We start from the raw sequence: 61,426 nt of genomic DNA, 5'->3' as shown, positions 1-61,426 counted from the left end.
AAACTAAGCAAAAAACAGAGAAGGGCTGGAGGGATGGCTTAGCAGTTAAGGTGTTTGCCTGCAAAGGACAAAAGGACAAAAAGCCAAAGGACCCTGGTTCAATTCCCCAGGACCCACGTTAGCCAGATGCACAAGGGGGTACACGTGTCTGGAGTTTGTTTGCAGTGGCTGCAGGCCCTGGCGTGCCTACTCTCTCTCTTTCTCTTTGCCAAATAAATAAAAATAAAATATTAAAAAAAAAAAAACCTAACAGAGAGGTGCAGCCCTTAGGATGTTGAGGCAGGACTGCCTCCAATTCGAGACTAGCCTAGGTTACATAAGGAGCAGCAGGCCAGCCAAAACTACATAGCAAGACTGTCTCAAAACAAAACAAAACAAAATTAAAAAAAAAAAATCTCAAAAACCTAAGTTCCTCTAATGATAGAATTCCAGACACTGTGGCAAGTGGAAGGGGAAGGATATGGGGCTGCCTGCTGCTCCTCCAATCAGCCCGTGCTGATGAGCTCTCAGACTGGCTGCACCCCACCCGTGTCTGTTTGCTAAGCCCTGAGCAGGCCTCTGCTGTTTCCTCCTGGGACAGTCTTGTTTGGCTCTGATAGGTGATTCCACTCCACCCTGTTTCCCAAGCCTTCTGGGTCGTAGGGCTCCCCACCCAGTGCTGAAGGCCAAGGGAAAAGTTCTGTGCTAGAAGAGCCATGGATGATGGTTTCAAAATTTCAGAAAATAAAATGGGAGAGGAGGGGAAGTGTTTTGCAAAGTCCCCAAAATGTCCTGAGCAGGAAAGTCGGAGCCCATAATCATACCTCCATGCAGTGCATATGCCCTTCCATAACCACCTCGCCCAAAGACTGCCCTGTCTAGGTGGTGCCAACAGACATATTCAAAGAAATGTCAGGAAGCAGTACAAGATGCATCCAAAATAATTTTGTTTATTTTTATTTATTTGAGAGAGACAGAAGGAGGCTGAGAGAGAGAGAGAGAGAGAGAATGGGCTCACCAGGGCCTCCAGCCACTGCAAACGAACTCCAGATACATGTGCCACCTTGTGCATCTGGCTTACGTGGGTCCTGGGGAATTGAGCCTTGAACTGGGGTCCTTAGGCTTCACAGGCAAGCACTTAACCGTTAAGCCATCTTTCTAACCCTCTATGAATTTATTTCCATACCAGGGTCTCATGTATCACAGACTGGTCTTGGAATTGCTATGTAGTTGAGGATGACCTTGAACACCTGATCCTCCTACCTCAGCCTTGAAAATACTGGGATTATAGACATGTGCTATCACGCATGGCTTCTAGGCATCTCACTTTGTGTTTTCATATAGAATCTTTTTTTTCTTTTTTCTTTTAAGGTACAGTCTCGCTCTAGCCCAGGCCAGCTTGGAATTCACTATGTAGTCTCAGAGTGGAGTTGAACTCACAGTGATCCTCCAACCTCTGCCTCCTAAATGCTGGGATTAAAGGCATGTGTCACCACTCTTGGATCTCCTTTCTTCTTCTTGTTTTTTTTGTTGTTGTTGTTTATTTGTTTATTTTGGGGGGAGAATAGGGGGTTTTGAGGTAGAGTCTCACTCTAGCTCAGGCTGACTTGGAATTTACAATGTAGTCTCAGGGTGGCCTCAAACTCATGGTGATCCTCCTACCTCTGCCTCCCAAGAGCTGGGATTAAAGGCGTGTGCCACTACACCTGGCTTTTTAAATTAAATTTTATTTATTTATTTTGAGAAAGAAAGAAAGGCAGATAGAGAGAGAGAGAGAGAGAGAGAGCGAATGGGCACACCAGGGCTTCTAACCACTGTAAATGAACTCCAGACACATGCACCTCTTGTGTATCTGGTTTACATGGGTCCTGGGGAATTGAACCTTGGTCCTTAAGCTTCACAGGCAAACGCCTTAACCGCTAATCCATCTCTCCAACTCCATTGGCTTTTTTCTTAATTTTTTTTTTTAAATATTTTGAACTGAAGAGATGGCTTAGCAGTTTAGGCACTCGCCTGTGAAGACTAAGGACCCAGATTTGATTCTCCAGGTCCCACGTATGCCAGATGCACAAGGAAGCACATCTGTCTGGACTTCATTTGCAGTGGCTAGAGGCCCTGGTGCACCCATTCTCTCTTTGTCTCAAATAAAAATAAATTTTAAAGATGTATTATTTTAATTTAATTTATTTTTTTGAGAGACAGAGAGAAAGAGGCAGATATATATAGAGAGAATGGGTGTGCCAGGGCCTCCAGCCACTACAAATGAACTCTAGACGCTTGGGCCACCTTTATGTGGTTTTATGTGTGTACTGGGGAATCAAATCTGGGTCCTTTGGCTTTGCAGGCAAGTACCTCAACTGCTAAGCCTGTCTCTAGCCTTTTTGTTTTGTTTTTGTTTTTGTTTTTCAAGATTGGGTTTCACTCTGGCCCAGGATGACCTGAAATTCACTATGGAGTCTCAGGGTGGCCTCTAACTCACAGCAATCCTCCTACCTCTGCCTCCTGAGTGCTGGGATTATAGGCATGCGCCACCACGCCCGGCTCTCTAGCCCTTTTTTGGGGGGGTTCATTTTTATTTTATTTATTTTTTTCTCAATTTTTATTAATATTTTCCACGATTATAAAAAGTATCCCATGGTAATACCCTCCCCCCCCCACTTTCCCCTTTGAAATTCCATTCTCCTTCATATCCCCTCCCCATCTCAATCAGTGTCCCTTTTATTTTGATGTCATGGTCTTTTCCTCCTCTTATGATGGTCTTGTGTAGGTAGTGTCAGGCACTATGAGGTCATGGATATCCAGGCCATTTTATGTCTGGAGGAGCATGTTGTAAGGAGTCCTACCCTTCCTTTGGCTCTCACATTCTTTCCGCCACCTCTTCCGCATTAGACCCTGAGCCTTGGAAGGTGTGATCGAGATGTTACTCAGTACTCCAGTCACTTCTTTCCAGCACTATGTTACCTTCTGAGTCATCCTAAAGTCACTGCCATCTGAAAAGAGAAGATTCTCTACCCAAAGTGAGAGTAGCATTAATATAAGGATATAAATATTAAGAGAAGTGCTTACTGGGCAGTTTGATAAGCATAGTATATACATTTTTCCAGACATCAGCAGATGTTACACCCCCAGGGCTCATGACTACCCGTTTTAAGTTTTCAGTATCAGTGATGTGTTTCCCCCCATGGAACGGGCCTCCGGTCCAATTGGAGGGCAGTTGTTTTCCACCATGACAGATGTGCCACTACCTCTAGCCCTTTTTTAAAACTTATTTTTATTTATTTATGTATTTGACAGAGAGAGAGAAAGAGAGATTGGGTGTGCCAGGGCCTCCAGCCACTACAAACGAACTCCAGATGTGTGCACCCCCTTGTGCATCTGGCTAACATGGGTTCTGGGGAATTGAGCCTTGAACTGGGGTCCTTAGGCTTCACAGGCAACCACTTAACCACTAAGCCATCTCTCCAATCCTGTCTTATTTTCTTGCCATTGCTATTTGGGAGCTTCCAGATTGCTTTGTTTATTTGTTTTGAAGGTCTCACGATAGCCCAGGCTGACCTGGAACTCATTCTGTACTTCCAACTGGCTTTGAGTTTCCAGTGACCCTCCTACCTCAGCCTCCCTAGTGCTGGGACTAAAGGCATGTATCATCATGCCTGGCTCACTCTCTCTATTAAATATTTTGTTTATTTATTTGAAAGAGAGAGTGGATATGGGCATACCAGGGCATCTTGGCTCTGTGAATGAACTCCAGACACATGTGCCATTTTGTCCATCTGTCTTTACGTGAGTACTGGGGAGTCAAATCCAAGCCATCAGTCTCTGCAAGCAAGTGTCTTTAACTACTGAGCCATCTCCTCAGCAATACATATATATGTATATATATGCTGTTTTGTTTTGTTTTGTTTCGAAGTAGGGTCTCGTTGTAGCCCAGACTGACTTGGAATTCACTCTGTAGTTCCAGGCTGGCCTTGGGCCTTGAAATCACAGTGATCCTCCTACTTCTGCCCCTTGAGTGCTGGAATTAAAGGTCTTTTTTTTTTTTGTCAGACCATATTATATATATAGTCAGCCCTATATATATAATTTTTCTTATATATTTTTTTGTTTATTTTTATTTATTTATTTGAGAGTGACAGACAGAGAGAGAAAGTGGCAGAGAGAGAGAGAGAGAGAGAGGAGGGTGGGCCCACCAGGGCTTCTAGTCACTGCAAACGAACTCCAAGCATGTGTGCCCCCTTGTACATCTGGTTAATGTGGGTCCTGGGGAATCAAACCTTGAATCGGGGTCCTTAGGCTTCACAGGCAAGTGCTTAACTGCTAAGCCATCTCTCCAGCCCTTATATATATTTTTTGAGACAGGGTCTTATGTAGCCCAGACTGGCCTCAAACTTTCTAAGTAACTGAGGATGACCTTGAACTCCTGACCCTCCTGCCTCCAGCTCCCAAGCGCGGGGATCATGGACATGCACCAATCGCACCCAGCTTCTAGATGTTTTAAATGGCAAACGTTTGGGTTCTAGAAGAGCTCAAACACACCCCACCTGACATCTGTTCATGGTGAGCAAGATGACAACCATATGGGACCTGCAGGATGTGGCCTCTTACCTGGGCTTTGCCTGACATGTCACCTTGGACCACCTGGACAGCAGAGCTTGGCCAACCATATGGATCTAGCAAAACTAAAGCCCAACTGCTGCATGGGCGGAGCCTTGGGGACAAGATGCTGCCTGGTCAGGGGCAGCAGTAGGGGTGGTTAGCATCCTTGGGCCTGAGCTGACACTGTCCTCCCTGGCTACCTCCATGAGCAGTGTGGGTCTCTTCTGGTGACCCTCACCTAGCCAGTCAATGGAGATGACTAGATGTGTTATTCCCCAGAACCTGGATGTCCTATCTTTCAGGGTCCACTCCTCACCCTGGGCCGCTGCTTAGGAGGGTGGCAGCGAGTTCCAGCGATACACTACCACCAGGTTATAGTCCTGGGGCTGGAGCCGTGAATCTGCCAGTTGCCAGGAAATCCTACGAAGCTAAGACTTGGCTGTGACTTGGGAACTAAGCTTGGCCTGAGCCCCTGGCCACTCTGTCTTCTGGGGATGGAGTTCCAGGTTCAGGTGCCAACACTGAAAAAGGACAAGCACTGTGAGAACAGAGGAGGCAGGGAAGGAAGAAAGACAGGAGAGGAGGGTGGGCACCACAGGGTGAATGGCTCTAAGCCTCTCTCTCTCACTGGAAATTGCACCCAAGTCTTGAGCATGCTAGGGGAGCGCTCTGACACAAAGCTGCGGTTCAGCCCGCACCAGCCCACGTGCTTTCACCTTGAGCACTGCTAGCTGCAGCCCCGTGGGGCCTGCCAAGGACTCTGCAAGAACATACAGAACCCTCAGTCCTTTGCCAGGCCCTGACACAGTGTCACTGTGACAGTCAGTCATAGACCAATAGCTTCTAAATGGCATTTGTGGTGTGTGTGTGTGTGTTTATCCAATTTGATATTAGGCGAAAAGAATCCGGGTCATGTGGCCAGGCTTGGAGTACTTTGATCCAGGACTCTAGAGAGAAGGAACCTCAGGTGTCCAGGCCCCAGCAAGGACTATGACCACTTAGCTTCCCTTCCACCCTTGTTCCTGGCCCTGTGTCCTAGGTCCTAAGATGTTCACTCATTACCAAGAATTGATAGCAAAGGCAGGGCGTGGTGGCGCATGCCTTTAATCCCAGCACCTGGGAAACAGAGGTAGGAGGATCGCCGTGAGTTCAAGGCCAGCCTGAAACTACATAGTGAATTCCAGGTCAGCCTGGGCTAGAGTGAGACCCTACCTTGAAAAACAAACAAACAAGCAAAGAATTAATAGAAAAGACTATAGTTAGGGTCGTGCCACCAGCCCTTAGTGGTCCCTGGAGTCAGACAGACACAGCTCCTGCTTCCTATACAGGTGATTTGGGACAAGTTCTTCAGTGCCTCTAAGGCTAATGGTTTCGGGGAGGAGTTGTGTTTTATGTTTGTTTTGCCTGGGACTACAGTGAGTTCCAAGTCAGCCTGGGCCAGAGTGAGACTCTACTTCAAAATAAAATAAAAATAAACTGAGCATGGTGGCGCATGCCTTTAATCCCAGCACTAGGGAGGCAGAGATAGGAGGATTGCCATGAGTTCGAGGCCACCTTGAGACTACGTAGTGATTTCCAGGTCAGCCTGGGCTAGAGTGAAACCCTAACTTAATATATATATTGAGCTGGAGAAATGGTTTAGGGGTTAAGGTGCTTGCCTGCAAAGCTTAAGAACCCAGGTTCAATTCCCCAGTACCCATTTAGATTAGATGCACAAGGTGGCATGTGCATCTTGAGTTCCTTTGCAGTAGCTAACCCTGGCATGCCCATTCTCTGTCTCTATCTTCCTCTCTCTCTTCCCCAAGTAAATAAATAAATAAAATTTGTTAAAAAAAAAACTGGGATAGGTTGATATTGTATATATGTAAGTACAATGATTGAGATGGGGAGGTAATATGATGGAGAATGGAATTTCAAAGGGGAAAGTGTGGAGGGGAGAGGGAAGGAATTACCATGGGATAATTTTTTATAATCATGGAAAATGCTAATAAAAGTTTTAAAAGAGGCTGAGGTAAACAAGTCTGGGAAAGCTGAAACTTACAAGATGTGATTTGAATCAGATGCAGTCACTCCCACCCCCCACCATAAACCCATGTTTTGAAAAAAAAAATATTTTGCCAGGGGGGAAAAAAAAAACTGGGAAGCTGGGTACACCTGGGAGGCAGAGGTAGGTGGGACTGCCGTGAGTTTGAGGCCACCCTGAGACTACATAGTGAGTTCCAGGTCAGCCTAAACTAGAGTGAGACCTTACCTCAAAAAACCAAAAAGATAAAAAGAAAAACCTGGGGCTGGAGAGATGGCTTAGCAGTTAAGGTGCCTGCTTGTGATGCCTAAGGACCAAGATTCAATTCCCCAGGACCCATGTGAGCCAGATGTACAAAGTGGCGCATGTCCCTAAAGTTCCTCTGCAGTGGCTGGAGGACCTGTGTGCCCCGGCCCCCTCTCTTTTTTTCCTCATTTTTTTTTTTTTTATTGACAACTTCTATACTTAGAGACAATAAACCATGATATTTCTCTCCCCTCTCCCAGTTCCCCTTTCACAACTCTGCTCTTCTTCATATTCCCTCCCTCTCTCCATTACCTCTCTCTCTCTCTCTCTCCATGTATATATGCAGTTGTTTTGTTTTTGTTTTTCGAGGTAGGGGCCCTCTCTAGCCAAGGCTGACCTGAAATCTGAAATTCACTATGTAGTCTCAGGGTGGCCTTGAACTCACGGTGATCCTCCTTCCTCTGCCTCCTGAGTGCTAGGATTAAAGGCATGCACCACCATGTCTGGCTTATAAAATATTTTTAAATATTTATTGATTTATTTGAGAGAGAGAATGAGGCAGAGGAAGAGAGAGAGAAAGAATGGGCACTCCAGGGCCTCCAGCCATTGCAAACGAACTCCAGATGCATGTGCCACCTTACATGGGTCCTGAGGAATTGAACGGAGGTCCTTTGGCTTTTCAGGCAAGCGCCTTAACCACAAAGCCACCTCTCCAGCCCTAAAATATTTTTTTTAAAGCCCGCCAGAGTGTCTGGCTTTTTATTTTTATTTTATTATTTATTTGTTATTTATTTTGGTTTTTCAAGGTAGGGTCTCACTCTAGCCCAGGCTGACCTAGAACCCACTATGTAGTCTCAGGGTGGCCTTGAACTCACAGCCATCCTCCTACCTCTGCCTCCTGAGTGCTAGGATTAAAGGCATGCGCCACCACACCCAGCTTGCATCTGGCTTTTTTTGTTGTTGTTGTTGTTTTGGTTTTGGTTTTTCGAGGTAGGGCCTCACTCTAGCTCAGGCTGACCTGGAATCCACTATGTAGTCTCAGGGTGGCCTTGAACTCATGGTGATCCTCCTACCTCTGCCTCCCGAGTGCTGGGATTTAAGGTGTGCACCACCACGCCCGGCTGCATCTGGCTTTTTAAATAAATAAATATAAATAAAAAAGAAAGGCTTTGTGGGTAAGGACTTCAACCTGGTGTCATTCACAACAAATTAGACACTGAAATTATTTTCATTCTTGTCCTGTCAATATGACCACCTTACATTTACTGTTGACATACGGTTTCGCTGCCCAAATCTGCATTTGTGTCCATGATTGTGTTGGCATAAAGCAGTCCCTCTTAATTGCTGCTGGCTAACAAGAGAGAACAGAGGCGGATTTAATGCGTAAATGATGTGATGAAGCCCAGTGAAGTCCAAGTGATGTAACAGCCCACTGTGCAAACAGAAGTACTGCAGTCATCCAAAGAGGGAAAAGAGGGGGAGAACTGAGTCATCCCAGCACGTGGCAGCATCCAGAGGCATGTCACACTCAGAAGAGAGCTGCTCCGATGGGTCATCTCACCACAAGTGGCAATTCAGTTTCAGCCAGACATTATCATCCCTTCCCATTCAACTGATACTATTATTGCTTTGCATTTTCCTGGGTTTGTAGTTTTCATTCATTCATTCACTCATTCATTTATATTTGTGACACTTGAGATAAAACCCAGGGCCACACACATGCTAGGTAAATGCTCCACCACTGAACTATACTTCCAGCTCTATCTTTACTTATCATGTGTACTTCTTGGATATAGATGTATTGCTAAGTGGAAAAAAATAGTAAGTAAATAATAATAAATATGAAAAAAGGAGAGCATAAAAATATATAGATAAGGGCTGGAGTGATGGCTTAGCAATTAGGGCACTTGCCTGCGAAGCTTGGGGACAGAGGTTCAACTCCCCAGTACCCACGTAAGCCAGAAGGTACAAGGTGGCACATGCATCTGGACTGGCTAGAGACCTTGACATACCCATTCTCTCTCTCTCACTCTCTCTCTCTCTCTCTCTCCTTAATTTTTATTTATTTGTTTGTTGATTTGACAGAGAAAGAGAGAGAGAATGGGCTCATCAGGACCTCTAGCCATTGTAAATGAACACCAGATGTGTGCACTCCCTTTTGCATCTGGCTAACATGGGTCCTGGGGAATCGAACCTGGGTCCTTTGACATTGCAGGCAAACACCTTAACCACTAAGCCATCACTCCAGCCCCAGTCTCTCTCTCTCTCTCTTTAAATCAGTTAATAAAATATTTTTAAATATATAGATAAATGTGTATAAATGTATATATATTTTATTATTATTGGCAAAAAGAAACACTGGGGTCATGGTGGTGCACACCTTTCATCCCAGCACTCGGAAGGCAGAGGTAGGAGGATCACCATGAGTTCGAGGCCACCCTGAGACTACATAGTGAATTCCAGGCCAGCCTGGGCTAGAGCGAGACCCTACCTTGAAAAGCCAAAAACAAAATAAAAACAAGTTTCAGGCCAGCTACAACTGCATAGTAAGTTCCAACCTGGGCTTCAAAGTGAGATCCTGTCTCCAAAACAAGAGAAAAGCAAGGAAGGAGAAAAGAAAGAAAGAAAGAAAGAAAGAAAGAAAGAAAGAAAGAAAGAAAGAAAGAAAGAAAGAAAGAAAGAAAGGAAGGAAGGAAGGGAGAGAGAAAGAGAGAGAGAGAGAAAGAAAGAGAAAGAAAGAAAGAAAGAGAGAGAGAGAGAGAAAGAAAGAGAAAGAAAGAAAGAAAGAAGAAAGAAAGAAAGAAGAAAGAAAGAAAGAAAAAGAAAGAAAGAAAGAAAGAAAGAAAGAAAGAAAGAAAGAAAGAAAGAAAGAAAGAAAGAGAGGCTGCAGGGATAAATCAGATGCAGAGAAAATTAGTATCAGATGTGGAAGGGCAAAGGTAACAAACAGCAAGATTTCTTTGTGTATATTTCCTCTGTTTTGACCTTTGAATCATGCAGTATCTATTCATCTTGCATCAATGGTCACATAGGGGGTGTAAGAGGCCAGGTATGCACAGAACTAACGTAGCTGGCCATGACAGCACATGCCTGTAATCCCAGCTCTCAGGAGGTGCAGAATGAGAAGTTACAAGTTCATCTGCAGCCACATAGTGAGTTTAAATCCGGCCTGGGGTACATGAGACCCTGTCTCAAGACAACAGCAACAACAACAACAAAAAAATAATGTACATTGACCTCCTGGGGGAGGCTTTATAATGCCTGTCTTGTAAAGGCTATGTACAGAGTTCAAGTTTGAGTCCATCTGCCTGGCAAGAGAGAACTCATTGCTTCCTAGGAGAACAATCTCCCTAGAACAGAATCTGCAGATTCTTCTAAAACTTTTAGAGAAACTTCTCTCTAAAAATCCAGGCCAGAGCTGGGCGTGGTGGCACACGCCTTTAGTTCCAGCACTGGGGAGGCAGAGGTAGGAGGATCGCCGTGAGTTTGAGCCCACTCTGAGACTACATAGTGAATTTCAGATCAGCCTGTGCTAGAGTGAGACCCTACCTCAAAAAATAAAAATAATAATAAAAATCCAGGTCAGGAAGGTGGAGCCTGCTCAGACACTGAGGTGGGCACTCAGCAGCACAACCACTGTGCCCATGTGGCTAGGCCACCAGGGTCCCCTTAGAGACCTCTGCTTGCTGATGTACTTGAAATACATTCTAGATCCTCTCTGCCCCGAGTAGTCACCAGAGCCTGGAAGGGCAGCTAGGAAAGTCCCGCTGGTCCTAATCAGCACGTTCCTGTGTCCCGGCAGCCCGCCCACATGTTCCGCACGTGTGGAACAAGTTGGGAGGTAGGGCCTCGGAGAACTGTTCATTGACCTCTGACCTTAGGGTAAGGGGTGAAGGGAATAAGCGACTTGACAAACGGACACAAAGGCACCTATGGGCCACCCAGGAGTTAAGGCCGCATCCAAGGCAGTGCTGAACACCGCCAGGCACGGGAGGAGACTGGCGACTCCCCTGCCTGGAAAGAGAGTAAGCGCAGGCAGTATCAGAAGAGCTGCAGTGAGAGAAGAGATTGGACCAGAAAGCCTGGGAGTGGGACTGGAGAAATAGCTTGGCAGTTAAGGCATTCGCCTGTGAAGCTTACGGATCCAGGTTCGATTCTCGGTACTTTCGTAAGCCAGATGCTCAAAGTGGCGGTGTTTGCAATGGCTAGAGGCCCTGGCATGCCCATTCCCTGTCTGTCTGCCATCCTCTCTCTCTCAGGGTAGGAGGGTCTGCAGGCCAGCTGGAGGAGGTACTTGTGCTGAGCACCTACTTGTCATGGGTAAGCTGGGTACTGTTTATATCGTGCTTTATAGATTCCAAAATTGAGGCCCCGGGAGGTTAGGCAATTTAGGGGCATTCAAGCACACTATACGGCCTCTGTCAAGTTTGAGAGGGTGGGGAGCGTTTCAGTGATTCACTGGCACAAATGTGATGGAAAAATCAATGCGTACTACTGTGACAATACAGGTGAGCAAGACTTGTCCAAGAAAGTAAAGTGTGAACCACAGCCGAGCCACCCACATGGCTTTGCCTGAGTGAATGGGAGTCTGATTCAGCCACAGCTCAGCCCTCCTGTAGAGGCGGAAGGAAGACTAGTGTAAGTGGGTAGGCTGTCTCCTTTCGCACTCACCCACCCAAATGCTGAGTTCTCCTCTTCCTAACGGTCCCTGAGCAGGCTCCTTAGGCCTCGGTTTCCCAGCCTGTGAAATGGGGATGACAATAATAGCTGTGTGTGTGAGAGACAGAGAGAGAGAGACAACAGTCAGCAGTGAATGGGGCAATCCTTGTCATAAGACATAAGCACGGGGCCGGACAGGGTGAGCCAATGACAGCTTTGTGAGTTTTGGCTGTTAACTCAAAGCATCCCTTTGTTGCTGAGTTTCCTGTGAAAGATGCCCACAGGGGTGTGGTTGAGGGAGAAGCAATTGAACCCAGACTGCCCCTGCCAGCTCTCATTCTGTAGAGACCCCTCTTCCCAGGAGAGATGTGCAAAACTTCTCCAGCTGTCCATATTCTTCCAGGCCAGTTCAGAGACCACACACATGTGTACAGGTTTGGGGAGGTCACTTGGCTTCCCCAAGCCATCGCTGTATGTCATGTCAGGAGGGTTACCTATAGTGCATCCTATATAAAGTCCCAAAGTTTCCCCTACAGTAGACAGAGGGACCTTTAACATGAGCAAATTATACAGCTGGTTAAATTACTTTCTTTTGCCGGGCGTGGTGGCGCATGCCTTTCATCCCAGCACTGGGGAGGCAGAGGTAGGAGGATCGCCGTGAGTTTGAGGCCACCCTGAGACTACCTAGTGAATTCCAGGTCAGCCTGGGCTACAGTGAGACCCTACCTCGAAAAACAAAAAAAACCATAAATAAATAAATAAAGTACTTTCTTTTCTTTCTTTCTTTTTAAGTTTTCTTTTGTTTTTGTTTTGTTTTTATTTATTTGAGAGTGATAGACGAGAGAAAGAGGCAGACAGAAAGAAAGAATGGGCGTGCCAGGGCCTCCAGCCACTGCAAATGAACTCCAGACACATGCGCCCCTTTGTGCATCTGTCTAATGTGGGTCCTGGGGAATTGAGCCTCGAACTAGGGTCCTTAGGCTTCACAGGCAAGTGCTTAACCACTAAACCGTCTCTCCAGCTCCCTCTCTCTCTCTCTCTCTCTCTCTCTCTCTTTAAAAGTCTGCCGCCCTGGCTTCAATTCCCCAGCATGTAAAGCTAGACACAAAAGATGGCACATGTACCTGGCATTCGTTTGAAGTAACAAGACACACACACACAAGTACATTTTTTTACTTTTATTCTTTAGGTTTTTCGAGGTAGGGTCTCACTCTTGCTCAGGTTGACCTGGAATTCACTACGGAGTCTCAGTGTGGCCTCAAAGTAATGGCAATCCTCCTATCTCTGCCTCCCAAGTGCTGGGATTAAAGGCATGTGCCACCACGCCTGGCTACAATTTTTTTTTTTAAAGGGCAAATTAGGGGCCAGGTGTGGTGGTGCAGTCCTTTAATCCCAGCACTTGGGGGGGCTGAGGTAGGAGTATGGCTGTGAGTTTGAGGCCAGCCTAATTTCAGGTCAGCCTGAGCTAGAGCAAGACCCTACCTCAAAAGGAAAAAAAAAAGAAAAGAAAAGAAATTCAGAGCTAGGGAGATGGGCTGCTTGCGAAGCTTGCTTGTGGCCTGGTTTCAATTCCCCAGTTCCCAGACAAGTATCTGGGAGTTCATTTGCAGCATTACAATTGTGGCACACTCATTCTCTTTCCTCTCTCTCCTTGAAATAAATAAATAGATATTTACGATAAAACAAAATAAAGGCACTTGCTGGCAAAGCCTGTTGACCCATGTTTGAGTCTCCAGCCCACAGTAAAGCTGGGTGCATTCATTTGTGATCCCAGTGGGCCTACAATAATAGGAGATGGAGCCAGGAGGATCCAAAGCTCAAGGGTCAAGTAGACTGGCATTTGTTTGCAGCAGCAAGAGACCCTGTCTCAAACAAGGTGCAAGAGGGGCTGGCAAGATGGCTTAGCAGTTAAGGTTCCTGCCTATGAAGCTCAAGGACCCAGGTTCAATGCCCCAGTACTCACTTAAGCTCCAGATGCACAAGGTGGTGTATGCATTTGGTGTTTGTTTACAGTGGATAGAGGCTCTGGTGCATCCATTCTCTCTTTAAAAAAAAATGGGAGGCAGAGGTAGGAGGATCTCTGTGAGTTCAAGGTCATCCTCATGTTGGATTCAAAGGCATGTGCCACCATGTCTGGCTTTTTATAATCAATTTTTTAAAATTGTTTTATGTATTTGAGAGAAAGAAAGAGTAAGAAGCAGAGAGAGAAAGACAGAGAGAATGAGCGCACTGCGGCCTCTAGCCTCTGCAAATAAACATGTGCCACCTTGTGCACCTGGCTTACATTGGTCCTGGAGAATCAAACCTGGGTCCTTAGGCTTTGCAGATAAGTGCCTTAACCTCTAAACCATCTGTACAGCCCTATAACCTTTTTAAAAAGGGCAAATTGCCAGGTGTGGTGGTGCATGCCTTTAATCCCAGCACTTGGGAGGCAAAAGTAGGAGGATCTCCATAAATTCAAGGCTACCTTGAGACTACATAGTAAAATCGAGGTCAGCCTGGGCTGGAGTAAGACCCTACCTCAAAGAACCAAAAAAAAAAGGGGGGGATGTCAAATTACTCAAGCTTGAAACCAGCCTGGACTGCTTAGTGAGCTCCATGCAAACAGGAACTCATAGGGAGCCTTATCTCAAAAAAAAAAAAAAAGGAAGAAAGAAAAAGAAAACAGGGTAGATTAGTACAAGTCTCTAAAACATGGCTCATTACTCTGAGCACCCTGGCATCCAGACCCAGCCCATCACTTGTTCCATGATCTAATTCTTGACACCCTCATGTCACCTCTTCCCATTGTCACACTCTCCCTCCACGCTCCAAGTGTTTACTCCCCAAGCACAGGAACTCAAGTTTTTGAGTCATGTCTCTTCACCTGACACCCTTCCTCCAGTACCTCATACATTTGCCTCTGTTTCTGAGCTTTGGTTTACAGATGACGTCCTCCCACTGGCTTTCACAGAAACCCCAGGGTCAGGTTCTCCTTCCCCACATTATCCTCATCATCATTAATTATTTTTGTTTATTTATTTGAGAGACGCAGAGAGAAAGAGAGAGAGAATGGGCACGCCAGGGCCTCCAGCCACCCACAAACGAACTCCAGATGCATGTGTCCCCTTGTACAGCTGGCTTAAGTGGGTCCTGGAGAACTGAACCAAGATTCTTTGGCTTTGCAGGCAAAGGCCTTAACCCCTAAGCCATCTCTCCAGTCCTATTATTAATTTTTTAAAAAATATCTATGCTGGGCATGGTGGCGCATGCCTTTAGTCCCAACACTCGGGAGGCAGAGGTAGGAGGATCACCGTGAGTTCAAGGCCACTACCACCCTGAGACTACATAATGAATTCCAGGTCAGGCTGAGATAAAGTGAAACCCTACCTCAAAAAAAAAAAAAAAAAAAAAGATGGCTGGTGAGATGGCTTAGTGGTTAAGCGCTTGCCTGTGAAGCCTAAGGACCCCAGCTGAAGGCTCAATTCCCCAGGACCCATGTTAGCCAGATGCACAAGGGGGTGCATGCATCTGGAATTCGTCTGTGGGTGGCTGGAAGCCCTGGGGGTGCCCATTCTCTCTCTCTCTCTCTCTCTCTCTCTGCCTCTTTCTCTGTCACTCTCAAATAAATAAATAAAAATAAACCAAGAAAATTGTTTTAAATAATAAATAAAGTAAAAATATTTATTTGGAGATGGAGAGATGGCTTGGTGGTTAAGGCACTTGCCTGCAATGCCAAAGGACCCAGGTTCAACTCCTCAGGATACACACAAGCCAGATGCACAAGGTGGCTCATGCATTTGGAGTTCAGCACACCAATTCTCATTCTCTCTCTCTCTCTCTCAGCCTCTTTCTCTCTCTCAAATAAATAAATATAAATAAGGGCTGGAGGAATAGCTTAGCAGTTCAGGCGCTTGCCTGCAAAGCCAAAGGACTCAGGTTCAATTCCCCAGGACCCACATAAGCTGGATGCACAAGGTGGCACTTGCATCTCAAGTTTGTTTGCAGTGGCTAGAGGCCATGGCACTCCCATATTCTCTCTCTCTCTCAAATAAATAAATAAAAATAAAAATATTTTAAATATAAATAAAATGTTAAAAAAATATTTATTTAGCCAGGCATGGTGGCACACTCCTTTAATCCCAGCACAAAGGAGGCAGAGGTAGGAGGATCACCATAAGTTCAAAGCCACCCTGAGACTACATAGTGAATTCCAAGTCAAACTGAGCTAGAGTGAAACCCTACCTCGAAAAACAGAAACAAACAACAAAAAAAAATTGTTTGCAAGCAAAGAGAAAGGGAGAGAGAGAGAGAATGGGCCTCTCACCACTGTAAATGAACTCCTGATGCATATGCCACTTTATGTATCTGGCTTTACATGGGTACTAGGGAATCAAACCTGGGTCATTAGACTTTGCAGGCAAGCTCCTTTACCACTGAACCTCTCTAGCTCTATTATTAATTTTTTTGCATGTGCATGCAATCCTCAAACACACTTTTTTTTTTTTTTTTTTGCAGAATCTCACTCTAGCCCAGGCCAATCTAGAACTCACTATGTAGTCCAGGCTGGCCTCAAACACACAGTGATCCTTTTACCTCGACCTCCCAAATGCTGGGATTAAATACATGTGCCACCATACCTGACCCATGCCTGGTTTATTATTATTATTTTTGTTTTTCAAGGTAAGGTTTCACTCTAGCCCAGGCTGACCTAGACTTCACCATGTAGTCTCAAACTGGCCTTGAACTCATGACAATTCTCCTACTTCTGCCTCCTGAGTGCTGGGATGAAAGGAATGGGCCATCACACCCAGCTCATTTTTTTTAATTAATTTATTTTTTTGGTTTTTTCTTTAATTAAAAAATATTTATTTATTTGAGAGAAAAAGACACACACAGAGAGAGGAAGAGAATGGGCACACCAGAGCATCCAGTTCCTGCATATTCTAGAAGCATGCACTACCTTGTACATCTGGCTTACATGGGTCCTGGGGAATCAAACCTGGGTCCTTAGGTTTCTCAGGCAAGTGCCTTAACCACTAAGCCATTTCTCCACCCCTCATTTCTTTTTATTTTTTATTTTTTGTTTATTCTTATTTACTTATTTAAGAGCAACAGACAGACAGGCAAAAAGGCAGAGAGAGAGAGAAAGAATGGGTGCCCCAGGGCCTACAGCCACTGCTAATGAACTCCAGATGCATGTGCCTCCTTGTGCATCTGGCTAACATGGGTTCTGGGGAATCGAGCCACAAACCCAGCTCCTTAGGCTTCACAGGCAAGCGCTTAACCACTAAGCCATCTCTCCAGCCCCTCATTATTTTTTTTGAGACAGAGTCACACTATATAGTCCATTGAACTTGCAATCCTTTTGTCTCAGCCTCCCAAGTGCTGGGATGACAGATGTGCACCATGATGCCCAACCAGTGGTGGAATTCAAACCTAGAGCTTAGTGCATGGTGGCAAACATTCTACCACTGAGCTATGTTCTTAGCCCCTCCTTAGTACTGTTTCCCAAATGGCTCATGGTGATCTGGACTTCCCACCTGTCTCCCTCACCTAAACAGGTACACTGGAAGAGGTCCTACATTCAGAAATTTGATCAATAGGGCTGGAAAAATGGCTTAGCCTTTAAGGCATTTGCCTGCAAAGCCAAAGGACCCAGGTTCAACTCCTCAGGACCCATGTAAGCCAGATGCACAAGAGGGTACATGCATCTGGAGTTCGTTTGCAGTGGCTGGAGGCCCTGAGCTCCCATTCTCTATCTGCCTCTTCCTCTCTCTCCTCTCTCTCTCTCTTTCTGTCTCAAATAAATAAAAAAAAAATAAAAATATTTAGCCTGGCGTGATGGTGCATGGCTTTAATCCTAGCACTCGGGAGGCAGAGTTAGGAGGATTGCCATGAGTTCAAGGCCACCCTGAGAATACAGAGTGAATTCTAGGTCAGCCTGGGCTAAAGTGAGACCCTACCTTAAAAAAACAAAAAAGAAGCCGGGCGTGGTGGCGCACGCCTTTAATCCCAGCACTTGGGAGGCAGAGGTAGGAGGATTGCCATGAGTTCGAGGCCACCCTGAGACTGCACAGTGAATTCCAGGTCAGCCTGGGCTAGAGTGAGACCCTACCTCAAAAAAAAAAAAAAAAAAAAAAAAAAGAGGGGCTGGAGAGATGGCTTAGCAGTTAAGGCATTTCCCTGCAAAGCCAAAGGACCTGTTTGATTCCCCAGGACCCATGTAAGCCAGATGCACAAGGATGGCGCATGCGTCTGGAGTTTGTTTGCAGTGGCTGAAGGCCCTGGTGCACCCATCCTAAAGTCTCTCTCCCTGTGTCTTTCTCTCTCTCAAATAAATAATAATAAAAATATTTTTTAAAAAGCAAAAAAAGAAAAGAAATTTTAGCTGGGTGTGGTGGCACATGCCTTTAATCTCAGCACTCAGGAGGCAGAGGTCGGAGGATCGCTGTGAGTATGAAGCCACCCTGAGACTACATAGTGAATTCCAGGTCAGCCTGAGCCAGTGAGACACTACCTGGAAAAACAAACAAAACAGAAATAAAGAAAGGAGGGAGGGAGGGAGGGAGGGATGGAAAGAAGGAGGGAAGGAAGGAAGGAAGGAAATTTTGATTGATATCAGAAAGGTGAAACACCTAGCTCAATTATGGAGGTCTCCGTCTGTTCAAAGACACCTAGCTTCCCAGTGAAGGTTCTTCATGGTCTGCCTCACAGCCTTTCCTCAGGGCCTCTCAGGCATCCATGCCCCTTGCTGAGTACAGTTCCTCAGGTGAGCACCAGTCTATAAAGAGCAGCTGGCACATGGTGCCCAGCTCTGCTCCCCAGGTGCATTGTGCCCTCTGGAGAGAGTGCTGCCCTCTTCCACTTATTAGCTGATTTGTTCCCCAGCAGTGTTTGTTTAGGGATTAAAGGTTCGTGGAGGAGCCTGTAATTTCCAGGTCTGTTTCTTTCCTGGCACTCCACAATACATTTGTTATTTTATTTTCTCATGCCCCTGATAATACTGTTCCAGACAAGTTGGTTTTATAGCATCATCCAATGGAAAGATTCTCCAAAGCTCTCCTAAGCTGGAGGATGGGCTGACTCCTCCAGAGACCGCAGCCAACTCCACCACGTTCCTTTACCTCCTTCTCAGGTCAACCCTGCACTCGACATTGTTTTCTTTACTTTTAAAATATTTTTTCTTTTCTTTTTTATTTTTTTTAATTTTTATTAGCATTTTCCATGATTATAAAAAAATATCCCATGGTAATTCCCTCCCTCCCCCCAACTTTCTCCTTTGAATAAAATATTTTATTTTATTTATTAGAGACAGAAAGAGAGAATGGGCACTCCAGTGCCTCTAGCCACTGCAAAGGAACTCTAGATGCATGTGCCACTTTATGCAGCTGGCTTACATGGGTATTGGGGAATTGAACGTGAGTCCTTAGGCTTTGCAGGCAAGCGCCTTAACTGCTAAGGAATCTCTCCACCCCCCCCCCCACCGACCTTTTTGTAGTTTTTCAAGGTAGGGCCTCACTCTAGCCCAGGCTGACCTAGAATTTACTATGTAGTCTCAGGGTGGCCTGGAACTCACGGTGATCCTCCTACCCCTGCCTCCCCATTGCTTAAAGATGTGTGCCACCACAGCCAGCATTTCTTTCTTTCTCTTTCTGCTTTTTTTTTTTTTTTTTTCAAGGTGAGTTTTCACTCTAGCCCAGGCTGATCTGCAACTCATTCCTGTAGTTCAGGCTGACCTTGAACTCATGGTATCCTCCTACTTTCCTTTCCTTCCCTTCTTCCTTTCCTTTCCTCTCTTCCTCTCTCTCTTTTTCTCTCTGAGAGAGAATCTCCTGCCTCACAGGCCGGGACTACAAGCCACTACACCCAGTTTGTGCAGTGCTGGGTATCTAACACAGAACTTTGTGTATGCTAAGTCCTCTGCCAACTGAACTACATCCAAGTCTCTCTTTGTGTTTGTGTTGTATGTGTTGTGTGCAATGTGGATGTTAAATATGTACATATGTGTGCAGGTGTGCACACCGTTTGTGTGCATGTGGAGAAGAGAATGTCTCCTCTATAGCTCTTTCATTTGTTTCCTCGAGATGGAGTCTTTCACGGAAGCTGGAATTTGGGGTTAGACTGGCTGACCAGTGATCCCCTGCAATTTTACTATCTCCACTTACCACAGGGCTGGGGTTACAGGCATGTGTGGCCATACCCAGTTTTTAAAATTTATTTATTTTTATTTGAAAGTGTGAGAGAGGGAAAGAGGCAGAGAGAGAAAGAGAGGGGGATGGTGGGGGAGAATGAGTGTGCCAGGGCCTCTAGCCACTGCAAATGAACTCCAGATGTAAGTGCCCCCTTATGCATCTGGCTTATGTGGGTCCTGGAGAGTTGAACCCGAATCCTTTGGCTTTGCTAAACTAAAAACAGCCTTATTGAGATATAATTGGCACACTCTAAGCTGTTTGCATTTAAAGATTACAACTCAATACATTTTGACATATGTACACACCTATGAAACCATCACCACAATCAAGATAAGAACTTGTCCATCATCCCATAGCTTCCTCCTGCCCCTCCCTAAGCAACCACTGATCTGCTTTCTAAATACATATTTAATACCAAGATGTCTCATCTATTTCCCCACCTTCATCAACAGAATATGACACCCCCCCAGGTAGGATTTTGCTCTAGGCCCAGGTAGACCTGGAATTTACTATGTTGTCTCAGGGTGGCCTCGAATTCATGGCGCTCCTCCTACCTCTGCCTCCCAAGTGCTGGGATTAAAGGCATGCACTACCATGCCTGGCAAGTTTAGATTTTTGTTGATGTTGTTTGTTGATCCTTTTTTTTTTTTTTTTGATTTGAGAGAGAGAGAGAGAGACAGAGAGAATTGTCACGCCAGGGCCTCAGCCACTGCAACCCTACTCCAGATGCTTGCACCACCTAGTAGGCATGTGTGACCTTGCACTTGCCTCATCGTTGTGCGTCTGGCTTCATGGGATCTGGAGAGTAGAACATGGATCCTTAGGCTTCACAGGCAAGTGATTTAACTGCTAAGCCATCTCTCAGCCCTGACCCTTTTTAAATTTTTTTTTTTTTTTTTTTTTTTTTTTGGTTTTCTAAGGTAGGGTCTCACTCTAGCTCAGGCTGACCTGGAATTCACTATGTATTCTCAGGGTGGCCTCGAACTCTCGGCGATCCTCCTACCTCTGCCTCCCGAGTGCTGGGATTAAAGGCGTATGCCACCACGCCTGGCTTTAAAAATATTTTTATTTATTTACTGGCAAGGAGAAAGAGATAGAAGAGAGACAGAGAGAATGGGTGCACCAGGGCCTCCAGCTACTGCAAACAAATTCCAGATGTGTGTGCCACTCTGTGCATGTGGCTTTACATGCATACTGAAGAATCAAACCCAGGTTGTTCATTAGGCTTTACAGGCAAGCACCTTAACTGCTGAGCCATCTCTCCAACCCAGAATATGATCCTTGACTCAAGTTGTCATTAACATTAGAAAAGTGAGGTCATGAAGATGGGTAAGATCTCCTGCCCTGAACACTAAGTGGTCCCATTATCATACTGCCATATGAAGCGACTTGTGGCTTAAAAGCAATCTCTGTGCACAATCCTTAGCCAACAATCCTCGCTGCCTCCAGCACTGGTGCGTCCACTGCCACTCTGTGACTTTCCCATTCTCAGTGTGGATCAGAGGCTTTCATTTACTTTGCCACTGGGAATGACTGGGCAATGTCTGGGAATCTTGGGCTGTTACCACAAGAGCAGGTGTGCTGTTGAATGTCATATTTAGAGACTAGGAATCAGGGTGAGGGGCTAGGGTTCTACAGTGCCCAGTCAGGCCTCACAACAGAGACTAATCTGACCCAAAAGTATGTAATGGTGCTCATGTGAAGAATCTGTTCTAGATGATAAACTGGAAAACTCAACAAAAATGAAGGAAGGGCAGCAGGCTTGTTAGGCTACAAGGTCATGGAAATCAAAACTCAAAGATCTCTTAAGTTTCAGGTCACAGAGACAGGCTCTGGCTTCCTGAGGACAAGCCCTAAGGGACCAATCACTGAGCCACCAGGGCTCAACATCCAACAGGTACTCTAATGGCTGGCAGATAAGAGTGCACCCAAAGCTTTTATTAGGTACATAATTGTGGGTAGCACTGGCTGCGCATGGAAGGCAAGGCCAAAAACACGGACGTGGCCAAAGGAAGCCACTAAACCACCAAGTGACTGGGCTGCGGGAAGCCGGGTGTTTAAAAAAAAGGTAAAATGCAGACCCACCCCCAATAAATGGGAAAATTAAGAAGGGCTGGTCATGTCGGGATCCAGTCCCAACGTGACCAGATATGTCACCACCAAATCACTTCTAGCTTCCAGCTCCTCCCCCCACCCACTGACACCCAGTTGGCCTGTCATATAAAGGGGTTTTTCCCAAAGTGGTTTAGCCAGAACCGGGAGGGCCCTGCCCGATGGGACCAACAGCCAGCGGGGCAGCAGTGGCAGTCAGGATGGATCCCGGCTCCTCTGGAGCTGCATGGTGAAGTATGGGCATGCTTTATTCAGTTCTGCATGACTTGAAGGTTTTGTTCTTGCATTACAGGAGCTACCTAGCCACTCCTGAGCATGCAGGTAAGCAAAAAGAAACCAGAAAGCTCTCTGCTCACCCTTCCAGAGAAAGCACCGATTAAACTTGCTTGTGCATCCTTCTACAAGGCAGGATGTTGTGTGTGTTGCGATTAAAGCTAAGGGTGGTGGCTGCTGCTGAAGGCTTTGTTTGAGGTGCCTCAGAGGGGGAAGAGGCTTGAAAGATACACTCCCAGGACACCCCAAGGGGACAATGGGACTAGGTGGATTTAGGACTATAGCTTTCTGTAGTTACTCATGGATTAGCTCCAAATCCAAGGATAATGAGACCCGGATGGCCCCTTCCTTTGCTGTTCCTTCTGGGAAGTCAGGGGAACACCCGCCCCCTTACACATCAGACCCTGCTTCTCCCATCTCTAGGCTCCTGTCACTCTGAGTTCCACTAACTGCTGTGATAAGTGTCAGCCAGGCCATGGTGGCACACGCCTTTAATCTGAGCACTCGGGAGGCAGAGGTAGGAGGATCACCATGAGTTCAAGGCCACCCTGAGACTACATAGCGAATTCCAGGTCAGCCTGAGCTAGAGTGAGACCCTACCTCGAAAGAACCAAAAAAAAAAAAAAGTGATACGTGTCACCAGTCTTGGACTCCTAAAGCCCCAAGTCACAGAGTTGAGGGCTGAAGGTAGCTTAGTTTCCTGAGCCCTTAGGCATCAGGTCAGTGGATGGGTAGTGATAACAAGAACAATACTTGCCTACAGAACTTGTTTCAGAGAGATAAGAGGATGGAATTTTCAGAAAGAGGGTGGCTTTCATATTCTTCCTAGCAGACTGGTTGCAAAATAAGCTGATGTAAACCCTCAGAATACGAGAGGAGCAGCAGGTGCTCAACTGTTTGCTCCCTTCTACACCCTTCCCTCTTGGTGAAGTACCTCTGAGCAACACCATTTAATAGAGTCGGCTTTTATGCAGGCATGGCCTGAGGCATAAACTGCCAGGGCAGCCTTCAGAGTTCTGGGGAGTCTTCTCTCCTTCAGAGACCCAATCCCCTAAGATGGGTAAGGACTCCCCAAGGCCACCCTAATGCTTTCTTTCTAGGCTGATCTTTCTTCTAGGCCAGAGGACAAGTGGGCGGGGCACTGGGGGACTCCCATACTAGGTGGGGCCAGCCCTGTCCCTATTTCCCCTCAATGGGGTGCTCTTGCTCACAGCCTAAGGAAAAACTGTGACTCACTTCCTGCCTCAGTCTCACCGCAGGAGTATTGTTCTCCCAACTTTGCCTTGCCCTGGTAGGGGGCTATCCCCGAGTGGCCCCACATCTTGACTCCTTCTAGGGGGAAAGTCCCCAATCTGGGATGGCCAGCACTATTTATGGACTGATTTATCTTCTAACTTCCACATGCTTTGTGTCTTCTGTTTCTGCGGCATTGCATTAACTGAATTTCATAAAGAAATCGAGGCTCGGACAAATTAAGGTTGGTACGATCCAAGAGTGTCCTAGGGATTTGAACTCTATTTTGCTGGTTGACTTTTCACATGGGTTACCTTAGGAATAGTTTTTTTGTTTTTTTTTTTTCCTTTTCTTTCTTTCTTTCTTTTCAAGGTAGGGTCTCATCTAGCCCAGGCTGACCACAAACTCACAGCTATCCTCCTACCTCTGCTTCCCCAGTGCTGGAATTAAGAGACCTGTGCCACCATGGCCAGTTTCCTTTTTTCCCCCGAGATTTATTTTTTATTTATTTGAAACAGAGCGACATAGAGAGTGAGAATGGGCATGCCAGGGTAGCTCTAGCCCCTGCAAACGAACTCCAGACACATGGGCCACCATGTGCATCTGGCTTACGTGGGACCTGGAGCATCGAACCTGGGTCCTGAGGCTTCGCAGGCATGTGTCTTTAACGGCTAAGCCATCTCTCCAGCCCTCCTTGGGTTTTTAGAAGGAGTCATGCTATGTAGCGTTGGGTTGCATGAAAACTCACTATATAGCTCAGGCAGGCCTTGAGTTTACGGCAATCCTCCTGCTTTGGCCTCCTCAGTTCTGGGATTACAGACATGCCACCACACATGCCTGGCTCCTTAGAATGTTATTTAACCTACCTGGGACCAAGTCTCCTTTTCTGTAAGATGTAGTTCCCCAAACACCTAATGGAAATGCATAAAAAATGCACTGTACGCACCCTATGGGGTTTGTGGAGAGGATAAAATGAGTTCAGACAAGGAACGGGCTTAGAATATTCGGTCAGTGCCTGGCTTCTAGGAAGCCTTCGGTGTCATTTGTTTCTCTGACTATCCAGGAACCTGTGTTAAGGACATGAAAGGAGGCAACAGGATAGGATGATGCCGCCAGGTTGTCTCACAGGGCGCAGGAAGGGATGGGCTGAAGCTGCTGGCGACCTTGGAATAACCCAGCCTGGGAAGCTCTTGGCCGCATTTCCCCTTCTTTCTCAGCTCAAGCAGAGTGTCGACCTCAGCCAAGTAGCACAGACGTTTTCTAGGGCAGGGACCCAGCGAGGGAAAGGCTCCGGCTGGTATACTGCAAGTAGCTTGGAGTGAGGCTCTGCCAAAACCCCACGTCTCTTCCAGATTCTGAGGCCTGCTAGTTGTGGAACTTTCGGCAAATTATTTAAACGTTGTGCACCTCAGTTTCTTTATCTGTAAAGTGGGATTAATAATATCTGAAAAGATTATGTAGATTAAATAATGTACATAAGATAATACAAGGTGGTTGGCCCGGAGCCTGGCCGGCTCTCTGTTGGTGTGGAGAAAAGAAGTTTAAAAACAAACATAAAAGGAGGTGGGCTATTTCTGTTTATCCACCTGTCTATACAGAAGCAAATAAAACCGTGGCTCGTCTAACCAGGAGGCCCGCAAGGGCTGCCCTGGCGCTGTGAAGTCCGATCTGGCAGTGCAGCACTCCAGGTTTGCCATCCCAGGACGCTTCCATCGATCTAGCCTAGAACTCCACGCTCAGGGCCTCCGGGGCCTTGGGGCAGGCAGGAGGGGGTAGGGGGGAATCGAACCGGGCCAGCCTCCCAGGCCCTTCCCCAGCCATCCCGCCCGCGGGTCCCGAGTTCGAGGCTCCCAGAACGCCTGCCCAAGGACGCGGGCGGCGCTGAGAGCCGAGCCTCGGGCGGAGGCGCGGACAGTGGGGTCCGGGGGGGTGGCGTGAGATCGCGCACCGGCGGCGGCCCCCACTTCCTACCTGCCCACCCCCCCGCCCGCCTGCCCGGTCCCCGCCGGGAGCCGGAGACCTGGGGTCGCTCCGGAAGGCCGCCGGGGCCCGGGTGCGTTGGGACGCGCGGTGCGGGCGCTCGGGAACGCGGGCCCGGCGGAGCGGCATGGGCGGCGGGGCCGGAGTCGCCGGCGCTGGTGGCGGCGGCGGCGGCCGGGGAAGCGCGGAGGTGGCGCCGCGAGGGGGAGGGGCGGGCGGCGGAGGAGGAGGAGCCCGGGCCGCCGCCGCCGCCGCCACCGCCGCCGTGACAGCGGCCCGAGTAAACAAGCCGCGCCGCCGCGGCCGGGCCGCTGCCCCCCCTTCCACCGCTACCGCCACCCGCCACCGCCAGCTCCCCGCCCGTGCCGGAGCCGAGGCCGAGCCCTGCCCAGGTCTCCGGCCCGGGGCCGAGGCCGTAGCGCCGCGCCTCCCCGCCTCCGCGCCGTGACGCCACCGCCGCCGTCGCCGTCGCCGCCGGGCGCGGGGGGACCGCCCGAGCCAGGCCCCCGCCGCCGGGCTCTCCGCTCGGCCGAGGGGCGCCCGTGCCGCCGCCGCGGCGCTCAGCCTGGAAAAGTTTCCCCGCCCGGCTCCCCAGGGTAAGCGGCGAGGGCGCGCGGCCCGGGGAGGCGGCGAGGCGGACTGGGAAGCGGGGGGCCCCCCGGGGTCGGTGGTGGTGCCGGCGGCGGCGGCGGCGGAGGGGGAAGAGAGAGAGGAGAACCGGGCGGGCCGCGCCGCTGTGCCGGGGAAGCGCGTTCCGCGGCCCGGGCGCCGGCGGAGGAGGGCAGCCAACCCGGCGAGACCTGCCCCGGGCCTCCGCCGCCCGCCGCGCGCTGGGAACCGGCTCTGGCTCGGCGCCCCGGGCTGCTGCTGCTGCTGCTGCTGCTGCTGCTGCTGCTGCGGGAGGACGGGCGCCCCGGAGTCCACCTGAGCCCGCGCGGCCCCGGCCCGGACGCGGTTCGGCCCCCGGCCCGCGCGGGTACTTTTCCGCTGGAGCCGGGGCGAGCCCTCTGACCTCAGGAAGCGCCGGGCGAGGCCCCTGCTGGGGGACCGGCCGGCCGGAGGATTCCGGAGGCGCTGGGTGCTCCCGCCTCCCCGCCGCCCTCGGGGGCTCGTCGCTGGCGGCCCCCGGGAGGGCCTGTGTCCCGCCGGCGCCGGGGGAACGGCTCTGGGCCGGGGAGAGGGGTCGGTGCTCCTCCCCGCCGGGTCCTCGCCCTGCCCCGCACACCTGCGCGGCCCCGGGCACCCGCGGGCCGGGCCCGGATTCGCGGGCGCGCTGCAGGCCGGCTCAGGGATGTTTCGGGGCTTGAGGCCTGGCCGCCGGCCCCTTGCTTGTCCCTGTGGGGTGGGTGACCGAAGGGTGGCCCTGCTTACTAGACAGGTCTGACGGTCAGTACTCTTCTCTGGTCAGTACTCTTGTCTGGCCAGTACCTACTTTCCCACCGCCCACAGCCCTTTAACACACTTTCATCTCCCCGAGAGCGCTGGTGTGTGTGTGTGTGTTTCTCCCTCTCTCTCTCTCTCTCCCTCTCTCTCCCTCTCCCTCTCTCTTTCCCTCTCTCTCTCGACTTGGAAAGTGCCAGGGCAAACACAGGTGATGTGGCCGAACGAGGGCCAGCTGGCCAGGTGTGGATACAGCAAAAAAGAATGGCCGATTTTTTTTTTTCTTTCTTATTGTTACCTATATTGGCTTTCACATAAAATTTGAGTTTTTTTATTATTATTTAATGAGGGTTCTGTGGCTTTAAAACAAAGTTTGAAAACCGCTGGTCTAACAGTTTTTAACTACCAAGGAAACTGAGGCCCAGAAAGAGGAAGTGACTTGTGTAAGATCACACTGCGTTTAGTAGTTGAGCTCCAGACTAGGTTAGAATTTCATGGGAGTCTCCCAGTGCCTGTAACAGGACCTGCCTTGGGGTCCCTGCTGGAAAAAAAAAGAGAGAGAGAGAGAGAGATCTGATTGGGTTTCCCAGCAGCCTTAAGTGGCTTGCTCTGCGGCTCTGTCCCAGCCACACTCCCAGTGCTTAGGAAACAGCAGCCGCACCTGGAGGTAGGTGCATTCCTGTCTTTCCCCCCCTTCCCTGGTTGCATTCTGTGTTGACTGGGTCTAGGGAGGGAGAAAAAGGGCTTTGCTCAAGAACACACTCGGAAAGAGCATAGCAGCTCTTCCTGTGGCCAGGCCCGGGAGTTTGAATGCCAGGCAAGACCCACCAGGAGAGGCTAGAAATACGGAGAGCCTTCTGGTTTGAGACAACTGGGACTCAGAGGGTGAGTCAGAGTCTGGTATGGGGGCTGGGGAGAAGCCCGTTCATTCATTGTTCTCAGCTCTTGCTCTTTGTGTGTGTGGAGGGGGGGTCCTCCCTCTGTGTCTGATGCTGAGGTAGGGCTGTCTAGGGGGCTTCCGGGGTCTGGAAGCCATAACCATCCCTCACCATGGCTAGGGACACTGGGTGAAGGGAGGCAGACTATCTTTCTTGGGGAGAGGGAGATCTGGTCAGTTGTGCCTCACTTGCTTTCTGGGTGCTGCAAGGTGATTAAGTAGTTGGCTAATCACCCTTAACACCAAGCAGCTGTGGCTCTGTCTACAGCGTGTCAGGACCTGGGTTCGACCCAGATGAATCCAGCCTTGACGTAGAGGCAGCAAGTAGGGCTCACGGCTCTGTGGTCAGGGGTCTTTTTGCAAGCTATCTGGACCAAGAAGTAGCTGTGTAGCCAGCCGGTGACAATGAGCCCTGTTTCTGTGTGGCTCTGCCCATGGGTTCCACATCTCACGTGGGGACTTTGGCTGGGGCACCTGGCTACCCAGCCATAGCTTACATCAGTTCTCTCCAAGGCAACATGGCTCTGTGGCTCCCAGGCCTGCCCTGAGCTGGGTGGACTCTGCCCCTCAGGGTGTGGAGTCTCTGTTATGGATATCTCCTGCCATCAGCTGTCAGGTTATTTTGGTGTAAACTGAAAATACTTCAGGAATTGTGACTGGAGTCCTCATCCCCCCTCCCACCAGCCTGTGGGGTGGGCTTGCAGCAGCCAGGGAGGCCCGTGTGGCTGGCAGCTGGCCTGCCCAGCTCTCCAGAGCCTCGCTGTGTTCTGGATCTTCTCTTGGCCACCTCTGGGGATAGATCATGGCATGGAAATGGTCCCTTTGGGCAGGCTTGAAGCCATTCGAGGTGCCTGGCTCAGACCAGATATCCTCAGCACCCCACTAGGATGTTTCCCAGCAGCTGTCCACCTCGGGAGCTCGGTTTGTGGCTCCTCAGGGGCCCTGTGTCGGGACAGTTATGTGGCCCCAGGCAGAGAGGTCCTGCTGTCTGTTTGCTGAAGGAGGAAAAACAGCACATGCACTATTGATTCAGCCTCACCTTGGTGCTCCTGGCTCAGCAGCCCGTGTTTGCCCTCACTTCCCAGCTCAGATTACGCAAGGTGGTGGGCCTGGAGCAAGGAGGGGGGCCCACTGTGGGCCCCTAGACCCCAGCAGGGCAGGATAGTGTGGCCTCAGCTTTCCCTGGGAAACAGTTTAAAAAGGGAGAGAGACTGGGCCCCTGCTTCTAATGATGGCTGCCCTCTCAGCCCTAGAGGGAGGTGAGGCCTCAGGAATTCCTTGTGCTCAGTGCATGGCCCTCTAGTCCTCATTCCAGCTGAAGTCACCCACTCTTTTCTCTTAGGGGCTATGAGTCTTTTTCAAATATCTCCCTATAGCTAACCTGTTTTGCTGAGCCAGGACACCCTAGTGAGTTAGGTAGAACAGTACATTAAAAAAAAAAAAGACCTTTAAAAAGCCAACCTTTTATTCCTTTATAAAATATACCTAGGTATTGTGGAGAATACACAATGGCACAAAGAAGAAAGTAGCAATTACTGGTCATAACTCTCACCATCTTGAGAGAACCTTTGTTAGCATTTTTGGGTGTCTCCTTCCAGATTTTGTTTTGGGTTATGTATAAATATGCATGTATAAATAGTTTTTAAACAACAAAATGCCATCATGTGTGCATACAGAGTTTTAATGTATACCCCCCCCATTATGGTGAGTGTTTTCTTTCTGATTTTTTAAATTTTATTTGTTTATTTACTTGCAAGCAGAGATAGGGAATAAGAATGGCTGTGCCAGGGCCCCTAGCTGCAAAACAAACTCCAGATACATCTGCCACTTTGTGCATCTGACTTATGCGGGCACTGGGGAATCAAACCAGTCATTAGGCTTTGCAGGCAAATGCATTATCTGGTGAGCCATCTTTCCAGCCTCTTGTTTCTGATTTTAAGTGGCTTAAGCATTGATCCTTCTCTTGTGTTATGCTTGTGTTATTGGTGAAAAGGGCTTGGGAGGGGAAATGGTTAGTCCCTGTGTTTATCTGGCTGACTTTTCGGGCTAAGGGGCTAGATTTCTTTGTGAAAAAAAATAGGGATTTTTATTCTGAGGTAGGGTCTCACTCTGGTCCAGGATGACCTGGAATTTTGTAGCTCCAGTCTGGCTTTGAACTCGCAGCAATCCTCATACCTGGCTTTTTTTTTTTTTTAATTATTTTTGTATTTTTTTATTTTTCAAGGTAGGGTTTCACTGTAGCCCAGGCTAACCTGAAATTCATTATGTAGTCTCAGGGTGGCCTTGAACTCAAGGCGATCCTCCTACCTCTGCCTCATGAGTGCTGGGATTAAAGTTATGTGCCACCATGCCCAACTCTTTGTTTTGTTTTTGTTTTTCAAGGTAGGGTCTCACTCCAGCTCAGGCTGACCTGGAATTCACTATGTAGTCTCAGAGTGGCATCGAACTCACAGCGATCCTCCTACCTCTGCCTTGTTTTGTTTTCTGAAGCAGGGTCTCACTAGTCCAGAATGACCTAGAATTCACTCTGTATCCCAGGCTGGTCTTGAACTCACGGTGTTCCTACTACCTCAGCCTCTCAGGTTCTAGGATAAAGGCATGCACTCAGTGGTTTTGTTTTTTTTTTTTTGTGTTTTTGTGGTTGGTTTTTTAGTTACTACTCTCCCCTGAAACTCATTTTAGGCCTTAACTAGCCCTTGGAGGTAGGAGGAGCAATCTTCGTGCAAGACTGGGGAGGGACTGATTCTCTCCCCCTTCCCTCTTGTTCCTCTCAGAGCCTGCAGCCCGCATCCCGCCCTCAAGCCCTGCCCATCTCGGCCCCATGCCCCCACCAATCAGCCCCCGGCCACGGGCAGTGAGCAGGCACGTGGGAGCCGAGGCCCTGTGACCAGGCCAGGGAGACGGGAGCTCTGGGGTCCCGGCCACCTGTCCCCCCATGGAGCTGAGGCCCTGGTTGCTATGGGTAGTAGCAGCAGCAGGAGCCTTGGTCCTGCTGGCAGCTGATGCCCGTGGCCAGAAGGTTTTCACCAACACGTGGGCTGTGCACATTCCAGGAGGTCGAGCCGTGGCTGACAGCGTGGCACGAAAGCATGGGTTCCACAACCTGGGCCAGGTAGGTTTGTTAACCTGGCCTGTTGGCCAAGGCTTAGGGCATTGTCCAGCAGTGGGGCAAGTGATGGCAGGAAGTCTTGCACCAGGAAACAAGACTGTGGGGCTTGACTTTCAGGGCTTCTGGGCAGGAAATGGGCTCTGGGGTGGCCAGTGGGATGGAGCAGTGGCTTGTCCTGCCTGTAGGCTTTTAGCATAGGTTGCCTAGACAACCAGCACATTCCAGTGAGGGTGAGTCCCCTTCTGTCCCTTACATGTTCTTATTGGGTCCTAGGTAAGGAGCAGATGCCCACCCTGCCTGGCATTGTGAGCCTCCCTTGCAGCCTTGTCCACCCCCATCCCTGCCTCCCCCAGGGACTGACAGATGGAAGCCCATCTCCGTTTCTCTGCTCTATTGCAGATCTTCAGTGACTATTACCACTTCTGGCATCGAGCAGTGACAAAGCGGTCCCTGTCGCCTCACCGCCTGCGGCACAGCCGGCTGCAGAGGGAGCCTCAAGTGAGTATGGCCCCCGCCCCTCCTGCTGCTATCCTCCCCTTCCTGCTCTGAGGAGTCCCTGTCCTCCCCCGCTGACACCTACACCATTTCTCTCCCTGCTCCCTCCTCCCTCCCTCTCAGGTAAAGTGGCTGGAGCAGCAGGTGGCAAAACGGAGAACCAAAAGGGATGTGTATCAGGAGCCCACAGACCCCAAGTTCCCCCAGCAGTGGTACCTGGTATGTTAACCTCCTTAGGCTCTGGGTCCTTGTACCCCACCACCCACTGTGAGGATAGATGAGGCTGACTGCTTGGAAGCTTTCTTTGATTCTTTCTACTGAGTAGTCTGCCCTCAGCCCCTCCTGCCAGCCTGGGACTGGTAGAGAAAGAGGCTTGTGGGTGGGACAGGGTTCTTTGAGTTAGTCCTGACCTCTTAGTTAAATATCCAGCAACCTCTGGTAAGTGATGGCCTGGTTGTCGCTGCAGTCTGGAGTCACTCAACGAGACCTGAACGTGAAGGAGGCCTGGGCCCAGGGCTTCACGGGGCATGGCATTGTGGTCTCCATCCTGGACGACGGCATCGAGAAGAACCATCCTGACTTGGCAGGCAATTATGTGAGGATTGGAGGAGGGAGGTGGTGATCCCTGGCAAAGGGAGCCGTCAGGGGCTGGCCTGTTCTTCCATGGTGTCGAGGACCCTCTTGGTGATGGCCACATTCCTTACAGGATCCTGGGGCCAGCTTTGATGTCAATGACCAGGACCCTGACCCTCAGCCTCGGTATACACAGATGAATGACAACAGGTGAGAAATTGTAAGTCTCCAGCCTCTGCATTCTTTTCCTTCCTCCACTGAGGACACAGGACTGAGCCTGGGTGCCCCTTGTCCCAGGCCAGAGGCTGCAGTCTTTGTTCACAGTCCTGGTTCTCAAAGGGAGGTTTTGGTTAGCGCAAAGGTGACTGTAGAAAGCGGTGCCGCACACACACATGGAACGGCAGCTGTGAGATTGAGGCCGGTGCTGAATCTTCCTGCTTCTCAGGTTGCGGTTGCTGCACTCTGTCTACCCCACTAATGCTGTGCTCTTGGCCCTGGCAGGCACGGCACACGGTGTGCAGGGGAAGTGGCTGCAGTAGCCAACAATGGTGTCTGTGGCGTAGGTGTGGCCTACAACGCCCGCATTGGAGGTGAGTGTGGGCTTGGGCCCTCTATCCCACATTGGAGGTGGGGGTGTCTCTCTTACGGGAATTTTCTCTGCTTGCTTCCAGTCTGGACAGTGCCTGCCACCTTCCCACTGTGGGTCCCATAGTGTAGATAGTATTGATATTCTATCTAGTGTTCTTAGCATTCAGAGAGCTGGAAACTTGATGCTGATGGCACCATGGGGTAGGGTGGGAGTCTCTTAGCAGGAATCTCCCTAAATCTTTGCAGCACAGGCAGAAGAGAGAGGCAGTGATAGTAAGAGGCTTAGGGTTTCCCAACACGGGCCTCTCCTCTCCCTTGCCCAGCCTGCACCTGAAGCAGCTGGACCCATACAGCATCTCTCTCCCCTTTCTGTGGCCAGGGGTGCGCATGCTGGATGGCGAGGTAACTGATGCAGTAGAGGCACGCTCACTGGGCCTGAATCCCAACCATATCCACATCTATAGTGCCAGCTGGGGCCCGGAGGACGATGGCAAGACCGTGGATGGGCCAGCCCGTCTTGCTGAGGAGGCCTTCTTCCGGGGGGTTAGCCAGGTACAGTGGGGGTCCTGGTCCAATCCTGGAAACCAGGCTTACTCTTGGGAAGTTGGTTGGGTCCTATCATTTTCATTGCCGTCTTCCTTTGTTTAATTTATTCATTCTGTGTATGTGTGTGTATGTGGGCGTGCACACACACACGCCTATACGTCTGCCTGCCTGGGTTGGTGTTCTAGACAAGGTCTTCCTATGCGGTTTTTTAAGCTGGCTTGGAACTTGCTGTGTAGCTCAACATGGCCTTGAACTCATCGTCCTCCTCCCTCAGCCAGCTGGGATCACAGCTACATACCACCACACCTGGATCTTGTATTTAATTTTTGTCTTACACAAAGTGCTAAGTTAAATTTAAGTGTTGGGGGCTAGAGAGATGATTCACTGGTTAAGGTGCTTGCCCATTTAGCCTAACAACCCAGGTTTGATTCCCCAGGACCCACGTAAAGCCAGGTATACAAAGTGGTGCATGTGTCTGGAGTTCATTTGCAATGGTTAGAGGCCCTGGTGTGCTCATTCTCTCTTTTCTGTCTCTCTGGTGGGTGTGGTGGCACACACCTTTAATCCCAGCACTCAGGAGGTAAGGTTGCTGTGAGTTTGAGGACAGTCTGAGACTGCATAGTGAATTCCAGGTCCACCTGGATTAGAGTGAGACCCCACCTCAAAAAAAAAAAAAGCCTTGGGCTAGAGAAACAGCTCAGTCAGCAAAGTGCTCGCTTCACAAGCAGGAATGCCTGAGTTGATTCCTGTGCCCACATAAAGTGCTGGAATGGTGGTGTACGACTGTAAGCTCCGTACTGGGAAGGCAGAGACCTCAGGATCCCTGGGCCTCGCTGGCCAGCTAGTCTCACTGGTGAGCTCCAGGCCAACTAGAGACCCTGCCTCAACACATACGAATGACGTTCCTGATGATGTCATGCTGCATGCCTGCACATGTTTGCACACACTCATGTCCACACAAATACATACACGCGTGTACAAAAAATGGTATAACATATGAAGGAATGGGGACTAAGGATGTAGCTTAATGGTAGAGCATGCGCTTTATACATTTGAGACCCCGAGTTTTGTTTCACTGGTTGGAAGGTTTGCATTGTTGGGTGATTGAACCCAGGCAAGTGCTGTGCCTCTGAGCCATACCCCTAGCAAGAGAGGGAGAGGACTGGCCTAGGGTGAGGCACTGGGTTTGATCATATCCCTCCCAAAAATAATACTTGTTTGAGAGAGAGACACATACAGAGAGAAACAAAGTATAGGCTTGCCAGGGTCTCCTGCCAGTGCAAACAGACTCCATATACATGTGCCACTTTGTCTGGATTTACGTGGGTAGTAGAAAATTGAACCCAGGCCATATGGCCTTACAAGCAAATTCCTTTAACCACTGAGCCTCCAGCTCCACAATGATGTAAGTTAGCCAGGTGTGGTGATGCATGGCTTTAGTCCCAGCACTTGGGAGGCAGAGGTAGGAGGATCACTGTGAGTTAGAGGGCAGCCTGAGACTGCACAGTGAATTCTAGGCCAGCTCGGGCTAGAGTGAGGCCCTACCTTGGAAAAAAACAAAATGTAAATAAGAGTCACCCATCACGGGCTGGAGGGATGGCTTAGCAGTTAAGGTATTTGCCTGAAAAGCCAAAGGATCCCAGTTGAACTCTCCAGGACCCACGGAAGCCAGATGCACAAGGTGGCACATGCATCTGGAATTTGTTAGCAGTGGCTGGAGGCCCTGGTGCACCCATTCTCTCTCTTTCTCTCTCTCTCGTTCTTTCAAATAAATATATATATATAAGAAATCACCCATCACCACACTCCCTGGGGATCACCACTGTTCAATTTTGTACACAGACCTAAGATTTGCATTCATACTGATCCACTTTCCCAGTCTGTGATAGCATCTTCGTGCCAAGCCTTCCCCACTATCCTGAGTGACCCTAACCCACTTTGTCCACAGGGTCGCGGTGGGCTAGGCTCCATCTTTGTCTGGGCCTCGGGGAATGGGGGCCGGGAACATGACAGCTGCAACTGCGATGGCTACACCAACAGCATCTATACACTGTCCATCAGCAGCGCCACACAGTTTGGCAATGTGCCCTGGTACAGTGAGGCTTGCTCATCCACACTGGCCACCACTTACAGCAGCGGCAACCAGAATGAGAAGCAGATTGTGAGTCTTGCCTAAGACGGCACTGGGAAGGGAGGCTGCTTGCTGGCTTTGCTCAGGACTTCCTCAGATTCTACTTTATTGATTTTGTTTTTGTTTGTTTTCTTTTGGAGGTAAGGGTCTTTTTGTAGCCCAGGCTGACCTGGAATTCACTATGTAGTCTTAGGCTGGCCTTGAACTCTTGGCAGTCCTCCTACCACTGCCTCCCTTGTGCTGGGATAAAAGGCGTGCACGACCACGTCTGGCTCAGATTCTATTTGTTCTTACCCGCATGTGGCTGAGAGCTGCTCAGGCCCTCATGGAAAGGGAGCTGGGGTTCCTCCCAGACACTTGAGGGCTGTGAAGCCTTTATGAAATGTAGACTGTCAGCTGGGCATGGTGGCGCACTCCTTTAATCCCAGCACTTGGGAGGCTGAGGTAGGAGAATCGCTGTGAGTTCAAGGCCACCCTGAGACTACATAGTGAATTCTAGGTCAGCCAGGGCTACAGCAAGACCCTACCTCAAAAAACAAAAAGAAAAAGAAGAAATATAGACTGTCCCTCAAAGCATATCTTGTTCTCTAATCTCTAGTTGAACCATCTTATTCCTTAGGAAACTTGGCCCCAGAAGGGTCCAGGGTCCTTGCAGTGGCCTGTCCACAGCAGTTAGCAAGGCAGAATCTGGGACCCACGTGTCTTGATTGATTGATCTTGCCACCTATGGTACTCAGCATATGTAGACAAAGGAAGGGCAGACAGGTAGAACTTCAGTCACTCTCTTCTCCCTCCTCCATCAAGGCCTCACAGCACTGTTATCCTCTGGCAGGTGACCACTGACTTGAGGCAGAAGTGCACAGAATCTCACACGGGCACCTCAGCCTCTGCCCCCTTGGCAGCTGGCATCATTGCTCTCACCCTGGAGGCCAAGTAAGTGGGCGAGTGGCAGCCTGTCCCTACTAGTGTTCTCTATAAGGCAGCCATTAAGTCTGCAGCTGCTGTCCACACAAACTAAGCCCCAGCCTCTCCCTCTCTCGCAGTAAGAACCTCACTTGGAGGGATATGCAGCACCTGGTGGTACAGACCTCCAAGCCAGCCCACCTCAACGCGAATGACTGGGCCACCAATGGTGTGGGCCGGAAAGGTGAGAGTAGCATGACCCAGAGGTCTAGGCTGCAAGGTGGGTTGGGGGGCACTCCCACCTTTCTGCTAACCCTGCCTTCCCTGCCCCCACAGTGAGCCACTCATATGGCTACGGGCTGTTGGATGCAGGTGCCATGGTGGCCCTGGCCCAGAACTGGACAATGGTGGCCCCCCAGCGCAAGTGCATCATCGACATCCTCACAGAGCCCAAGTGAGTACAGAACCCAATGAGGAGGGAGGAAGTAGCCGCCTGCTGGTCGTTTCTGGCCAGGCTGACCCCTCTCGTGGTGCTCTCTGCGCAGGGACATTGGCAAACGACTAGAGGTGCACAAGACTGTGACTGCGTGCCTGGGCGAGCCCAACCACATCACCCGGCTGGAGCATGCTCAGGCACGGCTCACCCTGTCCTACAATCGCCGCGGTGACCTGGCCATTCACCTAGTCAGCCCCATGGGGACCCGCTCTACCCTTCTAGCTGCCAGGTGCTCACCCTGCTCCCTGCCCACCCTCATGGCCCACGTTTGTTACCTCATTCATCCCCCCCACACACCAGTCCTGAGTGAGCCACTATCGGCACTTGGGGAGGGAAAGCTGTATCCTGTGGGACTTTCTCATCCCAGGAATCCCTGGCTTCTGTCCATATGTCCACATGACGTGTGTGTGTAAAGTGCCTCACACTTCTAGAATTCTCAGATTATGTATGGCCTATTGGGGGAACAACTGAGCCAATAAGCATTTACAACCCAGTGGAGTTGGTGCCGTCGGGGTGGGGTTTGGGGGGGAACAGCACATGGCCTGCGTATCACGGGCTAGGTGATCGGGCCTGGGATCCCTCCCAAGACCTCAGACAGCTTCATGGCCCTCCCTTCCCCCAGGCCACATGACTACTCCGCAGATGGGTTTAATGACTGGGCTTTCATGACAACCCATTCCTGGGATGAGGACCCCTCTGGCGAGTGGGTCCTGGAGATTGAAAACACCAGCGAAGCCAACAACTATGGTACTGGGGACACTGGAGGGGTGGAGAATGAGGATGAGAGCTGGCATGTGGGACCTGGGATGCTGATATGGTTCCTGCAACCTCTTAACTCTTGCCTCCTCCCAATTCTGGCATAGGGACACTGACCAAGTTCACTCTTGTACTGTATGGCACAGCCCCCGAAGGGCTTCCCACACCTCCTGAGAGCAGCGGCTGCAAGACCCTCACGTCCAGCCAAGCCTGCGTGGGTCAGTAGTGGGTACTGCTGGGGACAGAACAGGGCTGGGGGGGGGGGGGTTACACAGCAAATTACCTATTAGAACAGAAGAAAATGGGGTCTCAGGACCTCCTGGGGCTTCTACAGACTGGTGATGGTGGTTGGAGCTGCAGGTCTGTGGCACCACCATAACCTGGGGCGGAAGGCTTAGTGGCTTGGAGGCCATGGTCTCTGACACCTGCTCTCCTCCTATGCCATCAGTGTGCGAAGAAGGCTTCTCCCTGCACCAGAAAAGCTGTGTCCAGCACTGCCCACCAGGCTTCACACCCCAACTTATTGATACACACTACAGCACCGAGAATGACATGGAGACCATCCGTGCCAGCGTCTGTGCCCCCTGCCACTTTTCGTGTGCCACATGCCAGGGCCCTGCCCCTACAGACTGCCTCAGTTGCCCTAGCCATGCCTCCCTGGACCCTGTGGAGCGGACATGCTCCCGGCAAAGTCAGAGCAGCCGGGAGTCCCGACCCGAGCAGCAGCCACCTGGGTTACCCCCAGAGGTGCAGGTGGAGCCACGGCTGCAGGCCGGGCTGTGGCCCTCACACCTGCCTGAAGTGGTCGCCGGCCTCAGCTGCGCCTTCATCGTGCTGGTCTTCATCACTGTCTTCCTGGTACTGCAGCTGCGCTCAGGCTTCAGCTTCCGGGGGGTAAAAGTGTACACCATGGACCGTGGCCTCATCTCCTACAAGGGGCTGCCCCCCGAAGCCTGGCAGGAGGAGTGCCCATCTGACTCAGAAGAGGATGAGGGCCGGGGCGAGAGGACCGCCTTTATCAAAGACCAGAGCGCCCTTTGACGAGCCCACTGCCCATCCCCTCAAGCTGATCCCCTCCTTGGGCACTTTTTAATTCACCAAAGTATTTTTTTATCTTGGGTCTGGATTTGGACCCTAGCTGGGAGGCTAGAGGGGCAGAGACTGCTTCCCACCCCACCCTGGGGTCTACCTGGTTTCCTGATGTGAGTCACCAGGATCAGCTGGGTGGGGAGAAGGCCTCTCCTCAGGCCAAGACCCCCTCCATGTGGAGAAAGGAGTGAAACCTTTAGGGCAGCTTTCCAAGGCCCAGGCCCCAGCCAGAGTTCTTGTGGAGCAAAGAGGGGCGGCCTTTCTCGGGGTTCCTGACCCAGGCTGCAGCCTTGCCCCTTCCCTGTCCCTCTAAAGCAATAATGGTCCCCATCCAGGCAGCAGGGAGGCTGGCTAGGAGGTACTTGAGTGAGGAGGCCACCTCTCCAAGGGCTTTTGCATCCCTGACCCTATCCCCACGCTGATGAGCCTTGGCAGAAGCCACAATCATAGGAAGGGACCAAGGCAATGCAGGCGCTGACTGGTGTACCTAGGTGTGCATGCCCCTGGCATGTGTGCGCTCCAGGCCTCCACCTCAGCTGGCAGCCAGGCTGAAGCTCCATGGGGCCCTGTGCTGGTGTTCCGACCACCCTCTTCTCCCATCAGGGCCCAAGGCCCTTTTTTTCTGAGCCTGGGGCTGCCTGGGCTGTTGGCATTCAGTCCCCAAGCCCCTGGGTGGGTGGTGGGGAGGGACGGTGGCCCAGCTGGCCTCTCCCGCCTCCCACCCGATGCTGCTTTCCCCTGTGGGGATCTCAGGAGCTGTTTGAGGATATATTTTCACTTTGTGATGATTTCACTTTAATGCTGATTTTTTTTGTATTTTTAATGGGGTAGCAGCTGGACCACCCACCTCCTCACACCCGTGCCCACCCTGCTCTTCCCCTGGCTGCCCAGCCTGAGGTGTAGGGGGCTGTAGCATGTTGCTGAGGAGTGGGAAATAGCTGAGCCCCAAATCCTAAAGTCAGGCCGACCAGGTGGGCTCTAGGAAAGGAAGTCATGGTGGGAGGGGTAGGCTGACATCTGTGTTTCAAATGGGGCTTGTGCCAAGGGCTTATTGGTCACTGGCTATCCAAGTGCCAGGGGTGGGCAGGTGGTGGTACCAAGCCCCTTTTAACACTGTGCCCTGGTGGAGAAAGCACTGACCTATGATGCCCCCAAACCCCCTCTTCTGACGTGCCTTTTGCACCCCTCCCATTAGGACAATCAGTTCCCTCCCACCTGGGAGCCCCCTTTTCTTTCCCTTAGCCCTTCCTGGTACCCAGCCACCTGCCCAGGGGTGCCTCCTCTCCTATCCACCCGCCTTGTGGCCATCCCGGCTGGTTTTGTAAGATACTGGGTTGGTGCACAGTGATTTTTCCCTTGTAATTTAAACAGGCCCAGCATTGTTGGTTCTATTTAATGGACACGAGATAATGTTAGAGGTTTTAAAGTGATTAAACGTGCAGACTATGCAAACCAAGTCTGGTCTCCGGTGATGATTTTGCTCTTCCAAGGACCCCTGATTGTGTCCAGCTGTTGGGACTGGTTTGGTCTAGTGGTATCCTGATGGTCTGAAGGTGAGCCCAAATCAGAAGACCAAGTGCCTCCAGGGGGTCCCAGGGCCTCCTGCAGGAAGCAGGTGCACCAGCCCCCTGTGCAGACTCAGCAGCTGGAAGTGGGGGCAAGACTGATGTGATCTGGCCACCAGCTGTAGGGTGGAGGCCTAACTGAACCAAGATGACATGCTTGAGAGCCTGAGTCTTGTTTGAGAAAGTGCACCGTGCCTCCCATCGGCCTTGCCCCGTGCTGGCCTGGGGCTTCCCTTGGGACCCAAAGTCCTGCCTGAAGGTGGGAGTACAGGATGGGGTTAAGGGCACCTGGGCCTGAGAAGCAGGCCTCTCCTTAGTATCTTTACTTGGAAACTATTCAAATGGAGGCTGGCGCCTGAGTTCTCCTTAGGGAATCCCAGTCGCGTGGGGAGGGCCTGGCCTAGGCTTCCGCCTTCCCTCCTGGGGCCTCCCTGATACCCTAGCATGGTGCCCAGACCCACCCTTGTCCCCGCAATTTGCACACCCTGGGCTCAACACCTTGCCCTGAACCCACCCCTACCCCACCCCACCCCCACTTACTGCCCCTTTCTGGTGTTCCCTGGGTGTTTGCTGGGCCCTGGGGAGTGCCTGGCCCATAGGCCACTCTGCATGACCATTCTTTCCCAGCCTCCTCCTCCCTTCCGTTTCCGTGGCTGGAGGCTGTGGCCCAGGGTACTGAGAGCAGGAGTGGAGCCTCCCGCCCCCCCAGGCGCTGCAGGCCTCTGCTGGGCTACTCCCACCCGCCCCTTCCCCTTTGCGGGCCCGCCCCGGGGCCTGGGCCAACTGAAACCTGGGGAGGAGGAACATCCCTCAGAATCAGGAACTGGCCTGGCCAGGGTCGGTGCAAGGCCGGAGTCGTCCAGGGCTGCCCCAGGAGCAGCTGCAGACACCAGCCGCCGCCAGTGCCGGTAACTTCTGCTTCAAGGCCCAGGAGGTGACGAGGGAAATAGGTAGGGGTGGCAGTGGGTGGGCACCAGACAAGGGTCGGGCAGGCATTCTGGGAGTCTGCCACCTTGAAGGGGTGGTGCTAGGGGGTCTGGGAGAGGCAAGACTTCCCCAGTGGCCAGGGCTCTTGGTTGGCTATGGTCTCCGGAGGCTGCAATCCAGCTGGCCGAGTGCTGTTGAGAGCCTTGGCACAGCACCCACTAACACCCAGGAATGGTGTTGAGTGAAAAGAGGGTTCTAGGCTGGTTCCTAGTCAGTTCTGGAAAAGAGACAGCGGGTGACTGCTGCTGGGACTTGGCCCCGAGCATGGACGGCCAGGCTGCTGTTTGTACCTGTCACTACGTCTGCAGGGCAGGACCCCATACTCCTGCCCACTTGCAGCGGCCTCTTTGTCCTGTCCCTCCATCTACAGCTGCTGCTGTGTTCCCACTGACGGCCTTCCCTCTGCCCCCAGCACGCCGCAATGGGCTTCTCTTCGGAGCTTTGCAGCCCCCAGGGCCACGGGGCAGTGCAGCAGATGCAGGAAGCTGAGCTCCGCCTACTGGAAGGCATGAGGAAGTGGATGGTGCAGAGGGTCAAGAGTGACCGGGAATACGCAGGACTGCTTCACCACATGTCCCTGCCGGACAGTGGAGGCCAGAACAGGAACAGTGGCCTGGAGAGCCCCGTCAGTCAGGTAGGCTTCCATGCCACCTCATCTACCCACCCTCATATTTTCCTGAAGCCCTCTGGGGTGGAGTTGGAGATGTGGCAGGCCCAGCCTGTGGGAGCCATTGTCCTGTCTTTCCTGTTCCTCGCTTCGCTATAGTCCTGGGCTGAGATCACCAGCCAAACCCAGAGCCTGAGCCGGGTGTTGCGGCAACACGCAGAAGACCTGAACTCAGGGCCTCTGAGCAAGCTGAGCCTGCTGATCCGGGAGCGGCAACATCTGCGCAAGGCTTACAGTGAGCAGTGGCAGCAGCTGCAGCAGGAGCTCACCAAGGTAAGTCTGCACCAACGGGGCGCTGCTCGTCTCTGTCATGTGAAGCTTTGGACGGTTGAGGTCTTGTTGTTGCTTTGTTTTGGAGTCAGGATATTCCTCTAGTTAACCCAGGCAGCCTTGCACCTCTGTAGCTCAGGTTGGCCTCAGACTCATGGTGTTCTTCCTAACTCAGCCAGCACACTAAGTTTGGAGACTTTGTTTTTTGTTAGTTTGGAGGCTTTTTAAAAAGGGGGGTGGTTTTGCACAAGAGTTGCTATCTTGAGGATCTTGGGGAAGTGGAAGTCCCTGACCACAGTTCTGGCCCCAGGACTGCCGGTCCTACCCTGCTGCAGCTTCCTCCCTCCACCCCCCACCTCCCCACCCCACTGGGGCTGGCTGACTGGCTGCGGGGGGCGGGGGAGGGTTATCCATGCATCGTCTATGCCTGGGCAGAGTGAAGGTAGACCAGGATGGGTGAGGCCAGACGGGGAGCTCAAGTCTGTGTGCTTCCTCCAGCATGGCTCTGGGGTTAAAGGAGAGGGATGATTTGCCTTTGTCTGTCTTTGGTTTAGGATTGTTCTCACCAGGAGTCCCAGAGGTAGGGCAGCAGGGGGGCCACTGACAGTTAAAGTCAGCCCGCCTAGCACTGCATTCCAGCAGCTAGCTCTTCAGTTACCGCCTGCGTTATCTGGAGCTGCTATTTCTCTGCGCCCTTCAGTTTCCCCCATTCACACGGGGTACCTCCCAGCACCACACCCCTTCCACTACCACGTCATTCATTCGTCCTTGCCACAGACCCACAGCGGCACCTGGTGGCCTGCCTGACCTAACTCCTCTCCCTAGATTATACAGTTAATTCAAGAGTCTGCTCATATTTGTATAGGTAACTTTTTCTTTTTAATAGTTTGGTAGGTAGGCTCTATGCATTTGCTTTTTTATTTGAGAGAGAGAGATAATGGGAGTGCCTGGGTTTCCTGCAACTGCAAGTGAACTCCAGATACATGCACCACTTTATGTATCTGGCTTTACAAGGGTACTGGGGAATTAAACCCAGTCAGGCTTTACAAGCAAGCACCTTTAACTGCTGAGCAATCTCTCCAGCCCAGTATATGTAACTTTTATTGGAATATACTATGGGGCTGAAATGACAGGATGGGGTAATTGCCACAGAGTTCCTATGACATACAAGACTAAATATTTATTAGCTGGCCCTTTAAGAATACTGGCCAAAACCGGGCATGGTAGCACACACCTTTAATCCCAGCACTCAGGGAGGCAGAGGTAGGAGGATCACCACAAGACCACTCTGAGACTCCATAGTAAATTCCAGGTCAGCCTGGGCTAGAATGAAACCCTACCTTGAAAAACCGAAAAGAAAAGAAAAAAGAATACTGGTCAAGGCCAGGTGTGGTGATGCACGCCTTTAGTTCCTGTACCCGGGAGGCAGAGGAAGGAAGCCCCGGCTCAGAGGAGCAGGGTGGAGCTTGCTCACTATGTCCCAGCACTTCATTGGGAGCGCTGGGATGAGAACTCATATTCGGCCACCACCTAGTGTTTTAGTGCTAGGAACATAACTGTGAAGGCCCCACGCAAAATAAAAATGTGGAAATTATGAACAGGAGCTATGGTGGCTCAGTGCTTGCCGCCCAAACATGAGGATCTGAGTTCAGCTCCTCGGCACTCACATGAAAGCCAGGCACACTGCCCTTGCACTTAAAATCACAGCACTGGGGAGGTGAAGGCAGGACCATCCATGGGGTTCCAGCTTCAGTGAGTGATCCTGCCTCAAAAACAAACAAACAAAAAAAGGGAGCTGGAGAGATAGCTTAGTGGTTAAGGTACTTGCCTGCAAAGCCAAAGGACCCAGGTTCAATTTCCCAGCACCCACATAAAGTCAGATGCACAAGGTGGTGCATGCGTCTGGAGTTTATTTACAGTGGCTAAAGGCCCTTCATCTCTCTCTCTCTGCCTTTCTCTCCATCAAATACATAAGTAAAAATTTTTTAAAAATAAGGTAGGACGTGATTGAGGAAGACACCCAACACTGACTTCCACATACAAACACACACACCTACACGTATATGCACTCTATATATACACACAAAGAAGCCACTAAGAATTTCAAAAGCCAGGTGTGGTTGAACAGGCCTGTCATACCTGCACTTGGGAGACAAAAGCTAGAGGAGGGTCACCACAAGTTTGAGGAAAGCCTAGACTACATGAGTTCCAGGCCAGCCCAGGCTACAGAGCAAGACCCTGTCTCAAACAACAACACAACTTCCAAGATGGTGACAACAGAACATGAAATCAAGCCTGATGCCCTTCCGTATGTGGAGTGCATGTGAACGAGCTGAAGCTGGCCCTACTCACCACCAGAAGGGCAGTTACAGCTCTCCCTGGCCTCCTTTCTGCTCCCCCAGAGCCTGCCAGAACTCAGCTTCTCTGATCCTAGCTTTTGCGGCCAATTTCTCCAAAGTCTCCAGACCCTTGCAGAAGAACAAGTTTGGATGCATGCTGCCAACCTGGATAGCAGAACCTTTCCAGAAATCTCCATTATTTTTTCTTTTCTTTCTTTCTTTTTTTTTTTTTTTTTTTTTTTTTTTTTTGGTTTTTCGAGGTAGGGTCTCACTCTAGCCTAGGCTGACCTGGAATTCACTATGGAGTCTCAGGGTGGCCTCGAATTCATGGCAATCCTCCTACCTCTGCCTCCCAAGTGCTGGGATTAAAGCCGTGCGCCACCACGCCCGGCTCTCCATTATTTTTTTTAAATATTTTATTTTATTTATTTGACAGAGAAAGAGGGAGAGAGGGAGAATGGGCACACCAGGGCCTCCAGCTGCTGCAAATGAACTCTAGACATGTGCACCCCATTGTGCATCTGGCTAACATGGGTCCTGAGGAATTGAACCTGGGTCCTTTGGCTTTGCAGACAAATGCCTTAACCACTAAGCCATCCCTCCAGCCCCTCCATTCTTTTTTTTTTTTTTTTTTTGAGAGAAAGAGAAAGGAAGATAGATATATAGAGAAAATGGGTATGCCGAGGCCTCCAGCTGCTGCAAATGAACAACAGACACATGTGCCACCTTGTACATCTGGCTTTCTAGGTCCTGGGGAAACAAACCTGGATCCTTTGGCTTTTCAGGCAAGCGCCTTAACCACTAAGCCATCTCTCCAGCCCAGAAATCTCCATTCTTGAGGACTTGCCTCCCCATACTTGTCACCCCTTTCTCCCCAGACCCACAGCAATGACATTGAGAAGCTGAAGAGCCAGTACCGAGCCCTGGCACGGGACAGTGCCCAGGCCAGGCGCAAATATCAGGAGGCCAGCAAAGGTTTGGAGCTTTCCTTATTGGCAAGGAGGGGAATCCTAAATCACTGTTGATCTGTCCATTGGCTCCCCAGCGAGTGGGTGGCTCAGGGATGACAAGTAAACACACAGACATAGACCTTTATTACCCCCTGCCTGGCAGACAAGGACCGAGACAAGGCTAAGGACAAGTATGTGCGCAGCCTATGGAAGCTCTTTGCCCACCACAACCGCTACGTACTAGGCGTGAGGGCCGCCCAGCTTCATCACCATCACCATCACCAGCTCATGCTGCCCAGCCTGCTGCAGTCACTGCAGGACTTGCACGAGGAGATGGTGCGCATCCTGTAAGCCCATAGCCCTTCCCCATCCTGATCAGTAGTGAGACAAGCTTGCACGAGGAGATGGTGCGCATCCTGTAAGCCCATAGCCCTTCCCCGTCCTGGTCAGTAGTGAGACAAGCTTGCACGAGGAGATGGTGCGCATCCTGTAAGCCCATAGCCCTTCCCCGTCCTGGTCAGTAGTGAGACAAGCTTGCACGAGGAGATGGTGCGCATCCTGTAAGCCCATAGCCCTTCCCCGTCCTGGACAGTAGTGAGACAAGCTTGCACGAGGAGATGGTGCGCATCCTGTAAGCCCATAGCCCTTCCCCGTCCTGGTCAGTAGTGAGACAAGCTTGCACGAGGAGATGGTGCGCATCCTGTAAGCCCATAGCCCTTCCCCGTCCTGGTCAGTAGTGAGACAAGCTTGCACGAGGAGATGGTGCGCATCCTGTAAGCCCATAGCCCTTCCCCGTCCTGGTCAGTAGTGAGACAAGCTTGCACGAGGAGATGGTGCACATCCTGTAAGCCCATAGCCCTTCCCCGTCCTGGTCAGTAGTGAGACAAGCTTGCACGAGGAGATGGTGCGCATCCTGTAAGCCCATAGCCCTTCCCCGTCCTGGTCAGTAGTGAGACAAGCTTGCACGAGGAGATGGTGCGCATCCTGTAAGCCCATAGCCCTTCCCCGTCCTGGTCAGTAGTGAGACAAGCTTGCACGAGGAGATGGTGCGCATCCTGTAAGCCCATAGCCCTTCCCCGTCCTGGTCAGTAGTGAGACAAGCTTGCACGAGGAGATGGTGCGCATCCTGTAAGCCCATAGCCCTTCCCCGTCCTGGTCAGTAGTGAGACAAGCTTGCACGAGGAGATGGTGCACATCCTGTAAGCCCATAGTCCTTCCCCGTCCTGGTCAGTAGTGAGACAAGCTTGCACGAGGAGATGGTGCGCATCCTGTAAGCCCATAGCCCTTCCCCGTCCTGGTCAGTAGTGAGACAAGCTTGCACGAGGAGATGGTGCGCATCCTGTAAGCCCATAGCCCTTCCCCGTCCTGGTCAGTAGTGAGACAAGCTTGCACGAGGAGATGGTGCGCATCCTATAAGCCCATAGCCCTTCCCCGTCCTGGTCGGTAGTGAGACAAGCTTGGGGAAGTGCAAGGCCTGGGAGAGACAGCACACTGATGGCTTGTTGGGGGCCCACAGCCTCAACTCTTAGAGTGGCTGCCAGGCCATGGATGAGTCTAGCTTGTCTGTGGAGTACTTCCTGTGTACCAGACACTGTCCACAGGATCTCTCTGGGTTCTTGCTACTGCGGCAGTCCTTGCACAGAGTAGGAAGTCAGGGGGAGGGGCTAAGTGACTTGCCTATGATCGTGAGTTAGCACTTTAGAAGAGATAGGGGAAGTCGCCCAGCACTGCCTGTGAACCCGTGTACCCTAGACTGAGCTGCCCCCCCCCCCCCCCCTGTGCTCAGCCTGAGGCCCATGACTCAGGGCATCCCATGGTGGGGGCGGGGGTGGGGAGGAAGGAGATCCTGCAGGAATACCTGGAGATCAGCAGTCTGGTGCAGGACGAGGTGGTGTCCATTCATCGGGAGATGGCTGCAGCTGCTGCCCGCATCCAGCCTGAGTCCGAGTACCAAGGCTTCCTGCAACAGTATGGGTGAGTCAGTATTTGTCCTCACACCCGCCGGGTGCCAGGGCTTCTGGCCTGTTCACTGACGAGGCCCTGTCAACTCCACAGGTCCACCCCTGATGTCCCACCTTGTGTCACCTTTGACGAGTCACTGCTTGAGGAGGGGGAGCAGCTGGAGCCTGGGGAGTTGCAGCTGAACGAGCTCACTTTGGAGAGTGTGCAACACACGTGCGTGGTGGCTTGGCCCTCAGGCCAGGGCGGGCTCCCCACTGACTCCCCTCATGTTGATGTGGGTAGGACCAAGCAGCAGGCAGGCTCACTTGGCTCTGCAGGGGGCGGGGGGGGCGCATTGCATGTGAAGGGCACAGCCTTAACTGTGCCCTTGCCTTTGGATGCAGGCTGACCTCTGTGACAGACGAACTGGCTGTGGCCACCGAGACGGTGCTGAGCCGGCAGGAGATGGTCAGTCAGCTGCAGCATGAGGTCCAAAACGAGGAGCACGGCACCCACCCCCGGGAACGGTAAACAGGACCCACCTGCATAGCCTCCTGACCCCTCCATTGTGCCCAATAGCTGCAGACTGAGCCTCTCTCTCTCTCTCTCTCTCTCTCTCTCTCTCTCTCTCTCTCTCTCTGTCTCTCCACCCTGCCCCTTCCCTGTTCTTGCCTGCAGGGTACAGCTATTGGGTAAGAAGCAGGTGTTACAAGAGGCAATTCAGGGGCTGCAGGTAGCACTGTGCAGCCAGGCCAAGCTGCAGGCCCAACAGGAGATGTTGCAGAGCAAGCTGAGTCAGCTGGGCCCCGGCGAGCCCCCTGCCGTGCCACTTCTGCAGGATGACCGCCATTCCACGTCATCCGCGGTGAGCCAACCCTCTACCGCCCTGTCCTCACACATCAGCCATGCCCGCCTGCAGGGGCTGTGCGCCTCATTTTCACCCTCCCCCTCCCCAAGCCTGGCCACCCGCTGACGTCTGTCCCTGGCCCCAGGAGCAGGAGCGAGAGGGGGGAAGGACGCCCACGTTGGAGATCCTTAAGAGCCACTTCTCTGGAATCTTCCGCCCCAAGTTCTCTGTGAGTGGTGCCCAGGCTGGGCCTTGCCTCTGCCCATCTAGGTGGGCCAGGCCAGGGGTGTCAGATTTGCTCCCCAGACCTCCCACCTTGGGGTTTTGGGTTGAATCCTTGGATACCCTTGAGAGGAGCCCTGGCCAGGCTGCTTTCATTGGGGGGGGGATCCCTCTTCCCTCTGGGATTCCAGGTACCCTTGTATCCCTTCTTCCCTACCACACCTATATGCTGTATGAACCTGCAATCTTGGCTACCCCATGGCTTTACCTGTCTTAGGAGTGATAGGAGTGCTGTGGCCAGAGGAGAGGGCACCAGCTTGGTTGGGGTATGCCAGCCTGGGCTTACCATCCCAGCTCTGCCCAGATTGAACCTCCTGAGTCAAGCTATTGACCATTCTAGGGCTACAGCCACGTGTAAGGATGAGAGCTTATGGGATAGGGAGACCTCAGCTAGCCTGCCCAGTGACCCCTGCATCTTCCTGTCAGCTCCCCCCGCCACTGCAGCTCATTCCTGAGGTGCAGAAGCCCCTGCACGAGCAGCTGTGGTACCACGGGGCCATACCGAGGGCCGAGGTGGCTGAGCTGCTGACGCACTCCGGGGACTTCCTGGTCCGGGAGAGCCAAGGCAAGCAGGAGTACGTGCTGTCGGTGCTGTGGGACGGCCTGCCCCGCCACTTCATCATCCAGTCCTCAGAAGTGAGTGGGGCCGGGACCCTGAGCCTTCAAATCCCCACCCCTGTCTTTCCATCTACTCTCTGGGGGAATGACTGGAGCCCAGGCGTAGCTGCTATATCTTAGGTGTCTCCTCTCTAACCCAGCTAGAAGCCAGATACCACCACCCAGGTCCCTGTAACACATCCTTCCTCAAGAACGAGGGCATCACGTGATGGTGCACGCCTTTACTCTTATACACACGGGAGGCAGAGGTAGGAGGAGCGCTGTGAATTCGAGGCCAGCCTGAGACTACATAGTAAATTCCAGGTCAGCCTGGGTTAGAGCAAGACCCTACCTCGAAAAACCATAAGAAAAAAAAAAAAAAGAAAGAAAGAGGAGATGGGCGTGGTGGCACACTCCTTTAATCCCAGCACTTGGGAGGTAGAGGTAGGAGGATCACCATGAGTTCAAGGCCACCCTGAGACTACATAGTGAATTCCAGATCAGCCTGAGCTAGTGTGAGACTCTAACTCGAACCTCCCCCCCCCCAAAAAAAAAGAAAGAAAGAAAGAAAGAAAGAAAGAGGAGGAAGGAATTGCCCAGAATACTTAGCAAAGGCACTGGAGAGTGGTACCCATCAATCCTAATACCCTCGTTCCTTTTTTTTTTTTTTAATAGATTTTCAAAGTAGGGAGGGTCTTGCTGTGCTGAGGCTGACCTGAAATTCACTATGTAGTCTTGGTGGCCTCGAACTCACATATGCCCTCCTACCTCTGCCTCCTGAGTGCTGGCATTAAAGGCATGTGCCACCATGCCCCCAGCTCTTTTCCCTCTTTCTGTCCTCTCCCAGGGCTCAGCCTCCTCACCAGTGGAGGCTGCTGACCCCAGGTTTCCCTTCCCCCACAGAACCTGTACCGACTGGAAGGGGATGGCTTTCCTAGCATCCCCTTGCTCATCGACCACCTGCTGTGCTCCCAGCAACCCCTCACCAAGAAGAGTGGTGTTGTCCTGTACAGAGCTGTACCAAAGGTGAGCCCTGCGGCTAGTCAGACCCCGCTCCCCCACCGTCTACGCAGAGTGTGAGGTAAGCTCACCCCACACGGTGGCTGGCCTCTTTTTAGATTTGCAGTGTCAAGGTCATTCCCATCCATGGGCTATGCATGGTGCTCAGCCTGGTCACCTGAATGTGATTCTAATATGGGTCAACAAAATAAAGAAAGAGAGAGAGAGGGAGGGAGGGAGGGGGGGAAGGAAGGAAGGAAAGAAAAGGGCTGGAGAGATGGCTTAGCAGTTAAGCGCTTGCCTGTGAAGCCTAAGGACCCCGTTCAAGGCTCCAGTCCCCAGGACCCACGTTAGCCACACGCACAAGGTGGCACATTCATCTGGAGTTCATTTGCAGTGGCTGGAGGCCCTGGCACGCCCATCCTCTCTCTCTCTCTCTCTCTCTCTCTCTCTCTCTCTCTCTCTCTCTCTATCTATCTGCCTCTTTTTCTCCCTGTCTGTCAGTCACTCTCAAATAAATAAATAAAAATAAACAAAAAAAAATTTTTTTTTTAAATTTTTTTTGGTTTATTTTTATTTATTTATTTGAGAGCAACAGACAGAGAACGAGGCAGAGAGAGAGAGAGAGAGAGAGAGAGAGAGAGAATGGGCGCGCCAGGGCTACCAGCCACTGCAAACGAACTCCAGACGCGTGCGCCCCTTGTGCATCTGGCTAACGTGGGACCTGGGGAACTGAGCCTCGAACCGGGATCCTTAGGCTTCACAGGCAAGCGCTTAACCGCTAAGCCATCTCTCCAGCCCAAAAAAATTTTTTTTTAAAAAAGAAAGATCAATACAGAGGGGCCAAGACAGACAGCATTGGTGGGAAAGTTTTTCAGTCTTTCACAGAGCCTTGCTGACTTTTAACTCCCTAACCCCTCTTCCCCAGGACAAGTGGGTGCTAAACCATGAGGACCTGGTGTTGGGTGAGCAGATTGGAAGGGTAAGTGTACCCACCACCCTCCCACCAAGTCTCCAGCAACTTTCTGGGGTCTGCCTGTTCTTCTCCCTACCTGCGTCTTCCACCCCCTCCTCCAAGCCACACTTCAGTCCTCACTTCTAGAATCCTGTTGAGCCTCATTGCCTCAGTCTGATTCCCAACTTGTACCCCTAACTTCCTGTTCATCCAGCTCACCACCCCACCCCCAGTTCCTGGCTCCTCAAGAGGCACTTGTGTTGTGGGGAGGCACCTTTGTCAATGTGAGGGCTACAAACTATCTATCACTTTCCTAAAAATCAGAATGCTTTTCTGACCAAGAGGAAAATGATAATCAGGAGTTTTCCATGTCACTTCTCAGAAAATGTGGCATCTCAGGTATGTCCCCACTAGGGGGCGGATTCCTAGAGAGCCAGGGTGAGCGAGTAAGTAGGGACCAAATGAGCTGTCCCCTTGAGCTGAAAAAGGACAACAGTGCCAGGAAACTATGGTAGGAGCCCAAGGGTGTTTCAGGGGAACTTCGGTGAAGTGTTCAGTGGACGCCTACGAGCGGACAACACCCCTGTGGCAGTGAAGTCTTGTCGAGAGACACTCCCACCTGACCTCAAGGCCAAGTTTCTGCAAGAAGCAAGGTGGGTGATAAAATAAGGATGACCTGAGCTGGAGGGATGGCTTAGCGGTTAAGGCACTTGCCTACGAAGCCTAACGACTCAGGTTCAATTCCGCAGTACCCATGTAAACCAGATGCATAAGGTGGTGCTCATGTCTGGAGTTTATTTGCAGAGGCTACAGGCCCTGGCACACCCATTTTTTCTCTCTCTCTCTTTCTCTCTTTTTTTCGGGGAGGGGTGTAGGGGGTTGAGGTAGGATTTCACTCTGGCCCAGGCTGACCTGGAATTCACTATGTAGTCTCAGGCTGGCCTTGAACTCACAGCGATCCTCCTACCTCTGCCTCCCTAGTGCTGGGACTGGGATTAAAGGTGTATGCCACTATGCCCGGCTCAAATATTTTTTTTTAATGTAAGGATGAGGGGGCTGGAGAGATGGCTTAGCAGTTAAGGCGCTTGCCTGCAAAGCGAAAGGACCTCAGTTTGATTCCCCAGGAACCGCGTAAGCCAGATGCACAAGATGGTGCACGTGTCTGGTTTTCATTTGCAGTGGCTGGAGGCCCTGACGTGCCCATTTTCATTCTGTCTCTCTCTCTCTCTCTCTCTCTCTCTCTCTTGCTCTGCTTCTTTCCCTCTCTCAAATAATTAATTTTTTTTTGTTTTGTTTTGTTTTCAGAGGTAGAGTCTCAGTCTAACTCAGGCTGACCTGGAATTCACTATGTAGTCTCAGGGTGGACTCGAACTCTCGGCGATCCTCCTATCACTGCCTCCCAAGTGCTGGGATTAAAGGCGTACACCACCACACCCAGCTAAAAATAAATTATTATAAAAATAAAATGTAAGGAATACCTGGGCTGGGGAGATATCTCAGTGGTTAAGGTACTTGCTTGTAAAGCCTGATGGCTCAAGTTCAATTCCTCCTCCCCAGCCCCTGTACCCATGAAAAAGCCAGATGTACAAAGTGATACATGCTTCTGGAGTTAATTTGCAGTGGCAGGAGACCCTGGCACAACCATACTCACTTAATCTGTCTCTCCTCCAGGATTATAGTGGGTGTGGTGGTGCACACCTTTAATCTCAGCACTTGGGACGCAGAGATAGGATTACCATGAATTCAAGGTCACACTGAGAAACTACATAGTGAATTCCAGGTCTGCCTGGGCTAGAGCAAACGCTACCTTGAAAAACAAAAACAAACAAACAAAAATTATTGCAAGGTTGACCAAAGGTTTCATGTACAAAAGGGTTCCCCTGGGCAGTATCTTGCATGCAGTGCTTGATGTCTGTATGTGATTTAATCCTCCAGGCCCCCTCACACTGGGTAGTGCCCATAATGCCAAGGGGTATTGGCTCTATCCCAGGTCATGCATTTAGGGTGTTTGGCCATCAAGGCCAAGCTCCTTGTCCCTATGGCCTTTGCTCATCCTCTGGGGGGCTCCTGGTGGGAGGCAGGAGAGGTGACAAGTGGTGAGGCTGTGAGCACAGACCTCGCGCGGCCTAAGCAGCGGCTCCCCCCAGGATCCTAAAGCAGTACAACCACCCCAACATCGTGCGTCTCATTGGCGTCTGCACGCAGAAGCAGCCAATCTACATTGTCATGGAGCTGGTGCAGGGTGAGTGAAGGCGCTGATTCCCAGGGTGGAGCCTGCAAGGCGACCCTCACACCAGGCTCAAGATCGCCCCTGCCTCTAGGAGGCGATTTTCTGACCTTCCTGAGGACAGAGGGAGCCCGACTGCGGGTGAAGACTCTGCTGCAGATGGTGGGGGACGCAGCCGCAGGCATGGAGTACTTGGAGAGCAAGTGCTGCATCCACCGGTGAGTGGGCCGGGGTCCTGGAAGCCCCTATCACAGTGGGGTGCTATTACTCCAGGCCCCCTTGCCACTGGGCATCAGATTGCCAGGGGGAGTTGGCCTTTCCTGGTAGAGCAGGAGAGCCAGAAGCCAGGAGCAGCTTTGTGTATAGTATTTGGCCCAGGCTGGGCAGGTTAACACCGGGCGAAGCAGATCCCTTCTGTGCTTCACCCAGGGACCTGGCTGCTCGGAATTGCCTAGTGACAGAGAAGAACGTCCTGAAGATCAGTGACTTTGGGATGTCTCGGGAAGAAGCTGATGGGATCTATGCAGCCTCAGGGGGCCTCAGACAAGTGCCTGTGAAGTGGACTGCCCCTGAGGCCCTTAATTATGGTACCTGGCCTTCACCCACCCCGGACTACAGAGCTGGGGGGGTCAGGCATGGGTGGACTTTGGGCCCATAGATGTGGACAGTCCTCTCATGCTCGCCCTTCCTTCGCTGTAGGCCGCTACTCCTCAGAGAGTGATGTGTGGAGCTTTGGGATCTTGCTCTGGGAGACCTTCAGCCTGGGGGCCTCACCGTATCCCAACCTCAGCAATCAGCAGACGCGAGAGTTTGTGGAAAAGGGTAAAGTCAGCTAATGCATGGTGGTGCCTCAGAGCCAAGCCCCCCCTGCCCTGTGCTCCAGCTGGACACTTCATCCTCCCTGCCTCCCACTGGGGCAGCTTAAGACTAACCTGGTATCTACCACAGGTGACAAACCTGTCTATGCTAGGCCATGCATTGCTTCGCACGTGTAATTGACGTGGGATTTAATAGGCCTCTTGTGCAGATGGGAAAACTGAGGCTGCAAAATTGCAAAGGTCATCTAGCACATAGCAGGTTGGAGATTTGTTTAGGGTCATTAGTGGACAGGAGGCCACTCCTTAGGGGCGCTGTGGCTTAAGCAGTATGCCCAGGGGAACTCTCTCTTCCTCATGCTTGGTGTGTTGTGTCTGTCCTCTCAGGGGGCCGCCTACCCTGCCCAGAGCTGTGTCCTGATGCCGTGTTCAGACTCATGGAGCAATGTTGGGCCTATGAGCCTGGGCAGCGGCCCAGCTTCATTGCCATCTGCCAGGAGCTGCAGAGCATTCGAAAGCGTCACCGGTGAGGCGGCGCCCTCTTCTGAAGCCAGTGACCTGTGCAGGCAAGAGTGTACCTCCTCAGCAGCTCCCACTCTCCCGTGGACAGCTCCAAGTCCTGGGCTCCAGCCAGGCCGTTAGCAGGGTGCAACCTCCGCGCAGGCTCTACGTCCCTGCTCTTGCTGGAGCATCCTCTCCCAGGCAGAAATAATAAAACCACGTGTGCTTATCAGGTGCTCTTGGCATGTACACTCCTCTGGGGGCCAAGTCTTAGAAGGAGGCAAGCAGGGCCCTTATGGTGGCCATGGAAAGGGGGAACACAAGCAATCCACCTTGAGTACAGCTGACGATTTGGGACAGCTGGGGGTGCTTGGGTGCTATGCCCTCTTTGGCCAGATGGTGGCCCTGTTCCCTGGAATAGGATCTCAGCTAAAGCAGAGCTCTGATTGGATACCGGTGAGGGGCCTGTGGAGATAAAAAGTAAGTAGTTAGTCTGGAAACCCAGATGGACGTGCGGGATTGCGACAGCGACGTGAAAACCGTTGGTTTATAAATGTTAGAGGGTATCTGACACTATGCATGTGTGCATGTGAACAGTAGTTGCATAAAATTCACAAGCAGAGTTGCATGCAAAGGAGACTAATTTGGCTGAAAAGAAAGAAAATGAAGCTGGGAGTTTTGGTGGTGTACAACTTCAGTCCCAGTACTCAGAGAGGTAGGAGGATCACTGAGTTTGAGGGAAGCCTGAGACTACATAGTGAATTCCAGGTCAGCCTGGGCTAGAGAGCAAGACTTTACCTCAAAAAGAGGGGGGAAGGTGGGCTGAAGAGATGGCTTACCTGGTAAGCGCTTACCTGTGAAGTATAAGGACCCCGGTTCGAGGCTCGATTCCCCAGGACCCACGTTAGCCAGATGCACAAGGGGCTCATGTGTCTGGAGTTCATTTGCAGTGGGTAGAAGCCCTGGCGCACCCATTCTCTTTCTCTATCTTCCTCTATCTCTTGTCACTCTCAAATAAATAAATAAAAAAGAACAAAAAAAAAGAGGGGGTAGGGTGCTGGGGACATAGTTTAGTGGTTAAAGTAACCCTAAGGACCTGGGTTCAATTATCTAGTATCCACATAAGCCAGATACACAGAGTGGCACATGCATCTGGGGTTTGTCTGCAGTGGTTAGAGGCCCTGGCATGGCTATTCTGTCTTCTCTCTACCTGCCTCTTTCTCTACCTTTCAAATAAATAAATAAATAGGTAATGTTTTTAAAAAAAATAACAGAAAAGGGCTGGAGAGATGGCTTGGCAGTTAAGCGCTTGCCTGTCAAGCCTAAGGACCCCAGGTTGAGGCTTGATTCCCCAAGACCCATGTTAGCCAGATGCACAAGGGGGCGCACGCATCTAGAGTTCGTTTGCAGTGGCTGGTGTGCCCATTCTCTCTCTCTCTCTCTCTCTCTCTGAGTCTGTTGCTCTCAAATAAATAAAAATAAACAAGAAATTTTAAAAAATATTTATGAAATCAGAAACAAAGCAATAAGGACCATGAAGCAAGGCTCTGGTATAGCTCAGTGGTAGAGTACTTGCCTGGCATGAACAAGGTCCTGGGTTTCATTACCAACACTGCCAAATAAAGAACCATCAATCCCAGCTCCCGGGAGGCTGAGAGAGGAGGAGTGAGTTCAAGGCCACCCTGAAATTAATTCCAGGTCAGCCTGGGCTAGAATGAGACCCTACCTCAAAAAAAGAAACAAAGAAACAAAAAAAAAAAATCAAACTGGGGACCTAGCTCAGTAATAGATTGCTTGCTTAGCATGCAGGAGGCCCTGGGTTCAACTACTAACAACAATTATTGTCCACGCATGGTAGCTCACACCTGTAGCATCAATTTTCAAGAAAATAAGAGAACTCTATATCTTGCTTAAAGGGATTGGGCCTGGAGAGATGAGCAGTAGTTAAAATGCTTGCCTGCAAAGCCTAAGGACCCATGTTTGCCTCCCCAGATCCCACATAAGCCAGGTGCACAAGGTTATGCATACTCAAGGTCACGCATGCACACAAGGTGGCACACATGTCTGGAGTTCAACTGCAATGGCTGGAGGCCTTGGTGTGCCAAGTCTATCTCATTTAAAAAAAAAACTGGCTGGGCATGGTGGAGCATGCCTTTAATCCTAGCACTCAGGAGACTGAGGTAGGAGGATTGCTGTGAGTTCAAGGCCACCCTGAGACTACATAGTGAATTCCAGGGCAATCTAAGCTAGAATGAGATCCTACCTCAAAAAAAAAAAAATTTTTCAAGAGCCAGGTGTGGTAGCACATGCCTTTAATCCCAGCACTTGGGAGGCTGACGTAGGAGGATCGCCATGAGTTCAAGACCACCCTGAGACTACAAGGTCAGCCTGAACTAGGGTGAAACACTACCTCAAAAAAAATATTGTTTTTAAGAGATTGGGGCTAAAGAAATGGCTCAGTGATTAAGGTGCTTGCCTGCAAAGCCTAATGACCCAGGGGTACACAAGGTGGCACATGCATCTGGAGTTCATTTGCAATGGCTAGAGGCCCTGGTGTGCCCATTCTCCCTCTCTCAAATAAATTTCTCACAGCAATCATCCTACCTCTGCCTCCTGAGTGCTAGGATTAAAGGCGTGTGCCACCACACCCGGCTTTATGCCACTTTTGAACTTTTTTTCATTCAGCTTACATGGGGGGGGGAGCTTGGGAATTGAACCTAGGCTGTCAAGCTTTGCAAGCAGGTGTGTTTTATCACTAAGCCATCTTTCTAGCTCTTCCTCTTTGTGACAGGAGTTCATGGTGTAGCCTAGGCTGGCCTTGGACTCACAGTAATCCCCCTACTTCAGACTCCTGAGTGCTGGAAAAACGGGAGCGAACCACTCTACCTGGTTTAAGATCCTCATGTTGAGATGGAGCCGGAGTGAAAACACTAGGGAAGAGAGCATTGCCTACCAAGCACGTGTCACTAGGGGAAAATGATTCCAAGAAAGGAGTCAGCCAGGCATCGCAGGGTCTCTTACCCGTATAAAGAGGGCACCAGGTACAACCAACCCAGCGACAGAGTCTCATCTAGCACCTTGGGACTCCGGGCATCCTCAAGAAATCTCAACTATCTGGTTCGAGGACCAACCAGCTAAGCTAGTGGCCAGTGGAGTGCAGAGATCAGCAGTAGCTGTGTAGCCACAGTTTGAAATTGCACACAGAGAAGGCAACTTCATCCAATGGGCAGGGACGGGGGGCTGCAGAGCCTGGCCTGGCAAACTCCAATGACGATCCACCTTGCTACAATTTCACTGCCTGTGAGCAGCGGCCAATGATCTAGCAGTTTGGTGCCTGGTGGCAGAACCGCTGGATAACTAAGTTGCAGCCTGTATATACAGGAAGAGCATTATGGCACTTGAGTGGAAGACACGTCCAAGAGAGGTTCCACGGAAAAGGACCCTCTCACCATGAACGTCATTGCAGCCAATGGGGTCAGAATTATACTGCTTGGAAAAAAAAAAAAAAAAACAGCCATTGACACCTAGGACATGGCCAGCTATCTAGTACTGAGACCAAAACAAAGCCAAATGATCCCAGTGCTGACACAAGGCCAGAGAAACCTGGCAAATGTGCCTGGACGCCAGCTCCATAGCTGAATGACCAAGAGAGTTCCTTGGTCTGAACACCCCTTGAGCGTGCCGTTATTGGATGTTAACTGTGTGCAGACAGTTTCTTCTAGGTATGGCACAGCAGTTTCTAAACAGAGAGGGTGTGGCTGGTGAGATGGCTTACCAGTTGAGGTACTTGCCTGCGAAGCTTAAGGACCTAGGCTCAACTCCCCAGAACCCTTGTAAGCCAGATGCACATGGTGGCACATGCACCTGGAGTTTGTTTGCAGTGGCTGGAGGCCCTGGCATGCCCACTCATGTCTCTCTCTCTCTCTCTCTCTCTCTCTCTCTCTCTCTCTCTCTCTCTTTCTCTCCCTCCCTAAAATAAATAAATAAAGAGCCGGACATGGTGGCACACGTCTTTAATCGCAGCACTCGGGAGGCAGAGGTAGGTGGATCGCTGTGAGTTCAAGGCCACCCTGAGACTGTATAGTGAGTTCCAGGTCAGCCTGGACTAGAGTGAGACCCTACCTCGAAAACTCAAAGAAAAAAAATACTACTACTACTAATAATAAATAAATAAAATAAAATAAACACAGAGGCTCGATTCCCCAGTACCATGTAAGCTAGATGCAAAAGGTAGCGCAAGCATCTGGAATTTGTTTGCAGTGGCTGTAGCCCCTAATGCACCCTCTCTCTCTCTCTCTTTCTCTCTCTCTCTCTCTGTCTCTTTCTGTCACTCTCAAATAAATAAATAAAAGCAAACAAAGAAACCAGCTGGGCATTATGGTGCACACTCCATGAGTTCAAGGTCACCCTGACTCAGACTACATAGTGAATTCCAGGTCAGTCTGGGCTACAGCGAAACCCTACTTTGAAAAAAATAAGTCCTAAGTGAAGTATGTTGCCTATGTCTTCTCTAGATACATTCAGTCAGACAAGAGTGATTCTTTTACCACCAAAAGTACTGCTTTAACTTGACATTTCATGCTCTGGGTCATTGACAGGTGGCCATGTCAACAAAATATGGAATGAACTATTTTTTTAAAATATTTTTTGGTTCATTTTTATTTATTTATTTGTGAGTGACAAAGAGAGAGAGAGAGAGAGAGAAAGAGGCAGATAGAGAATGGGTGCGCCAGGGCTTCCAGCCACTGCAAATGAACTCCAGACACATGCGCCCCCTTATGCATCTGGCTAACGTGGGTCCTGGGGAATCAAGCCTCGAACTGGAGTCCTTAGCCTTCACAGGCAAGTGCTTAACCGCTAAGCCATCTCTTCAGCCCCCTGAACTCTTTTTGAATGTTTTTATTTATTTTATTTATTTACTTGCAAACAGAGAGAGACAGAATGGGCATGCCAGGGCCTTGAGGCGCCGCAAACTCCAGATGCATGCGTGGGCTACTGTGCATCTGGCTTTATTTGGGTACTGGGGGGAACTGAACACAGGTCCTCAGGCTTTGCAGGCAAGAACCGTAACCACAGAGCCATCTCTCTAGCCCTGGAATGGACTCACCCAGGCTAACCTGGAACTCAAGGCAATTCTACCTCTGCTTCCCAAGTGCTGGGATTAAAGGCGTGTGCCACCACGCCTGGCTGGAATGGACTCGGAAAGAAGAAACTAACATAGGTAGGTAGGTGGTCAACCAACGCCAGCGACCTCCCCGCCCACACACAGAAAACACATTTCACAAGACAGAATGTGGACTCCTACAGGATAATGGCAAGGAATCACATTTCAGGCAGATGCTGTGCACTCTAACCATGGAAACTTCCAACACAGGTGGTTCTCAGAATGTTCATCTCTGAGGCTGGCATGGGGTGAGGAGGTTCCAGCTGGCTGGACTAGACCCAGTCCCACATACTAAGTTCTTACGCTGCCTTTTCCCTCTCATGCTGTGGCGCACAGCCTCAGGTTCACTGGGATGAACTTCCAGACCAGGCACGGTTATGGAGGAAGGGATATTTATTGAAGCTTACAGATCCAGGGGAAGTTCCATAAATGGCAGAAGAAGCTGGCCTGCCTTCACAGGCCCAAGCAGAGAGAGAAGCACAAGTCAAAAGCCACAAGGCACAGCACACTTCAGGAACTCCTGCTAGGCACACTTTGCATATCTTTAGATTGAAATCTCAAACCCACCACTCCACTTTAAGATCTGCCCAGTGACACCGCCTCCAGCCAGGTGGCTGCAAATGCAAAGTACAAACTAAAAAATCAGTGAATATATTGGGGGGCATCTATTCAAGCCACCACACATGCCTACATGTGGAAATTAGGCAACTAGAACCTGTGCTAACAAAGAAAAGCTGGGATGGGATTCTAGCCTGGTTCTCTTTCACATGGCTGTACAAATACAAATTACAAATCCTTTTTTTTTTTTTTTTTTTTTTTGGTTTTTGAGGTAGGGTCTCATTGTAGCCCAGACTGACCTGGAATTCACTATGGAGTTTCAGGGTGGCCTCAAACTCATGACAATACTCTTACTTCTGTCTCCCAAGTGCTGGGATTAAAAGTGTGCACCATCATATCCAGCCAATTACATATCTTTTTTTTTTGAAGACTTTATTTATTTATTAGAGACAGAGAGAGGAAGAGACAGAGAGGGAGAGAGAGAATGGGTGCACCAAGGCCTCTAGCCATGGCAAATGAACTCCAGACACATGCGCCACCATGTGCATCTGGCTTACGTGGGACCTGGAGAATTGAATCTGGGTCCTTTGGCTTCACAGACATGTGCCTTAACTGCTAAGCCATCTTTCCAGCCCACAAATCTTTTAAAAATATATTTGATTTTTATTTATTCATTAGAGAGAGAAAGAGGCAGATAGAGAGAGAATGGATATGCCAGGGCCTCTAGCCACTGCAAACTCCAGACACATGCGCCCCCTTGTGCATCTGGCTTACGTGGGTACTAGGGAATCAAACCTGGGTCCTTAGGCTTCACAGGCAAGCCCCTTAACCACTATGCCATCTCTCCAGCCCTACTGATCTTTAGTATATAGCTTGATCAATGTGTACACAAGCATATTTTAGTGGTAGAGGGTTTGCCTAAAGCCCTAGAACTCCCAGCACTGCCTGGTGGTACATTCCTGTAATCCCGGCACTTGGAAAATAGTGTCAGGAAGGTAAGAAATTCAAGGTCATCCTTAGCTATATATTGAGTGTGTGGGCTCCCCACCACTTGGATCAGAACATTCCTGTCTCCTCAAAGGTTCCCTTCTGTCAAGTCCAGTAACCACTAAACACTCTGGCGAAGGGCTAATAGGGTTCCAGGATTGTTGCTGCTGCTCTAGGCGAGACTGCCACACTTAGTCTCAGCCAGTCAGGTGACAGCCAGCCCAGGCAGTTATTTACTTATACAGATAACGAAGCAAGTCAGCCTTGTGTCAGCTTCTGAAGTCCCTAGTTCCACAGGACAACCCAAGGGGCCAGATGACAGGGGGCATTACAGTGGCTCTCTGTTGAGGAGAGGCAAACTCTTGAGTTGCCACCAAACAGTTTGCTGGTTGCAACTGCCCTGGGGTGGGGGAAGAAGGGATCAGGACTTAACTGAAACAAGGAAGAGGGGTGTGAAATGGTTAGGCACAGTACTTTCCAGTAATAAACCAAGCATC

The 61,426-nt window shown here is 50.7% G+C and overlaps 2 protein-coding genes across 6 annotated transcripts; both read left to right on the top strand.

Annotated features, from left to right (window-relative positions):
* The first annotated feature begins 25,768 nt into the window (after nt 1-25,768).
* Furin (furin, paired basic amino acid cleaving enzyme) lies at nt 25,769-39,734 on the top strand. Its single transcript, XM_045145258.1, has 16 exons — nt 25,769-25,871; nt 30,367-30,704; nt 31,101-31,199; nt 31,320-31,415; nt 31,663-31,791; nt 31,903-31,979; nt 32,271-32,359; nt 32,737-32,909; nt 34,852-35,064; nt 35,867-35,967; nt 36,078-36,181; nt 36,274-36,391; nt 36,483-36,662; nt 37,056-37,180; nt 37,297-37,407; nt 37,638-39,734. The coding sequence occupies exons 2-16, from the start codon at nt 30,528-30,530 to the stop codon at nt 38,228-38,230; spliced, it is 2,385 nt and encodes a 794-aa protein (XP_045001193.1). The 5' UTR covers nt 25,769-25,871; nt 30,367-30,527; the 3' UTR covers nt 38,231-39,734.
* Nucleotides 39,735-40,675: 941 nt separating this feature from the next.
* Fes (FES proto-oncogene, tyrosine kinase) lies at nt 40,676-54,449 on the top strand. 5 transcript variants are annotated; one of them, XM_045145938.1, is made up of 19 exons: nt 40,676-40,777; nt 41,243-41,464; nt 41,597-41,770; nt 44,985-45,081; nt 45,220-45,392; nt 46,939-47,030; nt 47,112-47,231; nt 47,402-47,524; nt 47,676-47,862; nt 47,990-48,073; nt 48,553-48,762; nt 49,627-49,749; nt 50,651-50,704; nt 51,212-51,330; nt 52,825-52,919; nt 52,999-53,122; nt 53,334-53,491; nt 53,604-53,726; nt 54,107-54,449. In XM_045145938.1, exons 2-19 carry the CDS (start codon nt 41,252-41,254, stop codon nt 54,247-54,249), a joined length of 2,412 nt encoding a protein of 803 aa, XP_045001873.1. In that variant the 5' UTR covers nt 40,676-40,777; nt 41,243-41,251; the 3' UTR covers nt 54,250-54,449. The 5 variants fall into 5 exon arrangements, with proteins under 5 accessions (XP_045001873.1, XP_045001872.1, XP_004658255.2 ...); XM_045145937.1 differs by having other exon boundaries at nt 45,220-45,403; nt 46,893-47,030; nt 47,996-48,073; XM_004658198.2 differs by having other exon boundaries at nt 45,220-45,403; nt 46,893-47,030.
* The last annotated feature ends 6,977 nt before the right edge of the window (nt 54,450-61,426 follow it).

This window comes from Jaculus jaculus, chromosome 3 (assembly GCF_020740685.1).
Source record: "Jaculus jaculus isolate mJacJac1 chromosome 3, mJacJac1.mat.Y.cur, whole genome shotgun sequence".
In the NCBI taxonomy this organism is placed as follows: Eukaryota; Metazoa; Chordata; class Mammalia; order Rodentia; family Dipodidae; genus Jaculus; species Jaculus jaculus.
Note: the sequence above shows the minus strand (reverse complement) of the source record. Positions and strands in the feature narration are given on the sequence as shown.

Excerpts from the sequence above, each read along its gene's own strand:
- Furin (XM_045145258.1), top strand. The coding sequence starts at position 30,528 with ATGGAGCTGAGGCCCTGGTTGCTATGGGTAGTAGCAGCAGCAGGAGCC. Across the intron at positions 35,968-36,077 it reads GCTCTCACCCTGGAGGCCAA|TAAGAACCTCACTTGGAGGG; the intron begins GTAAGTGGGCGA and ends CCTCTCTCGCAG. Across the intron at positions 36,182-36,273 it reads CAATGGTGTGGGCCGGAAAG|TGAGCCACTCATATGGCTAC; the intron begins GTGAGAGTAGCA and ends CTGCCCCCACAG.
- Fes (XM_004658198.2), top strand. The coding sequence starts at position 41,252 with ATGGGCTTCTCTTCGGAGCTTTGCAGCCCCCAGGGCCACGGGGCAGTG. Across the intron at positions 47,525-47,675 it reads GGCACCCACCCCCGGGAACG|GGTACAGCTATTGGGTAAGA; the intron begins GTAAACAGGACC and ends TCTTGCCTGCAG. Across the intron at positions 51,331-52,824 it reads AAGTTTCTGCAAGAAGCAAG|GATCCTAAAGCAGTACAACC; the intron begins GTGGGTGATAAA and ends GGCTCCCCCCAG.